The sequence below is a fragment of the Ruditapes philippinarum genome, unplaced genomic scaffold (genome assembly GCF_026571515.1).
Source record: "Ruditapes philippinarum isolate M1 unplaced genomic scaffold, ASM2657151v2 ctg6341_1_1_1_1, whole genome shotgun sequence".
NCBI lineage: Eukaryota > Metazoa > Mollusca > Bivalvia > Venerida > Veneridae > Ruditapes > Ruditapes philippinarum.
Genome location: NW_026866227.1, coordinates 1 through 58,444, shown reverse-complemented (window position 1 = coordinate 58,444; position 58,444 = coordinate 1). Strand labels below are relative to the sequence as shown.

At 32.0% G+C, this 58,444-nt stretch overlaps 5 protein-coding genes and 1 long non-coding RNA gene across 7 annotated transcripts; 2 read left to right on the top strand and 4 right to left on the bottom strand.

The window, feature by feature from the left end:
- Positions 1-3,788: 3,788 nt before the first annotated feature.
- Positions 3,789-5,587, bottom strand: LOC132731834 (PI-PLC X domain-containing protein 2-like). Its single transcript, XM_060718109.1, has 2 exons — positions 5,242-5,587; positions 3,789-4,717 (listed from the first exon to the last, which is right to left on the bottom strand). The coding sequence occupies exons 1-2, from the start codon at positions 5,330-5,332 to the stop codon at positions 3,840-3,842; spliced, it is 969 nt and encodes a 322-aa protein (XP_060574092.1). The 5' UTR covers positions 5,333-5,587; the 3' UTR covers positions 3,789-3,839.
- A 3,970-nt stretch (positions 5,588-9,557) lies between these two features.
- On the bottom strand, positions 9,558-13,703 carry LOC132731824 (uncharacterized). Of its 2 annotated transcripts, none has more exons than XM_060718097.1 (3): positions 13,561-13,703; positions 11,861-12,122; positions 9,558-11,605 (listed from the first exon to the last, which is right to left on the bottom strand). In XM_060718097.1, exons 1-3 carry the CDS (start codon positions 13,582-13,584, stop codon positions 10,449-10,451), a joined length of 1,443 nt encoding a protein of 480 aa, XP_060574080.1. In that variant the 5' UTR covers positions 13,585-13,703; the 3' UTR covers positions 9,558-10,448. The 2 variants fall into 2 exon arrangements, with proteins under 2 accessions (XP_060574080.1, XP_060574081.1); XM_060718098.1 differs by lacking the exon at positions 13,561-13,703 and adding an exon at positions 13,122-13,358.
- Positions 13,704-14,611: 908 nt separating this feature from the next.
- Positions 14,612-17,206, bottom strand: LOC132731828 (uncharacterized protein DDB_G0283697-like). The gene is made up of 2 exons (XM_060718102.1): positions 17,195-17,206; positions 14,612-16,870 (listed from the first exon to the last, which is right to left on the bottom strand). Exons 1-2 carry the CDS (start codon positions 17,204-17,206, stop codon positions 14,612-14,614), a joined length of 2,271 nt encoding a protein of 756 aa, XP_060574085.1.
- A 4,207-nt stretch (positions 17,207-21,413) lies between these two features.
- On the top strand, positions 21,414-22,844 carry LOC132731826 (uncharacterized). Its single transcript, XR_009625938.1, has 2 exons — positions 21,414-22,127; positions 22,682-22,844. It is a non-coding gene; the product is annotated as an uncharacterized LOC132731826 (long non-coding RNA).
- Positions 22,845-23,843: 999 nt separating this feature from the next.
- LOC132731825 (glutamyl-tRNA(Gln) amidotransferase subunit C, mitochondrial-like) lies at positions 23,844-28,186 on the top strand. Its single transcript, XM_060718099.1, has 3 exons — positions 23,844-23,863; positions 25,491-25,610; positions 27,013-28,186. The coding sequence occupies exon 3, from the start codon at positions 27,179-27,181 to the stop codon at positions 27,647-27,649; it is 471 nt and encodes a 156-aa protein (XP_060574082.1). The 5' UTR covers positions 23,844-23,863; positions 25,491-25,610; positions 27,013-27,178; the 3' UTR covers positions 27,650-28,186.
- Positions 28,187-29,878: 1,692 nt separating this feature from the next.
- On the bottom strand, positions 29,879-52,154 carry LOC132731829 (DNA repair protein complementing XP-C cells-like; the record flags this gene model as incomplete). The annotated part of the gene is given in 19 exon segments (XM_060718103.1): positions 29,879-30,905; positions 32,135-32,224; positions 32,632-32,725; positions 34,919-35,012; positions 36,031-36,112; positions 36,997-37,086; positions 38,681-38,725; positions 39,420-39,464; positions 40,177-40,288; positions 41,976-42,189; positions 44,186-44,278; positions 44,612-44,662; positions 45,207-45,325; positions 46,660-47,120; positions 48,319-48,408; positions 48,784-48,840; positions 50,223-50,411; positions 51,266-51,353; positions 52,083-52,154. Coding segments are annotated over 19 exon segments (2,263 nt in total), but the record flags the coding sequence as incomplete, so codon positions are not given.
- Between the last annotated feature and the right edge of the window lie 6,290 nt (positions 52,155-58,444).

Genomic DNA, 58,444 nt, shown 5'->3' with positions numbered 1-58,444 from the left:
ATTTCTACTGAATGACTTATACAGTAAGAGCTATTTTTTGCATATTTTGACCATTGGTTATTTACATGGATTGAAAGTATGCAATGTGTTAATTACTTTCTTTGTTCTTTTGGCAATATTTTACTTTTTAATACAAACATTTTCACAGAAATTAGCATAAATCTGGAGGCATGCTGCTTTAACATTGTATTATATATAAATCAAATGATAACTGCTGTATAGGATCTCAAATATTTATGTTGATTTGTTGATTGTGTTTTACTTGTAGATATTTTAGTTATTATTTTTAAACAATAATTTTAATATGCATGGTAGGTATCTTGATCTGTTGAAAGTAAGGGTCCTGCATGGCCCAGTGGTTATGTTTGCCGACTTTAAATCATCTGCAACAATCTGTTATAGGTTTGAATCTGTACATGAACGTTGAATTTGATCATATGAGGACAGTTTTAAATTAGCTTATAGCAGGTCAGTGGTTCTACACAGGTGTCACTTGCTCATGAAATAAAAATGTGGTGGGGCACTGCTTGGAGTGGCACCTGGAGTGGCACCTTGAGTCATACTTGTTTTGATAAACTTGAGTGTTACCTTCATGGTGCCAGACACAAAAAAGGAGTGAAAACTAGACTATAAGTCATATATCAATGATTGTATACCAATCAGGTTATACTTACAGCATCAATGATTATTTATGTTTCTGCCCTTTAAGAGACGTAATACTGCTTCCAATGCTTGCTGCATGAGTAATGATACACTTTCTATTACCTTTGATGAACAGTCTGAATAAAACTGTGACCTACATTTTCACCTCCTTGTTTATGAAGGATATCCACTTGTTCAGAATGGTTTTGAAAACTAGTAAGTTTAAAAAGGTATTATTTGCAGTAATAAATTAATGGAATGTATTTTTATTTCAAACTGAAAATTTTCAGAATTTTTTTTATAATTTTTGAGAAAAAAAAATTTCAGACCTTTTTTCACTGAGCCAATTGATGAAACTTTGCCCCTTTTTTACTGAAAATTTCTATGTAGTTTTCATAAGTTTTAGTTGAGGTGCTGTTTAAATAAAGCATTTTTTTAGATTTTATTTGCTTATTTGCTTGCAGGGAGAATATTTAATTGTTTTACTTGTCATTTTAACTTTGTTTTTACAATTTTAGTGTTTTGTTATGTTATTTGAACACTTGTTTCATGGTTAGAGAAATGTAATATAGGCATTAGTTATTGAAACTTGAACCTTGGATAGATTGTTAGTTATAAAATACATGACTGTTTATGTTAGCTTTATTGTTCTGTATAAGGATTTGTTCTGCTTGAAGTTTTAAAGGTCCAGTCTGATTTACCACAAATATAAACTTTGACATTTAAAGACACATTATGCCTCAGAAAAGAATAATTTTTTTCTTCTTTAGGAAATGATATATGAGTAATGATTTTAGTCATGACAAAACCAACATAGTGTGTTTGCGACCAGCATGGATCCAGACCAGCCTGGGTATCCGCACAGTCTGATCAGGATCCATGCTGTTCGCTTAGTTTCTCTACTTGTAATAGAGTTGGTCTGGATCCATGCTGGTCGCAAACGCATTACGTTGGTTTTGACGTGACACGGCTCATTTTAAATGCTTACCACTTGTAGAAATAGGAACTTATATGTCATTAAAGCAGCAAAATGTAAACAAAGTAGTTTTTTACTTGCATACAAAATAATAAATCACTATAACTTTACTAATTGCCAGAAGGCAACAGAAACTTAAGAAGGTTCATATAATTGGCCAAAGAGTAACTTTTTAGACATTGCAACTGGACACTAGAATTAAAAGCTTCTTAAAATAGCATATCTGTGACATAATGGGTCTTTAACAATGAAGAGAACAGTTCAGATTTGTTTAAAGTCATCAATAATTCAAATTTCCTACAATATTGAGATAGTGGTACATTGTTTCTTTGATTTTAACCAATACATTTTTATATAATGTTTTATTTAGTTGAAAACTGAAACCTGTAGGGTAACCATTTCCTGTATAATAGTAATTGGATAATGTCTGTTAAAATTAACATAAACTCTAGTATTAATAATGCTATCTATGATATATATTTGCAGACAATTTTTTTTCTATTAATTATTCTTTTGTACAAACATTCTATTTCTATTACATATATTAATCCAATTGATCTGAACATTTTGTTACTGTAATCATATTTTAAGTTTTTATTTTTCTAGGGTGTTGCTTTTTAAAATTATTTTAGCTTTTTAAAGATTTTAGCTACCCTATGTATTATTGGACCTACACAGTTACGCTTGATAGAATCAAGTTATTGGATTGAAACAGAGATTTGTTTTACTTCTATGTGTGCCATATTAAAGTTTAAACTTCTTGTTATTGTTGTTGTAAAATAAAATGATTCTATGTAGAAAAGATCAGACAGATATTTTGTCCTTAATAAAAATATTTCATTCATACTCAGGAAAACTATGGTGGCATTTATATAAACTGGGAACTAATGTTTGAAGTGGAAAATGCTTACAAAAAAGGGAAATAGTATTTATTTCATTCTTGGTGTATATTCATGTACAAATACTTGGTAATACTTGAAATTACATGTAATACTTGGATATACTTGGATATAATTAGTAATACTTGGATTTACTTTGTAATACTTGGTCATACTTGAAATTACATGTAATACTTGGATATCCTTGGATATAATTCGTAATACTTGGATTAACTTTGTAATACTTGGTAATACTTGGAAATATTTGGTTACTCTTTATTATATTTTATTTTACTTTATACTTGTAGTAATGTTATCAGTTGTTTCTTTTTCTTTGTTATATATAACAGTTAACTTATAATTTACTCCTATCAATTGTTTTGGGGGCCACATCATAATATAACCTGCTTTAATAAAATATTTTCCTGTTTTATACCTTTGTTCCTTTGTTTTATTTCTTTTCATCTATTAGTACTTTTATTTATTAATTTCAGAGTTTCACACATAGTGATTTTTCTTTGTCTTTGTATCCTATGTTTATATAAGTTGATATTTTAAATAACTCATTTATATTTGCTGGTCAAGTAATATAATTGTTAAACAGTCAGTTTTCTAAAACAGAAATACAAAAGGAAAATGACATCAAATCAAATTCATAAGAATTAGAAAGGTTACTAATTAATTGCACTAGACTCATTAAACAGGGCAATTAATTTTCAATTAGTCAAAAATGATACATTTACTGTACTGTTAATATCTACATGTCAATTTATTGACCAGCAACGATGATATCTGTCACCTGGTCACTATTAATTGATCCCAGTTAAAAGATCACCGGAAGTGACCGCTATGTAAACATTCCCACTTTATTTACTAAATATGAAATCTGTCGTAGTTAAAGGAAATATTTACTTGTTTGTCTTCTATTTTTTACGCCGTATTTTAACATATTTTTGATCATGTCTCGGCGTTGATCCATCTATCCCGGATAACAATTAAACCAAGAATTACGCATTTCTCCGCTCTCAGCATTCTTCAGCCTTAGCATATTCTAAGGAAATTCTGAACATTTTACTCTCCCTCTAATACTCGTTTTTTTTTCATTTAAATTTTAAAAAAGAGATGACTTAAGTATCTTCAGCTTTTATTAACAGGGATATAGATTACAACGTGATATATTATCCCGGTTTTATTTGGAAGCTTTTATCCTGGTTTTATTTTGAACCATCTATCCTGGTTTTATTTTGAACTTATCCCGGTTTTATTTGGAACCACTGATCCTGGTTTTATTGGGAACCATTTACAACCTGCGTAAGCTTTACATAAATGTCTAACACACAGTTTTAAAATGTAGATGGTACTTCCGATATATATTGATTGAGACCGACAACTGTCTGAATAAAGTTGTGTTTCTCTACAAAGTCAGCATTACATATGTTAATACCCTGAGGTCCTGGAACTTTCCCGCCGTTCAGCCATTTTACAAACTCGCGGGTAGCTTTAGACGCCATTCTCTCCTCTAAACTAGAGCCGAGATTAAACGCTATATTCTTAGAATTTGGAGTGAGTAAACCCTGCCAGGAATATAGACAGTCATTCTTATACCTCATTTTGTTGGAGTAATTTGATTCTAGAAATCTTATCAGAGCAGCTATATCACTTGTGTTTGCCCACGGGGCTTCTATCGTGCTCGCAGTCCAGATTTCCGGGTACTGAATGATGTTGTCATCGTGGTATATAGCTATAACCCGGTATGGTGTCTGCCATAGCGCCGCAAGACTTGTACCCCACATTTTATAGTTCGGGATTGAGAATGGTGGAGGCACGCACTTTTGTCCAAAAACATTACGTATTTCAGTAAGAAGCATATTATGCGCAGTTTGGTTCATGTTATAGAAATGATTAAAATCTAAGATGACAACTTCGTATGGATTTTGATTTAGGAATGTGTTAATGTCTTGTAAAGCTAGTGGTACCAGACCGCCATATAGCCCGTGAACAAATCTAAACTCCATGGTGTCTGGATGAACAGCAACCCGGAAATCAAAATATCTAACTCCCGCGTGCAATTGTTCCATAATGCTGAGATTCTGAGTCTTGGACCATCTGTGCACAACACGCTGGCCGCAACACGTGTTTCCTAACCTTCTAACGCCGGAAGTTTGGTCGACAGCTGTTCCAAGGGTCAGGTCAAGGTCACTTGTGCCGGAATTATGGGACCCTGTTAAAATATTTCAAACAACCATGAGTGCATTTTACTAAATGTCAAACAGAGACAGAACGATCACCGTTTCAATAATACACTTGCAAGTAGTGCACACTTTAGTTAAGTATATAATGTATTACCTGATCGGGGTTTAAGCCACATAGACAATTAATGCACTATAATGAAAAGGCAATATCTTTACGGATGGATAAAGACAACAGGTGTCTCTCTGTACATTACTTCCGGCACGAACGGCGTCGACCGTTCGTTCATTATCTGGATAGGTTCAATACACGAAGTCTAAGATGGGATTCGAACCCACAGCAGCGAGGGATGTTACTTTTATCACACGGTCATGGAGGCCGCCCTTAAAAAGTTTTATAACAATAAAGATAATATTAAAGTATTTCGTAATATTACTGCACACAGAACACTGCATGTTACAAAGATATTAAAAAGAGACATTGAAAAATTGTAAAGATGTTTACAAGAAAAAAAAGGACAATAACGCTACCATGTTGACATAAAAACAGACTAACCTGGAATTGCTAAACAACTGATCGGTACAAAGGTTATCCATTGTGGTAAGTCGGACATCCATCGACTGTACTTTGTCCTAGATTCCGTCATGTTTTAATGTCCACTATGTATCTGTTTCAACTTCATTATATTTATGGTTTTAACGATTTATGAATATTCACATTTAATATGACCTCATTAGATCATATTTTCTTCATGATAAGATATACATTACGTCCATACGTAAGTGATGACTTCATTTGGAAGACTCGATATTCTGCCATAGGGCACATTCTTGAAGTAAACTGGATAAGCGACTGGTTATAAATTATGCTTAAAGGTATATATATCAAGTTTACTCAATTTGGTATTTCTATAAATATACATTCGTAATGTTACGTCGTAAAATATCTGTGGCATAAAACTTCAAACTTCGTTTGTAATATTTTCTCAAGATGGAAAAGTGACACACGGTAAACTTAAAATCGAACAAAGTCCATCTTTTCAATGTGATTTTATGTTTTATGAAAATATAAAGAACAACCCTATGTATATGTTGAACTCAATAGTGAGCGAGACCTACTTACATAGATAATTATATTTCTTCCTGTTCACTATTGATCAATTTAAATTGCAATTTGGTCGTAGTAAGTATATTATTTATATTCCTGTTACTGTCTGTCAATATGAAACGTTTTCGATGTACCTACTTCAATATTTTCTATCCTGAGAAGAGTATTACAATTAAATGACAGTTTAAAGACACATTATGCCTGGTAATTTAAAGGCACATTATGCGTCAGAAATCCATATATTTTTAATTATTCAGGAAATTTCAAATATTTGTTTAATAGTGTTTTAATAATGTTAAAGAGCATGTAATATGTTTGTCAACTGAAGTAGCACTTGATGTGCAGTTATATGTGTCGTAAAGTTAGCGAAATGTCGACACAGTATTTTGACTTCCACTCAAAACAATTATACCAACTGCAAACAGAGCAATATAGCAAAATATAGTTCATGTTTATGACAAATGAGTATTTTTTGGGAAATATATCAAGATAATAAAGCGTTTTTGAGAAATAAAAATGAAAGCATTTCCGAGGCATAATGAAACTTTAATGGGCTCTCAATTGTGGATAAAAGTATGCTATAAAGATTTTTAAAAAAGTAATAAAGAGTGATCATGATTTTCTGTCAGAATGTTAGCCACTTTCAGAATTTGTATGTCATTATCGTCAGCCTCGAAATTACAGTCATTTCTGTCTATGTCACTAACTGCAGCACTTTCTCTTCGACTGGGTTAGTTTTAACGCCTGTAACATTCTCAAGAAAAGACACACCAGGTTGCTATTTGGCAAGCGTGACCCTAAGTGATAAATGTTTATACATGTACGTATAACACGAAATCCCGCCATTTATTTTCAAAAGAAAACCAATCATTTAAACGGATTTTTTCCGAAGCTGTATTCTAAACCGCTCAAAATATTTAACGAGATAGTATCAGTGAGTCTATATCAATGAAATTGTCCTTATGTGCGCGATATAAATATAAACTGAAGTTCAGATAGCATTATTTCGGAGCTGAGTTAATCAGGTTATTTGTTGAAAAGTATATACCACAAAGTTTTCATTTTTAAATATATGTAAAATCAGAGATTTGTACATTATTTCATTTTAGCTCCGTGATGACATCTGTTTGATGAGTAGAATAAGTGCGCGTGCAAGACAGCAGTGCAACCGCGGAACCTCGTGGCGGGAAATTTAACAGTTGTTGATGCAGGTATGTATAAACATTACACATATTTGAAATATTAAATCATGTGTATAAGCCGTGTACGAAGATATTGATCATTTCATTTTAATAGATTTAATATAATGCCACGAGTGTTGTGACAAAATAATTGTACATTATGTTGTTTTCTTTGTGATTTTTTACAGTTTAAAATTGTGTACCTTTTGATGAAGAACAATGGAATTTATGAACAACATGAAGAAGATATATCATATTTTATTTTTATGTACTTGAGATCTTATATCACAGTTTTCATTATACAATATCACAGATTTAGCTATTATGACTCCGAAAAAAACCAACAAATAATTACAAATAACACATTAAAATTTGCCAAAGGTGTCTTAGTATTGCATGGGAGGGACCGTAATTTAATACCATGTTTCTCTTTCAACTATTACTTAGTGTCCAGCTTTATTTGTCATCCAATGAAAACGCTGTATTTCTTAAAAATTATGTGCGTTAATTTTCATAGAAGTACAAAAGTCGATACTATATCGAACTACGTCCATAGTCGACTTCTATTTTTCATAGTACTTCATAAAACCGCATAGTGACGTAATAAAGTGAATGATAATGAGGCCAAATAAAGTTTGACACTAAATATGTTAGTGTTCATCCGTGCTGTTATACAGAAATTAGAAACATTCTCCTGTCGTTGTCCTCCCGTCGAAGTTTTTAATTTCTGTAGAACAGCACGGATGAACACTAACATATACATAATACATATACTGAGTAAAGGTAAATGTACAATGTTATGATAGGTAAGTGTATACTTACATTACTAAATGGCATTTATATATTACATACATATGATTACTTAAAAAAAATAAAACGGTTTTCAGTGTTTAAAGCTGATAAACTTAAATCATTGATAAGAATTACCTTTGAAACTTTAAGAAAAGGGCAACATAATAGATAATATTATACCTCACGATATAGCCTTATGTTATGTCACTGTTAAAATAATTCCCCAGGGGCGACTAATCTATATAAACCTAAGAAAATATGGTGCTCTTGTTCTCTCCCCTGCAAAATTGATGAAAATAAAAACAAGAACTGTCGGAGGACAGTAACGCTCGACTATTTGAAAATTTGTCACAAGGGTGTTTCATTGAGTATAATAATGCTTACCTATATGAATACATAAAATTGTCCGAAAAGGTACAAACCCTTCAGTAGTTATGGAGATACCAGCTTACAAGCAAAAATTTAACCTAGAATTTCTAAGTCGAAAAAGGGGAAAAAATATGCAAAAAAGCAATCAGAGTTATGGGACTTATGCCAATCATCTTAGATAATCACAGACAACAAGTGTGTGCAGTTTCAATACATTCCCTTCAGTAGTTATGGAGATACCAGCTTACACGCAAAAACTTAACCAAGAATTTATGAATCGAAAAAGGGGGCATAATTATGCAAAAAAGTAAATCAGAGTTATGGGACTTGTGCCAATCATCTAAGATAATCACAGACAACAACAGTTTGAAGTTTCAATCCATTCCCTTCAGTAGTTATGGAGATACCAGCTTACACGCAAAAACTTAACCAAGAATTTCTAAGTCGAAAAAGGGGCATAATTATGTAAAAAAGCAAATCAGAGTTATGGGACTTGTGCCAATCATCTTAGATAATCACAGAGAACAAGTGTGTGAAGTTTCAATCCATTCCCTTCAGCACTTATGGAGATACCAGCTTACATACAAAAACTTAACCAAGAATTTCTAAGTCGAAAAAGGGGCATAATTATGAAAAAAAGCATATCAGAGTTATGGGACTTGTGCCAGTCATCTTAGATAATCACAGAGAACAAGTGTGTGAAGTTTCAATCCATTCCCTTCAGTAGTTATGGAGATACCAGCTTACACGCAAAAACTTAACCAAGAATTTCTAAGTCGAAAAAGGGGCATAATTATGTAAAAAAGCAAATCAGAGTTATGGGACTTGTGCCAATCATCTTAGATAATCACAGAGAACAAGTGTGTGAAGTTTCAATCCATTCCCTTCAGTACTTATGGAGATACCAGCTTACACGCAAAAACTTAACCAAGAATTTCTAAGTCGAAAAAGGGGCATAATTATGTAAAAAAGCAAATCAGAGTTATGGGACTTGTGCCAATCATCTTAGATATTCACAGAGAACAAGTGTGTGAAGTTTCAATCCATGCCCTTCAGTAGTTATGGAGATACCAGCTTACATACAAAAACTTAACCACAGGGACGCCGACGCCGACAAATGGGTGACTGCATTAGCTCGATTATTCTGCGAATAGTCGAGCTAAAAATGAATAGCTCTCGACAGCGGTGAAAAAATACATTAAAATGTTGGTTCGGGGTAAAAGTGCATATTAGCAACCCTTGAACTGACCGTCTCGGGCGTTTCTTCAGTTTTCACGTTGCTTATATGCACAGAGAAATGTGTTATTTTCATAATGTTTTCCCGTGCCTGATTCATCTTGTACTTTTGACTATTATACAAGTGCTTTATAAAACAGTTAAATCTGAAAAAAAGTTGATTAATTTGTTTGAAATAACACAACGCAATATCATAATGTTTATATATAAAATGCAAAATAAATTGTAATTTATACATTTCAACACACTAAAAAATATCTAAAATAGTTTACCCAACTTCACCCTGACATGTTTGACAATATATAAAATATATATGAAACTTATAAATCTATATAAAAGGTACAAAAAAAATCTTACAATCTCACTACTGATTAAAACACAACAAAACAAATTGTACAAAAATATCTACATGATCCACCTTTTCTGAGCAATCAAATTATCCATATCCTATCATTGGTATCAAACTCACATTTGCTCTACTTTAAAAAATCACATTTTCGTCATATGAAGTGTATGTTGTAAGAGACATGCGCCCAATATTCATTGAAATTCAAAATGAATTTATATTCATACAATTAATAAAAAGAAAAACAATGGTCCTTTTCAGGCATATAAACATGTAATAATAAAGTACAGGATGTACATACCGGTATAATATAAGTAAACATATTATTAAAAAATAGTTTGTAGTAAATAAACTTTGTCCTTTTTCAACTTTTTAATACAAAAACAATACAGGTTTATAAAAAAAAAACTTTTTGCTTCTTCGGCGCTGCAATATCTAGAATTCTATACGATATATTATTAGTACCATTAATCTCAGTTATATACCGGCTGGCATCTATTGAATTTTGTACCAATGTTTCCTTTTAACCACGGCAGTAACAAACACTTTTCCACAGCGTCGAAGAATGATGACATAAGATTTATTGTCATTTGGTAAATCCTTATTTCGAAAACATTATTCATTATTACAACTTTATTACTCCCATGTTCCCAGACCTTTCGTTTAATCATACGTCTTTCGAAGTAAACTCATTCAGTTTTCTTTACTAACAATTTTGATGTTTGAGTGTTTTACCAAAATACAAAAATAAGTGTTAACTGCGTTAACTCATTGTGATCACCTTCCCTAGTATTTGCGTTTTCACCACCCTGTCTATTCCTGCTGTCGTCAAAACGATGCCCCATTCTGTCACCCGACCCTGACTCAAACGGTATCAGCTCTTGCATATCATTTGCCGTGACTGTAGACGACCCCGTTGCGTTTTGAATCATCTTTAGATTAGTATTTTCATAATCAAATTCTTTTAATTCTTCCATCCGTGGTTCATTTATGTTTTCTTCAGTACTTCGACTGGACTTGTGTGTGTATCTATACATGAAACGGTTGGCAGCGTGTCTTTGGTCGTCAGGCAGATTCTCCAAATCAAATGATTTTAGATGGTGCATCTTCTTCACATTGACCTTAGACGATATTGTTGTTCGTTGAAACATTCTCAAGTTGGTGTTTTCATAATCAACTTTTAATTCTTGCATCCGTGGTCCATGTTCTTCGTCTTCAGCCCGAGGACTAGAGTTCAAAACCACACTGCAGATATGTGTGCACAGAAAGCTGTTAACATTTTTGCTTTGGTCCTCACGCAGGTTCCTTATAATATCCGAGTGGAATCTACACTCTTCTAGAGCTTCTATAATTAGTTGTGTCATCTCTGCTGAAGCCTCGACCTTCATGACATGCGTCATAAAGTTATCCCACCATTCCTTTCTCTTCTCTGGAACGTTATCCCTGCAGTTTGCAACTTGTTCGTAAAATGGCAAAAACATTTCATAGTCATGGCTTATCAGTGAATCGATAATTAAAATAGGCTCCGTCCTTTCTAGCAGAAGGCAGTGCGAGCATGATCGTCCTGTTTCAGCACGTGAGGAGTCTGCATTGTTGACGATGCTATCATATGCGACCGTGATACTACTAGCTATATGCTCACCACACTCGAAAATGATGTCAATGAAGGACAGCAGTGTACGACAATCCCTTCTTAAAACTAATCCTAATACGGTTCTAGCAAGATTCTTGGACTTATCCAAAGAACGGAGCTCGTTGTATTCATCTTCAGTAATGCAGTATTTGGATAAAAGATGGTCTAACAAATTGGACACATCTAGGTCAACGGCAATCATTCGTGCGTTCTTTGAAATGGCTCGACACAGGAAATCGCGTAAAGGTCTTTCATCTAGAAAACAAAGTTGAATGTGTACTTAGTGGCATGTTATTTGTTATGGGTTCATTTTAATACCGACATTAGATTTTGTTATAAGTGAATTAATTTGTGTAACAAGTTAATAAGTATTTGGTCCTCTCTAATCTTGATTAGTTCTTTTACTTAAAACAATTGTGTGTCATAAAGAGACTGCAACAAATCTAATAAAACATACTATCAAAAGACTAAGTACATTAGCAGGGGTAATGAGATTGAGTTGAAACTTACCTTCAGTAGATTGAAGTTCCCTTTTCCTTTCATCACACCATGATGATGTTTCGAATTTTAGTGGCACACATTTTCGCTCAAGATTCAGCTTAGATTCATCATTAGTTTCAACGGTAGTTGTACCATGATAAGACGATTGTAGGGCATTACGACTTCCTGAGTCAGCTACCACCATACCATGACATCCATGTGGATCGGTGACAGTACGACGATTGTCTCGTTCTAATTCTTGTATTCCACTCATTTCATTCTCATGGCTGTCCTAAAGTATTGATCAAAACCCAATTAACATGTTATTAAATGAAAATGAATTATAACAAAAAAAATCAAGACCATACTATACTGTATTAGTTACAACAGATTTTTAATTGCTTGTTAATATAGAAAACGCTTGGGGTATTCATCTTTTGGATAATATTTTGTTTTTAAAAATTACATAGAGGTAAATTATCTCTACTTAATTGTATTCAAAATTAAACCCTTGAGGGCATGACTGGTGACATGTCCCGTTAGTACTCGATAACAACAGTTTCTATTTTTATGTATGTCCTAGATATCAATCAGTCAGTTTGAGAATAAAGGTATGACTATTTAATTGGCAATGCTTATTTTTATCAATATTGCGCAGACAAATGACCTGAATACATGTACTCATACATGGCCGGACTATATGAAAGACGGTCGTTCTGACTCATAGTAGTACTTGGAATATTTTGATATTATGGTAGCTTTATACGGTATTACAAAATCACAATTTCTTAGCCCTTTCACTTTCAGTCAATTTCTGACTATTATCAGTGAGGTTTTCCGAATAAGTTACAGTTGATTCGGAACATCTCCCCGATTATCAGAATAAAATCAGTTGACACACTGACGGATTTTCATAAAAATATTAGAGTCAATACGGATAGAAGTAACTCTACCACATTATTTCAGATCATGAAATTTAAACAAAAACAAAGGGTGTAATATTTGTATAATGAGTATTTAACGAATGTATTTATTTGACATCCAACGGAAAAATGTCATTTTCGAAAAAATAATGATTGAAAATATAATAAGTCTGTCAGTCAAAATCGATTTAAGAATGCCCATTGTCAACTTATTAAAACCAACTCTGAAAAGTCGTCAATAGCTATAAAGTTTGTAGATCTACATGTACTTTCGTTTTCTAAAGACACTATATAGTAAGTGTAATTATAATCACTTCTATATTTAAGAATTTATTCTATTTATGTAAACTTGTACACGAATATATTACATGTGTAGGTTAAACCGACATCCCGCAAATAGAGGGGTGATTTTTTTGGAAACATTTTTAACTGGTTCGGAGTCCTTATCTAAATAATGACGAAAAGAGCCGGCAACTTCCGATTTGATATTGCTAAAGATAGGAATTATGTCAAATCATGGGATTCCACTGATGTATTTCCAAAAAAAGTGCAATTTTGATAACAATCTTAAAAATCATTTTTAATCAGACATACATGACTTTAAATTGATATTCTAAAGAATCCTAAAAAAAAGCATTTGTTTAAATCTGTATTTTCACTGATGTCATATTTGACAAAACGTTATAACAAAAAAGTCAAAATCGAAAGTGGATTTAAATTAAATTCATTTACGACTGATATCTAATAATTAAAAGAAATAAAATATTTTTTCCTGGGGTTTAGATATTTTTGTTTTTAATTACTAACCTTGTAGCTGTTGTTATTATTCATTCTGGTTCAGAACCCTTAATCTCCAACTAAAAGAAGATACAAATTATCGCACAACCAACAATGGAGCAATCGGAATACCTCGATGATTATTCATGACGAAGATGGCCGAGAAGATGCGATTTGCCCTGTCCTGTTTTTTTTTGTTTTTGGGGGTGGGTGCGGGGGGTCCTCCTTGGTTCCTTGCCGCTGGTTCTTGTTGCTATGTCGTGTGGATGTTGCGTTTATTGAACGTCGCCTTTCCTTGTTGATCTTGTTTATCATATTTTTTGACAATGGAGTTGATATGTCATGATGTCATGTTAACTATCGACTAAGTGGTAAACCATAATGTCGATATCGCTTTTTGGCAAACGTTAAATTAAGTCTACTAATCAGTTTCTACCATGTGACTGAAATTCTTAGTTCGCATCATCTTTAAACATACCGATGCTTCATACTTTTCTTATATACTGTACATTTGATTGCCCTTTTCGTTCCTCATTACATGTGTCATTTTTATCGTTTGTGAAGTTTAAATCAAGGCACATGCGACAATGACATACAAATATTCGTCTGAAGATAAATATCTGGAAAAAGTGATCCCTCAGAAGCATCAAAAACAGCAATTTAAGTACATGATAATTGCAAACTCGGTTTGACTGAGTCTGTGCATGAGGCAAAATGAAAAAGTGCAACATCCCTCACTCCCCCTAGCACCGGTCCGAGTGATATTCGATTCTCAACACTTAAAATGGCTGGACTCAATGATCCCGTAGAATCTGTAAGACTCTGTTAGCTTTGATTTCAACATTCTGCTTTCTATACGAGTTTTATCTTAACTGTATTTAACAAGGATTATATTCTAATATCAACATGCAACGTTCTAAATAGTAATGAAATATCTTGTATAATCAAATCTTATTATTATTACAAGAATTATTTTTGGGGTTTAAATAATTTTCCTTTGATGTGTAGATAAAAAATATCCGATCGAGCAAGACTGGTTGTTAATGAATATTAATTATTAATAGATTTTCCACCATTTTATTCAGTGTGGATCCAGATCAGTTCCTTTTCTAGAATTTTGTTCCATATTTTCGTTCTGAATTTGAGACATTGGTACAATTTCATTAGCCTCATTATCATTTACAACTTCAGAATCCGATTGGCCACTTTCATTTTCACTGCCGTGAAATGGACTTTCACATAATTCTGTTCTATCATTCATTAGTCTGTCGTCAAAATTTGGTGTATTTCTAGACAAAAGATTATTTTCGTCATTTGTCCCTAGAGGGGCAGTTTCATTTACATCTTTAGAATTTTGATTGTTTTCATGAGTGCTTTTATTAGAATTTGTACATGGTCTTACATCGTTTTTCACATTAATTGTCTTTGGTTTTGTTTCATGTGTGTCCATTTTCATTAGTTCGTCAGTTTTAACATTGACATCTACATTAAGTGTCTTTGGTGTTGTTTCATGTATGTCCACTTTCATTAATTCGTCGGTTTTAACGTTGATATCTGCATTAATCGTCTTTGGTTCTGTTTCATGAGTGTTTAAATGTATGGATTTACCAGATCTTTCAACGTTTCTTTCATTAATTGTCATTCGTTTTGTTTCATTAGTGCTGATATCAATATCTTCATCAGGGTTAACACTCAATTGATGTAAATGCTGGCTATGGTAATGAATTCTGTTGTTGACTCGTTCTATTACAAGTATATCTTTAGGATTTGTTTCGCTTCCTTGGCTGTCTGTATCTATCCCGCTATCAAACTGTGTTGAAGAGCTGGCATCTCTGTTCGATGATGATACGTCTGAGTAATTTCTAAAAGATTGAAGAAGACTGTCATTGTCAAACTCGGGTGGTTCCTTTAATGATTCCATTTGATGCTGATGTTCACTTCTTTCGGAACATATTTCTAATGGCACATTTATACTTCCAGATTCCCTATAATTATTATTTCGATCTATTCTCTCTTTAGGGATTGTTTCGCTTTCTCGACTATGATTATCGGTTCCACTATCAAAAGATATGTGTATGTGCAATTCTTCTTTGCCCGTTACAGAATCATTCATATTGTCATTGTCATGAACCTTAAATAATCCAATGCGAGGCTCAGGTGTAATATTTTCTTTACCTGACTCGTTATTTTGGGGCATGCTTTCCCTAGAAGTTACATTATTATTAATGCGAGTATACAGAAAGGTTTCATTTGAAGATGGTGAATCATAACTACGCTTGTAAAGTATACAATCATCGCTGTTTTCTTTTAATTTTCTGAAACCATTACCCGACATACATTTGTCATTTGAAAATGAGTTGCGTTGTTCATCACTGTCGTTTTCATTTCTTAATTTTAAATGATTATCAATATCGTCTTCACAACGAATCTCTCCGTCATTATTTTCTTTTTCGTGTTTATCTGATTTGAAGCTCAGTGGTGTCTGTCTTCCCTCATTGTCAACACCTCTGCAGCTCAACACTGGCCTTTTTCTTTCATTACTATTGTCCCCGTCACTCGAGTTTGGATGCTGTTCTTGTCCTTTATCAATTAGTTGTTTGTGTTGTTCTTCATCACCCCTCGATTCTGGCCGTTGACGTTTATTGCCATCGTAGCCATAACTCACGTTTTGTTCCACACCATCACTGCTCTCACCACTCAACTTATACGTGTTCTCATCACGATGACTGTCTTTATCGAATAACTTATGGCAATTGTCCTTATTGCCATTCGCTTCACCATCTACCTGTGACTTCTTTCCCTCATCAATACTGACACTAACGCTCAAAACCGGCTTTTGTCCTTCAATGTCATTCCCTTTGTTACTTAACTTTAAATCTTCCCCTTCATTGTCATTTTCTCGATTGTTCAACTCTGGTTGTGGCCATTCATTTCTATTCGATTTGTTACTGAACTCTGATCCTTTCACCTCAACATCACTATACCCATCGCTTAGCTCTGGATATTGCCATTCAGTGCATTTTGCTTTGTTACTCAGCTTTAAATATTTCCTTTCATTGTTAATCTCTTCGCCGCCACTTAATTCTGATCTTTGCCATACATCTCTTATTCCTGTGTTACTCAAATTTGACTGTTCCTCCTCATCATCATCCCCGTTGTCTTCACTGCTCAACTCTTGCTGGGGTGTTTTATTGCCATTCCCTTCATTAAAGTTATCTTGACTTGGTAATTTTGAACGCTTTTTCCTATCTTCTTCTCTGTTTTTTCTTTTAACAACTTTATCTTTCTGGTCAGAGTGTTTTATATTCTTTTCAGGGTTACCTTCATTCTTCTCAGGTTCCTGAGTGTATAAGAACAAGGCCGCTTCTAAGATAATTATCGAATTTTTTATAGTTTTTTATTTTGCTTAAAGCCTGGATGTTAAGTGTTTCTACATATAAAGTAGCTGCTAAAATATGACAGGGTACGCTTAAGTTTGATTACATGATTTTTAAAAAACAATCTCAGAAACAATTATCAAAATGAAAATATATAAAATAAGAGAGAGTTGTAAAAGAAACTGTTTATTTGTTCAAACCTTTTGAATATTTTAAACACTCACTCTTAATATGTTAGTTTACTTGATTTTTATATATTTATTTTAAATTTTATACTATATATTTACCCGTTTATCCATGTTTATGCGTAGTTTGGTTTTGAAAATGAAACCGGATGTAATAGACAGTTAAGATATATTTATACATATTGGGGAAATAAGATTGAACCAGGAAGTTTATTGTAAAAAATATATCTATTTTTATTCCTTGGGTGTTTACCACTTTTGTTTTGAAAAATGATTAAAATGATGTAAGCTGTAGTTGTACAACCAGTACTTTACATGCCATGACTAACTTAAATGAGTGAAAAATCCCAAAAATAAAAACATGATTATTTAGGATGACCCGTTTAATATAATCAGTTCAAGTGGATAAGATAAATGCCAAATGTGTGATATTTAAATATGTTTGCTTTATTTGCATAATTAGTTTAGCGATTATTAGTATTTTAACTTTTTACGCCGTAAAAGATTGTCAACAGTTCAGAAAACCTTCTTTAGAAACATTTGAAATAATAAAAGAAATCCCTCGTATTTGATCAGTCACAGACGTTTATCAGAAAATTCGGGCAATTTTAAAGATGATAAGGTCGTTAGCGGGATAGAAAAACGAGATAGTACAGCAACATTTTGTTTCCTCTTCATTTTTAGTTCATCTTTAAAAATAAAAATGTAGAATTACTTAATGCATATTAACTTTAATATAATATATCTTTACTTTGTGAAACTGATGTTAGGCATTTAAAGGCATTTAAACATTAATGTTGCAAAACCATTTGGTCCAATCCTTAAGTATATATTCGTATAGATTTATTCTTCAACTCCTAGCATTAAAATTGTTTCTAGAGTAGGTTAGATCGGAATATCGTATCCGTTCTGTGTATTTCGAGGTTACGGATTGGATTATAATTAGACATCAGTGAGCATTTTCATAATTGATTATGATTGTCAGGTATATGTTCAATAATAATTTTACCGGAACAGATTTTATTTTCCGTTGGATGTCAAATATATAATTTCAAAGATTCTGTTTTGTATTATAGCAAATGTGAAAGGCTAGTGAATTTCAACCAGTTAGACAGTCACAAGCGAATTAAACACTCTCGCAAGTGTTATATATATAGGCAGGAAAAGTGCACGTCGGATGTGTTAGTAAATGGTGTGAGAGAAAGTAAAAACTTGAAAATGAACATTATTAGGTAGGACAATGAGTGACTTTAAAAGCTTCGGGTCATTGTTAAAATGTTTTTATTAGCAAGAGTGAAGGAAGATTAGAAATAAAAACACAACAAGTCAACTATAATACTACTTCTCAGTCACCACCTGTTTGAATTGATTAAGATCAGGCAGGGTCAAAATGTTACTGGAAATCTGGTCCCAAAGTGTGATACAGTGGTTGAAAACAAGATCTTATATAGGGTAGTCTGGTGTTATCTGTATGTTCCTAAGAGAAAGGGGTGAATATGTCTAGTAAGCCTAGATGGGGGTTTTATGTAGGTAGTAATACAAATCTGGAAACAAAATGATCCCTCGGAAGTATAAATCACAACAAAATTACATGAAAATTGCAGACTCGGTTTGGTTGAGTCTGTAAATGAGGGATAATGAATAAGTGCAATATCCCCCACGCCCCATAGCACCGGCTTGAGCGGTACTCGATTCTCAACACTTAATAGTGCTGGCATATCAATGGCTAGTGCATGGCTACTAGGTTGTGGTAAATTTGAAAAACATAATGAGTCTAAAGTCTAAAATATGCGATGCTTGAGAGAACGCCAGCCAAGATCTTCCCGTATGACTGTTAATACTGATGACAATGGGGGAATAGTCGCGTTTCATCCAGCGTATCACTCGTCTTTGGACCTTCTTTATTTTTTGGGTGTTCGATTGTGTGCGAGGGCTCAAAACAGTTGATGCACTTACTTGGGATATATTAGTAAATTGGTTCACTTTTTCCTTTTTTTTTGTTTGTTTAATGAATCGTAGGGTTTTGCTTGCATTTGATGTTATTCTTGAAATGTGTGTATTGTAGTTTAAATATGTGGAGCGGACTAGACCTATGTATTTGATGTTAAAACTTGGCCATGAAATACTTTTTATGATCTGAAGGACTTGCATTTTAAAGGGGTTGAATTCCATGTCCCACTCCCTTTCCCAGATTTGCATCTTACTGAGAGCCTCCTGTAAGGATTGCGAGTCTGGGGAAGAGTTTATATTGATGTAGACCACGGTGTCATCTGCAAAGAGGCGAATTTGAGACTTGAAGACAGTAGATGGAAGTTCATTTATATAAATGAGAAAGCAGAGCGCGCCAAGGACAGAGCGTTGGGGGACAACAGTTTTACTGGGACTTCTGTAGAGTGTTCATCATCCAGTACAACCAATTGACTCCGACCACGGATTTATATTACTATTGTAAATATGATCCGTGCTCCTACCTATTAGGAAGAGCGTGTCCAAATGCATGAGAAGTTTTGTTGGGACACCGTTGTCTTGTTCAAAGGCAAGAAGTAATTTACGGTGATTTACTTTATAAATTGCTTAGCTGAAGTCAAGGAGAATAATTAAGATCTGTTTAAATTGTTTGTTTGTGACAATTATGAAAGGAGGTACGTAGCGGCCTTAAAAGTGCTGTTGGTGCTTAGCAAAGGCGCTGCCTTACAAGCCGTCCATCTGTGCTAGGGGCTCACGCTCCCTAGCACACGTACCATCCTCTCTGCATACATCGTAGGGCCACTCCCATTGGCTTAAATCAGGACATCGGCTGCTGGTCCCAAATTGTTGACGAAGTATACAAGTGCTGATAACGGACAGAGTGATTTTTAAGTTTATTATCCGCCAAGCCGCAAACCTTTTGCCGATGCCGGGCAGTGCCCTGTGCCTTCTCAGCGAAATACACGCAATTAGGGAAAGTTGGGAGTGTATGCATGCATTGTCTGTGTTTTATTATGTATTCAGCTCAGACTTTCAAATTGGCCAGCGATTGGGTGAAAAAAAACACTCAATTTTAGACCATAATTTTCTCATAATGTCTATGGAAAAACAAATATTCACTAAGGTACGTGAATATGTTAAATAAAGTGCAATATTTGACCCTACGTCAAAATTTTATGAAAAAAATATTCATATTCGGTATTCTCTTCAAATACGTGAACGGTAATTAGTCATACCTTGTAAACTACGTACTTATGCACTGTTTAAAACAAATTTTTGTAGGGAACCTTATTTAGCAGTAATCAAAGATAAAAATATTAGAGCTTGTTTTACAAAGTTAAGGATAAGTTCTCACAAATTACAAATAGAGATTGGGAGATATAAAAAAAATCAAGTCTGATAAAAGAGTTTGCGAAGTTTGCAACTCAAATGAAGTTGAAGACGAGCTACATTTTGTTACTGCTTGCAATGCTTTTACTAGTCAACGCAGCATTTTATATAGTGAAATAAAAGATAAGAATTTAAACTTTGAAAAAATGTCTGAAATAAGCAAATTCATTTGGTTAATGAGCAACGAAGATGAAAAAATCATAAAACAATTTGTAGATTTTATTTTTACTTGTTTTAAACTCAGAAATGGTAATGAGAAAACATAAATTAATTTAACTTGTATAACTATATATATATATATATATATATATATATATATATATATATATATATATATATATATATATATATATATATATATATATATATATATATATATATATATATATATATATATAGAAATTAATGAGAGAATATATATATATATATATTTTTTTAAAATTGAGAGAGACATGTGTATTGTACAGTTTTGTTACAAAACAGGTATACGCTATCTGTTTGTGTAAATTAAATGTTATTCGAAGAATAAAAACAAAATGTAATTTTCAATTCATATATATATATGTAGTTATGATGTTTAATTATAGTTCGCGAAACCCTGTCATTTGCTGTGTTTGTTTTGTTTTTGTTTTTTCTTTAAGTTTATTGTTGTTACTATAATACGAATCAAGTTTTAGTTTCTTTAACGTCTTTATTTGATCTTTGATCTCATTATTATTATTGTGATTCACATGTCATTTAACATGACCCTTGATTGGAAATAAAAGTTATTCTATTCTATTCTATTCTATCTTGGAAAAACCAATACGAGAGTCTGACCTATTGGCTGCATCGCAACTTTTCGGTCCTTTCCGGCAGTCTTCGGATCAATCGGACCATCGTCGGAAGACTGACGGAAAAAAGCCGGAAAATTGCCTGCTAAGGGAGGTAATCGCTGCGAAGGTCGAAGAAGGCATGTATTTACATAACCGTGAAATAGATCTAGATCTATAACTTCAATAAGTTTTCATTATAATTTAAATTTAAGTTTTTTTATCTACTTAAATGCTTATCTTTAACCAGCTTTATAGAATAAAATAGCTACTAACGATGTGAATCAGTAAAATTTGTTTGTTTTGAAATGATTCGCCCCACTCTTGATTCGCCCAACACCCGATTCGCCCACATTACTTTTGGAAGAAAAAAATGATCATGTAATTGTGACATGTCACAAAATTTCGGCGTGTGACATTGCTAATCATGAGAAAAGACATTATAAAACCATATTTTTTTATATTTAATGATATATAATATTATCCTAGACTGGTGTATCCTGTTGTCTCTTATTATCGTGGGGCTAAGTAGTTCTGGCTTCTAAAACTTTATAAGCCGCTATTTAACATTTTTGTTTGTCATCTGATGCAGCATTAAAGTTTAGACCCGTTACGAAACCTAAACGGAATAACATAAGTTGATTTAACCTTATTTTTCACTTGCAAATACACTTGACCAAATCAATTCTTGTGCATTTTACAATAAAACAATTCTTTTAACATTGTTCTATACCAATTAAAGTATCGAAATATTAATACCGTCATTAAAATTGCCTTTTTAACTGTAAAACATCAATAACGCCGACCACAGTGGGCCATGACATTTAGGTGCCACGCGAGACCTCGTATGACATCATTCACGGCAGGTACGTATATTAGCTAGCCCGTACGGTTAGGGCAAAGTGGTGTTAGACTTAGGTGTGGGCAAGGTGATGTCAGACCTAGGTTTGGGCAAGGTGATGTCAGACCAAGGTTAGGGCAAGGTGACATGGGCTAAGGTTAGGGCAAGGTGATGTCAGACCAAGGTTAGGGCAAGGTGATGTCAGACCAAGGTTAGGGCAAGGTGATGTCAGACCAAGTTTAGGGCAAGGTGATGTCAGACCTAGGTTAGGGCAAGGTGATGTCAGACCAAGGTTAGGGCAAGATGATGTCAGACCAAGGTTAGGGCAAGATGATGTTAGACCAAGGTTAGGGCAAGGTAATTTCGGGCAAGGTGATATCAGGCCAAGGTTCAGGTAAGGTGATGTCAGACCAAGGTTTGGGCAAGATGATGTCACTACAGTCAGGTTAGGGCAAGGTGATGTTGGGCCTTGGTTTGGGCAACTTTTTGTCACATGTTCCAATCGTTGTTTGATACACTGATTACTTAATTTGACAATTTAATCATTAATTATATTTTATTTAATGTCTCTTTTTTCAGGATGGAAAAATGAGATAATGCATTTCATACAAAACATCTTAAATAAAGTACCAGGCAAGAGAAGGCTAGGAGTTTACAGGTTTATGCCATTCTTCTTTGTTTATGGAGCTCTTTTAGAATTGGCTATGATCAAGTGGACTGTGAATGGTCACAACTTTTGTAAGTATTGAAATATTAAGATAAGTGTGACCTACTGGTATGTAGCTAATTGCTTAAGATGGCTGACTTAAAACACTTGCCCCAAACTGCTATGGGTTGAATTCCCATCAGATATTGACTCTTTCATGTGAGGAAGCTATCCAGCTATCTTATGGAAGGTTAGTGATGTCAGACAATGCACAAAGAGGTTGTCTTTAATCTAAGTCATCATATGACATCGACCTTATAAATTACTGTACATTGTATATTGTTGGTGGTGTGACTAGTCACTTGAAACAAATCAATAAGCATCAGTTAATTAATTTTGTGATGAAGTTGTCACAAGATACCTTTACTTAAATAGTGAAGTAATGCTTTATAATTTCATTTATGTTTGTCATAGTTCCTTAATTGTATAAATGAGAAACAAAAACAAGGGAAAAAGCAACTTTATCTTGTAAGTGTTATGAAATATCTATTATAATGTATGGCAGTATAAATATAGATATGTAGAAGCGTAAGGATGAAAATTGATATGATTCTAAATATTTAATTATGAAAAAAACAATATAAATGAAAGGAAATCATAAGACTTATGTCTACCTGTGTTTTCTTATATTTACGAATATTGATATTTAAACATTTTATTTGAAATATAAAAAGATATAAAAATCTAACTTCCTTAATACCTCTTTTGGCTTGCTGAATTTCCTGGGCTTTGCCAGCTTCCATTTTTGGAACTGCCTATCTATTTTTGGTAATATTAGAATGAAAATTTGAAGTTGGCTAACAGACTAGAACCTTGTAAGACTACACGGAGGTGCAGGCTGGCCTGGCTCGATACTGATGACAAAAGTTAATCACAGTAGGTTCAAGCAGAACGAGGGTTACAGTAATAGGGGCTTGACAATGATGTTTATTTTTGCAGATAAAACATACACAAGGAAACAGGTAGAAGAAGAGGCTTGGAAACAGATAGAACGAGAAAAACTAAGAGAAAAAGTATTTGCACAGCTAAAATTTCAAAAATAAACTGTCCACTAGGTATGTCCATATTGTATATTATTATATTATCTATAAATATCTTTGAAATAGTTACTTTTCTGTGATTGGTTAAAAAGTAAGAATTACAAATCAATTTCAGGGTATATTAACTGTTTTTATTTTATGAATGATGAATATAAATATACATGTTATATAAAGGATATAGACTTTTTGGCTGGTAAATATGATGTGATATGCACAAAATGTATAAAGTACAGAAGTGTGCCGTTCTGCGGAATAGTATCACTTGTGTTGTGTAAAGTATACAACCATTATAAACACTCATGGGAATACAACTTTATACAGTCAAATCAAATGATACAGACAAATGATACAGTACAGTCATGTAATATCATCAATGTTAATGTTTCGATTTGTGTAGAATGTTTAATATGGTATGATGTTACATATCAACAGGAACTGAAACAAACAATCTCATGTAGCAAGAAGTTTCACAAAATTTAGATGATTGACTATCATTTATGTGTTGGTCTTACAACTGCATCTCACAGATAGTTCATAAGATACATATACATCTCAGAGATAGTTCATTAGATACATCTCAAAGATAGTTCATTAGATACATCTCAGAGAAAGTTCATTAGATACATCTCAGAGATAGTTCATTAGATACATATACATCTAAAAGATAGTTCATTAGATACATATACATCTAAGAAATAGTTCATTTTATACATCTCGAAGATAGTTCATTAGATACATCTCGGAGAAAGTTCATTTGATACATCTCAGAGATAGTTCATTAGATACATATACATCTAAGAGATAGTTCATTTGGTACATATACATCTCAGAGATAGTTCATTAGATACATATATATTTCAGAGATAGTTCATTAGATACATATCAGAGATAGTTCATTAGATACATGTACATCTCAGAGATAGTTCATTAGATACATCTCAAAGATAGTTCATTAGATACATCTCAGAGAAAGTTCATCAGATACATCTCAGAGATAGTTCATTAGATACATATACATCTAAAAGATAGTTCATTAGATACATATACATCGAAGAAATAGTTCATTTTTATACATCTCGAAGATAGTTCATTAGATACATCTCAGAGAAAGTTCATTAGATACATCTCGGAGATAGTTCATTAGATACATATACATCTAAGAGATAGTTCATTTGATACATATACATCTCAGAGATAGTTCATTAGATACATATATATTTCAGAGATAGTTCATTAGATACATATCAGAGATAGTTCATTAGATACATGTACATCTCAGAGATAGTTCATTTGATACATATACATCTCAGAGATAGTTCATTAGATACAAATATATTTTAGAGATAGTTCATTAGATACATATCAGAGATAGTTCATTAGATTCATATATATTTCAGAGATAGTTCATTAGATAAATATCAGAGATAGTTCATTAGATATATATACATCTCAGAGATAGTTCATTAGATACATATATATCTCAGAGATAGTTCATTAGATGCATATACGTCTTAGAGATAGTTCATAATATACATTTACATCTCAGAGATAGTTCATTAGATACATATTCATCTCAGAGATAGTTCATTAGATACATATACATCTTATGGATAAATAATGATTAATTAATTTTATATTACAGTTTGATTGAAGTATGCCTGCTGGAGTTTCATGGAAAAGATATTTAACAGTAACAGCAGCTGCAGTGTTTTCAATGTTACTGGGATCTCAGTTTACACACAGTATATATAAACCACTTGCTGTAAGATATATTTATAAAACTTTAACATGTCAGTAAGTTAATTCAGATGTAAAAACAGTATTTCTTTAAAATATGTGTTGGTGGTGTTGGTAGTTCAGTTGTAAGCCACTTTGAATTCATCAGAGCCACTGCATTGTTCCTAGGTATACTGTCAGGCAGTTAACCAGTATTAGTACTTTCACTTTTGCAAGGAACTGGTAACTTCTGCCAGAGCAGAGGGACAGTACAATTGACCATGGATAAGATTTCTTGAAATATCACAAAGAAAATGATATTTATATGCACATTCTGGGTATAGAACCCTGGTCCCCTGATTCATATTCCAACTTATTGAACAATCTACCTGTTGAACTAAACTGACTGTTTTTAACATGTGTAATTCATGTGTAACTGTATATTTTTATAAATACAAATGTCGGTTCATGTGTTACAATATTATTATATATTATAATATTATTACAATATACACATTTTATTTGTAGCTGATATTCAAACTAAAGGAGAGCAGTGGGTTAGGTGTCTGCCTCTCAACCCATGGATCATTGGTTTGAGCTCTTATCCGGTCATGGCCATGTTTCTTCATATGACACCAGTACTGGTTGGTTCCAGGAAGCGGACTCGAAAGTGATTAATATAAGTTGAAAGAACTTGTTTCGCAATCGAGTTTAAATAAATATGTTTAAACCATATTCAAATCAAACTAAATAAACTGTTAGGTTAGTTTTCAAAAATTTAAACAATGAACTTATTTTTTGTTGTTTTTATTATCAAGGAATTTCTTATATATTTAATCAGAACCATTATGGAATACCTTGTTGGGCATTTAGTCTGGTTCTACAATTACTGCTCTAACTTTCAGAATGTGGTCGGTTTTACTCAGGTGCCCGTTTGTGCCTGGAATAATGCACAGAATGGCACCTGAGATCTTCTCTGGAAAGTTACCACATGACCTATACTGTATTTGTGTGTCGTAAAACCCAACCAACAAAATATATAGAAAAAATGTAGGGATGGAGAAGATTTATCCGGTGAGCGAGAAAGTGTATTTTGTCGAGCTTTAGCGAGCCAAGATTCACTGGCGCCGTGAACCGGATAAACTTTCTCCATCCCGACATCAACCATGTATTTGATTAATCCTGCTTTTTATCATGTTTTTAGAATAATTAAATGGTTTCATTCTTCTTTTTCCCTAATAAAATAGCATCTATTTGCAGTTTCTTTTTGCTGCTTAACATGTGACGTCATCATGTGACTAAATGACCGGAGATAGATAAGTTTATCGGGCAAGGCTTTATCCAGCTGATGATATAGACAGTAGCAGGATAAAACAACAACAAATGCTGCTGTGTCTTATCCTGAATCATACTGGTTATTACATGTTTCCTCTTTTATTTTATTTCAGGGATTTCAGGAAAAAGTAGAAATACGTAAAGCAGAGATCAGAGCAATGCAAGCCAAAGAAGAAGAAATTGAAGGTTAAGGTCACATTTAAAAAAGAAAACATTGATACTGTGTACTTTGCTATCTTAATCTTTTTTGGTGTGCAGTTTAATTTGTTTATTGAAACAATGGCTCTTAATATAGCTTTCAAAGTGTTGAGACTAAATAGATTATGCAGTGTTAACTTTGGTCAGAGAGTTTGTTGTTTAAACTCCAAGATACCAAATGAACCCCAGTGGAAGGAAATAAACCCAAAGAATCTTCCTCCTGTCCCAGACCTTACAGATGAAATGATTAATCATCTTGAACGACTGTCATTAGTGGAGGTGAATAATAAAGCAGGTGTAGACAGGTTGCGGAGTGCTATAGAATATGCAAATCAGTTATATATGGTTAATACAGACGATGTAGAACCTATGTATTCAGTGTTAGAGGATCGTGAACTCCTGCTTCGTGATGATATTGTGACAGAAGGTGGATGTAAAAAATCTATTCTTCAAAATGCAGTGAAACGTGATGAAGATTATTTCGTCGCACCTCCTGGAAATATTCCGCTGAGCCAGGAGGAAACTAAAACATTTCACACTGAAACATCCTAGTATTATATATCTGTAGAAGATTTAATGTCAATTAAAACTGTCTGATTTATACTATTTTGTACAAATTGGAATTGACATTTTTAAGGATTTAATGACATTATTTGTTAATGTTTATAACGTTGTAAGGGATAATAATTATACGATTTCTGAAACAATAAACCTTATCATGAAATAAGAAATAAAAATATTTGATTATAAAGTATCTTTTAAATAATTTTGGTGTTATTTAATGTTAATAATGCTAAATTCAAATTAAAAAATTAATGTTGATTATGATTATATGAAAGTTTGTTAAGTTGTTATTTTATCAATAATCCATTATGTATGGTAAATATTTTGTGCAAATTAACTTCAATAGCTGTCTATTTTATCATCACTCAGAACAGCTTTCTTAGAATATGTAAATATGACTGCCCTATTTGTGATATACAAAAGTATTGGTTTAAATTTCAACAGCCCATTATTTAATTAACTTCTCTGTTGAACTGTCTATTGATTATTTGTTGCACATAAATGTGTAAATAAAGGATTTATCAGAGTGTCTGCTATCCTGACTTTACTAGAGTTAAAAATCTGTGTTTTAGGGCCCCTCCAATAGTCATTTTTCACGAAGACATTACTTGTAAAATATGAACAAAATATTGTTTGAAGATGTAAGTCCTAGTTAGCCTTTGAATAATTTAACAAATCATATCGGCAAGTGTCATCTTTTATCCATGTTCCTATCCACTAGACGAGAAAATTATATGTTCTAAAGATCTTGGTTAAAATTGTAATTTGAACAGAAAGATTTTGCTTACACTTTGTGCATGTGTTATTCACTCTAGGCAAATATGTATGCTTCCCAAACATGTCAGTGGAATATATAATAGTTGCTGGTATGCCATACTTTCTGCAATTGACAAAACTTTAAACTTATCTTTTCTGATGGCATCTTTTATTTGTTGCTATCTTAAATATTTAGTGTGTTGTAACCTACAAGGACCTTAATTCTTTGTGGGGATTTCAGGTAGGGTCAATATTGGACCGACTCTGGGGTTACTTAATTAACAAAAGACTTGTATAGGAAAATACATTTATGTTTTATACTGTGAAACAATGATGCACAAAGCTTAGATATTTGGCATGTAGAATTTGTTAAGTAAACCTCTACAAAAGTTACATAAATCATCACTCTGACATAAAAATTGGTCACACCCTGGAGGTCCCTAAGTTTATGTAGATTTTTATAATGTACAGATTTTGGAAATATTTTGTTTCTCAACTGCCAAGCACAGCTTAAATATTTAGCATGTAGCATCAAATTGAAGTCGTCTAAACGTTACACTTTCCGCCGCCCAGTGGGTCATACACTAATGTAAACTTATGAGTGGAAAACTACAAAATGTATAATGCTTATATATTTAGCATATAACATTGCTTTGAAGACTATAATGCTTCAAGCTAATATATTTGGAATGAGATATTGCCTTCAAGACCTCTATATAAAAAAAAGGAGAAATTTAAGACTTGTGCACATATGAAATGTTCCCACCCCGGGGAGTGATTTAGTTTTTCAAGAATAATGAAGTACATGTAGTTTCGTAAATGGGTCTATTACCTTATCTAAACATTTTTGATCTTCAAACAATTTTTCATTCTCTTTTCTTTTGGTTTATACATTGCACCAATACAGTAGAGGTAAAACAGCAACTTCCCAGCTTTACTGGTGGAGGAAGGCCTTGAGTGCATCTCCATGGATTATTTCAGGCATAAAAGGGCATCAGAGTAAAACCACCGATGTTCTGTAAGCTGGCTGGAGAACTTCTTCACATATAAGAATCCCAAGTCATTAGCAGATTCAAACTCAGAGGTGAAGGGCAAGTTTGATAAATGGATGCTTAACAGACACCAAAACGTCAAACCTTTAACATTGTAAGGGGTATGTTATATATGGATATATAAGAAAGAGATACCAATGGTACTTATACTTTTATTGAATAATCAACATAAATGCATAAAAATTGTATCAAATATCAAGTGAACACAAAATGTGGTACTATAATTGGTTAGTTAAGACAGGTTATATGTAACACTGCTATATATACATGTATTCTGGTAAATACCATCACATAGTCAATAGAATAACAACCGAATATTTCAACATTCATAAAACACTATATCTAATATATTCCTATATTCCACGATGCGTCTGATTGAGAGATTCAACATATGAAAATTACAAAGGATGTATAGTGAACAATATTTGAGATTATTACCCATAACAAAAAATATTTCTCTATAAAATTAACTTGGCCAGTCATTTTAATTACACTGTATTTGAGAAATAGATTATACTAGACTATGCCCTGCTTATATTTAAGAAATGATATATCCAAATCAGTGATTTTCACTAAAAAAAAACAACTTTATTTGGATGCGAGGAATTATATCATGAGGGCGTAGCCCGAGTGATATAATGATGCACATCTCAACAAACATTGATTTTATCAAGCAATAAAATCACCTATTTGGATATATTATTTTGATTCTTACACAACTGCTACGTTAAATTGCGCCTGATTTGTTTCCGTACTTATTTTCAGGGGGTCGCATTTTTAGTGGTTACATCGAACATAAAATGATTACTTCACATATCTTAATATAGAACGCCAACAGAGATTTTCTTGCATAATAACACACTTTCAATTTTATGCCCAATAGGAAAAAATGCAAGTCGTGTTAGAATTGTTTATTACTTTTGCACCTAAATGTATGGGTGCCTATCTTTATATAGCTTCAATATTTTATTTACAAGTAACTGTTATAATACATGTACAAATGTTTATAACAGTGACTTTATGTTTCTCTATGAAAACATCAAAGTAAAACTTACATGGTTGACATTTACACATTACACTAACTTAACAATCATTAATTAAGGAAGACTTTAATAAAATTCCTGAACTGGAAATTTAGTTGTTTTGTATAAAAAAAGTTGATATTTATGTAAATTTTTTCATGCAAATGAAAGTAATCTTCCTGTGTCACAAAGAAAAATAGTGACTATTTATGATTGTAACTGGCACAGTCATGGTGATCAGAGTTCCTCTACAGCACATACATGTTGTTGTTTGTTCACCATTCTATTTTGAGGCCAGGCATGTTTCTTGTCTGTTGCTTTCTCTACAACTTTATTTGTTGTACCTGCTGGTTGTTGTTTATTGTCAGGTTTTACTATATCATCAGGTTTATTACCATCCTCTACTGGTTTCTCCTGTATAACAAGTAGTAACAGAATATTTCAATAAAGACTGTAAAGTGACACATGCATCTCAAATGAAGCTGTCAATCTGAATTGGCATACATATTTTATTGAATATGATCCATTATTAATCAACTTTTCAATTTTAGGAACGTTTTCACTTCAAATGTAAGGCTAATATGAAGTTCACCACAACATTATGACCATAAAACAAGGCCAATATACAAAAAGTACGGCCTTTATAAGAAAACTCGGCTATTATGAGATTGGACAACTTTGATTATCTCACAACATTGGAATTTCTCATTAGTTATTTTTTGTTCACTAAGTACTTAACTTTTTTATATTATGTATAGTTAATGAACAAAATTGTCAATAATCCAAGTGTTTTCATAATGGCCTTGTTATTGGGCTTTTAGACTGTCATATTAGCCTTTGGATGACAGTCTTCAGCCCAATAACAAGGCCATTATCTTTGGATGTCAGTCTTCAGCCCAATAACAGGGCCATTATGAAAACAATAATAAACATTATAATTTTTATCATAGCAGTGCAGGAATTGATAAAAACCTTTTCATACAATAAAAACGTAAATTTTAATAAAAATTGTAGACAGAAAACTTTTTAAATTTGAACAGAGGTACACTATAAACAAATCCATGTTTGTTATGAAATTGCCAAAGGAAAAACATTCAAAAGGTTCGACGTACTGCAGAATTTCTGAAAATGAGTCGTAGATAACACTGTACTTCAAAATAGGTAAGTGTGTTATAAAGAAATTATACTCCCCTCTATGTATGGTGTGTATATATATATACATGAACATAACATACAGTGAATTTGAAAGTACATGTACTGACATGTATAATCTTATGAAATTAACCTACATATATGATTCCAAGTGCATGTTTTAACTGAATTACTTTTTTTTTTAAGAGTCATTAAATGTTATGAAGCTGTCAATCTGAACTGGCATACATATTTTTGACATACTGCAGAATTTCTGAAAATAAGACATAGATAACACTGTGGTTCAAAATAGATAAGTGGGTTATAAAGAAATGATAATCACCATCTATAATCTTATGAAAGTGACCTACAGATACGTTTCCAAGTACATAAGTGAAGTGATTAACTTAGTTACAAGTCATTAAATGTTATGCCTATGCCAAGGTTAGTAGGATTTCCAGACTATATTACATGTCGAGCTTAAGATGAAGAATTACACGTATTTAACTTGCCTCCAGATCAAATCGTTTCTTTAACCTTTCTTTTATCATCATTCCCCTGATTAGTTTCCTCCAGTTGTCATAAACTCTCTTCTCTCGTTTCTAAACAAACAAAATTATAACAACATGTCTAATGAAGTATTACTTTAAACATATTTTATTTATCAATTTTACAAGCATGTTACATTTTTACATCACAATATATATGGATTGGAAAACAAGCATAACACTTATATTAATACCTTTCCATGAAGTATTGTTTATATATCATGTCTGTATGTGGTTAACAGATCGTTTTACCATAAAACATAGATTTATATATTTACCAAGGGTATTTTATTTTCTATCTATTTACTTAATTAATTTCATAACCTGTTTGTAACTGTCCAGTTTTTAGCTTGTGTAATATTGATTTGTTGTTACCACTTACTCAAGTAAGAATGTTACTTACTTACCACTTCTGGTATAAAAATTACTTGTTATGATCACTAACTTGGTAATATACTTACTTGTTGTTCTTTTTCTCTAATAATTTCTTGTTCTTCATCCCAGGCAGCTAATAGAATGTCTTTATATTCCTCACATACTATCCAACCATCCATTCTATACATGAAAAATATGTATTATACTTAACAAGTTTAAATATAAACATTAATAAATATGTTTTATACATAACAAGTTTAAATAATTATAAACATAACTTAATATGTATTATACATAATAAGTTTAAAGCAGCACGCCTCCAGATTCATTCTAATTTTCATGAAAATTTTGAAAATGTATTTGAATGAATAATATTGTGAAATAACCAAAAGGAAGCAATTTACACATTATCAATGGCACTTATAACCACGTAAATTACCAAAAAATGGTCAAAATATGCATAAATAGCCCTTACTGCCTTAGTAAAGCAGTAGAAATATACTTGTAATTACCGAAAAATCAGTCATTAACCGCACATAACATGTAAAATATTACTTGAATCTTAATCATTTTACTTTTCCTAAAATCTTAGTACATATTTCTCAAGTTTGATTTTATTGAAATATTTTGACTCATCTGGAGGCATGCAGCTTTAAATATAAACATTACTAAATATGTATTATATATAATAAGTTTAAATATAAACATTAATAAATATGTATTATACATAACAAGTCTACATATAAACATGACAGTTAGGAACAAAGCAAGATTTGTTGTAGTAATGAAAAGTTGTTCGTATTGAATTCCCTACAATATGGAAATATAGTTGTATATGATTATATCTCACATAACACTGATTGTTTAAATTTGTGCATTATTTGCCAGTTCTATCACATATTTGTCTTAAACCCCAGAACATAATTTCCAAAATACATATCCCAAGTGCTATTTTTAAGGTCTATTCTTATTTTCCAAGAAAGACAAATCTGTCCACCTTGTTTGATTTTAATCTTAGCTTTGTGTGATTATGTCCCTTTGACCAAAATTTTAATATGCTATCTGCTCATCCTTAACATTTCCATCCTAAAGTTAGGGTCATCTGAGGTCATTCTTTGTGTTATCAGAAGTTGATGGTCATTGTGACATGTATATGTGTTTTCTGACTTAGAAATTATCATTTAAATATTAAGGTTTGAGGAATTTGGTATTGGCATGTTTTATTTATTTGTTCTTAAATATTCTAATGTCAACTAAATGAAGACTTATTTCAATTAATACAGTTGTGGATTTGATAGAAGTTATTTTGATAAATTAGTAATATTCTTGAGTGTTAGAATTCCAGATGGCAACATACTTTCTTGTCTTACAGTAATTCATAGAAATCACTGTTTATATTTGTATTACACTGATGTTTGTAAATTACAGTTATACAGCATAATTCACAGCACAGTGAGACAGACAGGTGTGATGTAGGTATGTTATGTTTATATGTAATTATTATATATTTTGTAACTACATGTATATTTTTAAGGTAATGATACATTTAATATTGTTTTTAGAAATAACTGGTTAAGTGGTCACTAGATGCAAGTTCAGTAGGATCAGATATGTATTTTGTGTATGAATGATCTTATTTCGAAAAGGTAAAATTTTTAGAATATTCCTATGGACTGATCTGTTGATATAATGGATTTGTTACACATGTATTTAAAGATAATATATATATGTTGTATCATATATTTCATGATGTAAGGAATGTTTAATATGTATATTTTCAGGGCTTGTTGCTATGCTACGCTAGTACTATGATATATGTGTGCTATGTATGTGTTGAAATGTTGATCTGATGGACTGTATATGATATATTAGTGTCTACTACAAATTATACACAAACCAGCAACCCTCGACTTTTGTTTTGAATTAACCATAGGGAAAAGGCAACTGGGTCACAAACACTTACATACATCTGAAAATAGACTTTGGGGCAATCACAGATCTGTGTCAAAGAGATGCTTATAGTCAAAATTCACATTTCATAAAATTATTTTCTGTGTTTGCCTTTTCCATTCTCATAGGAAAATTGTTTGAATTAAAATTGTTAGAATAAACATAGTAACTGTTGTGTACCAATTGCAGTCATCGAATATAGCACTGGCCCATTGGCCCGGGTCAGTGTAAATTTTAAGAAAATTTAGTTAAATATATAGTAGAATAAATTCAAAACTGGAATTCGGGCCAGTAAATTCAAAATCTTAAATTCAATGACTGCAATTGACATGTGTTATTTTCATTTATTATCATACAGTAAATAATTTCCACTGCTAAACCAAATACTTTAACAAATTAGACAGTACAGAGTAATAAACTTACAGTGGATGTGAGAAACCACAATGATGATCCCAGCCGACCATAGCTGGTGCACAGTCTATATCTAACTTCTTAGCCACCTTGTTTAAAGCTGGAACTGAAAATAAACAAGTTTTGGCATTTATATAATGTTAATTATACAAGTTGATGAAGGGATATATGGGAAAATATAGCCTAAATGTGATATATGACCTAAAGGTGCTAGCTGAGGATTACATTTATATCAGAAGGCCATATTCTCCTCTATTATTATAATTCCATCAACAACTTGCATAGCGATTTAATAATAATACAAACTGTATTGACAACAAGTTCATAACAAAACACATCAACTTTTAACTGTTTTCAAAGAAGGATGGAAAAAAGGCACACAAAATTAAGATGGCGTCAGATGTTCAACAGCTATGCATTTAAGTTATTTAAAATATTAAGTCATCATAGCTTTGTATCTTTTGACTGTTTTTTTTTTCAGAAATAACATTTGAATAAAGAAATATGCCATATAGAACAAACTCAACAATAAAATTAAAAGTATAGACAATAAATTGTTATTTTAACATGCTTCTGTTTTTCACAGCATATAATTTATGGCATCATACAAAAAGTGTATAAACCAATTAAAACTTGAGTGAATTCATTTGCATTATTATTATATCTAATACCACTTATATATTAGCGAACATTTTAACTGTATGTTATAAAGTAAATTATGTACAATAAGGTAGAAGTAAAATGACCATATATATATAATAACATAACAGCAAGCACATCAGCATATATGTAACTTATTACTTCATAAATACAGGCAAGAAAATAAACATAATCAGTGTTTTAACATTTTTCTGTAATGAAAAACTGACTAAAACTTAAATACTAGAGGTTATAAAAAGTCTCCCTGTGCATATCACATGCAATAACAATCCTATACTCCCTAAATGTGAACATTAATTCCAACTTTGTCATCTATTAGTATTGTTTGCTGTACATACATGTCTGTGAAAGTTTGTTGATGACATTATCATTATGATTAATGTAATTAATCACTGTTTGAAATGATTTATGTGGACACGGTGACTTTCAGATAAACAAGTATAAGTAACCATAGTTTAACTTACCTTTTAAATGGACCGTCCCTGCAGGTAACATTGAAGGTAGAAACATTTCTACATTACCATGAGCATTTCTTGGTACTTTACCCTGTCAATTTATGTATAAAATTAAATCATTTATATAGCATAATAATGTCTGCATGTCACTAGGTTACAGTAGTTCCATTCAAACCAAAGACTTGTAAGAGAGATAACTCTCACACTTGTTCAATTTAATTGTTTATACATTTCCCTAAAACAACATGCATATGATAACATAGTTACATAAGAGCAAGACAGATGGTGATATTTTTTGTTGGTAAATTTGATAAACTTTTTTTGTTGATGTTGACCTCAACTTTTTTGTTTGCAAAAACTGCCACAAAACATTTTTTTCCACTGTATCAGAAGCAAGTTCAACTTGTCTTCAACACAGGCCTCAGACTGGAATGTTTTGTTTTTATTAACAGTTAAAGTATCAACAAAAATTACATAAAATATACAAAATGTCAAAAGTAAATTATAGAGACTGACTTTTATAGTGAAGTTTGTTTTGGTTGGTCAAAATTGTAAATACAAGTATACACAAAGACAATAAAGATAATCTGTGATTTTGAGTCAAAGTTGTCTTTCCAACAAGTAAATGTTACTGACTTTCAGGTATATAATTGCATATAACAACTTTCCAGCTGAAGTCTCAAGTGCCCCTCTGTACATATTTTCAATCATAAGTAGGCATCCCCAGTAGAATCAACATTGTTCCTTACTTTTGAGGAAAATCTTTTGGAATTTCAGTGAAATTGAACCATTCAACCAAGAGTAGAGGTTCTAAGACACAAATTCTTTAAGGAATGAGTTCATACAGGAGGTGCTATCAGAAACAAATGGTGTAATGGAAGTTTAAAAAGCCGGACAAACCAACAAATATATGTTTAAGTATAAATTTACAAGGAAGATAAGACAATATGCTACTGTTATGTATAATATACTAACATCAATAGCAGGTGGTGGTATATACAGCTCTGTCTGCCACAGGCCAAACAACTCTAAATCTTTTGCCTCAGGATCTTCTTTCGGCCGATTCTGAAATATACATACATGTACATTCTTACACGCTCCACACTATTCAATCAAAGAGAAAGGGCTGTCAAGTGCATTATTCTACCATAAATGAATGCTTAAACTCCATATGATGTCAAATATAACGTTAATAAACCAAATGATGTCAGGAAAATTACATCTATGCTCAATGTATTTCAGTATATTTTCATCAATTCTCTTTTTTATTAGCATGTTAAAATGGAAATAGATTTTAAATTTTCTTGCATTGTAATAATGCATGGTTTATCGCCCAAATGCTTTGCAATTATTCACTCAGACTAATTGGCCTTTTGTGATTATATAATTATTCCTGTGCATTTGAACTCAAACCATGCATTATTCTACATCAGTGCACTATAAATTGATATCTATTTCCTATATCTATTTCCTAAATATTATCAATTATATATTTTTTTTTTTTTAAATAAAGTTACAAACTTGTTTTCACTTTTGTTGATGTTTCTTTATATCTTGCAGTGTGATTTGAGAAAGCACTGTTGGTTTTTATTTATTAGTGGAAATACAAATAACTGTAATACAGTGAAAGTTGAGAAAACCGGATGGCTTTCGGAGCGAGGGTTTTGTCCGATTTTCTCAGTGGTCCGGTATTCTCAATGTCCCATTCAGCTGTTCAGGATCATATAAACCGAGCAATAACTTACAAAGGATGCTGAACATATGTTTTGCATTTTCATCATTATGAGTAAGTATATTGCTAAATAAAGGAATGATAAAAAATCTATAAAATATTTTTTAATTGTTTTTGTCCCATTATTGCTAGTGGGACATAAGATTACTCATGTCCCAGATTGCATATGAATACAATAAAAGTTTGGATTCAAACAATCAACAATTACATCATAACGATAAAGTCCGATTACACCCGCATATGTTTACATTTGGGTAATGAATAATGATTTAACGAACATACATGTAGATTACTTTGTTTGTTTATAATAATTCCCCAATTGTAAATATTGCCTATACCATATTTGTCAGATAAAGATTTTTAAAGTAGGTCTTGGCAAAGTTTCACTGTTTTTAATTATTTTAAATTTGTCACTTATAGACAGCTCTCGTCAACTGATTTTTACTCATCAATTCCTCGTGCATTTTGGCATTTATATAAAACGGTAACATATATACCTTAAAATAAATCAAACTGTGAAATGAGACATAATTAACAAATCAGACAATCATTGTTCCGTTACCGCTCAATTAACGTATTAGACACAACCAATTGATAAGTACACAAAGTTATTCACACCTTCATCGTCCGTTATTGTCAGGGTAATTGTCTATATTATTGACTTTGTAGTCCCCTATCAACCGTCCGATATTAGGTTTTTTACAGATTCCGGTATTGTCAATGTTTAATACAATAGTTTAAAGAATGGAAAATTTGGGACTGAATCATTCGTCAGGTATTTAAAGAGTTCCGATTTTCTCAGCGTCCGGTTTTCTCAAATTTCACTGTACTAAGTTTTAATCTATGAAAGGCAATTTCATGATACATGTATAACACTTATTAAAAAGTGATTTCAAAACACACATCTGTATATTGCAGATAACTTACCCATTTTGGTCTTGATTTCACAAACTTGTACGGTTCTTCTCCAACCTGAAATTGTGTTATACATATTTCTATATCATATTTCTATATCTCAAAGAAGGGGAGATAACTTCTTTTCTTTCATTGACAAAACCTTCAAAACATATTTAAGTTTATAATGTAAGAATTCAAAAATATATATATAAAGGATATTGAATAACTAAGTTTATTGAACTCCTTGAATAAAATAATATTATGCTTGCCAGAGGCTAGTATAATATATCTTTATTCAACTCGTTCATTAAAGTCAGTATTGAACTTGCACGAATATAATATTCTATTTATCACATATCCAAAATAAAGAGTGTTTAGAGTGAAAAAATAATTATTTTTCACAATGCCCTTTAAGTGGAGCACTAACATTTAGCACTATGTTTGTATACAGTAAATGATGTCACATCAAAATATATGCACGGCTGTGCAATACCCTTTTTATGGAGTCGCAAAATCGACACGGGTATGTGATTGTGTGGTTTTAAGTTGTGTATGTTAACATTTATATCATAATGATTGGAGATTTAAGTCACAGTAACACATGGGATGACAAGAACAGAACATTCCAGCACAGCTAGCGGAGGAAGACTTGTGAACGTACATACCTTGGTTCAAGCACAGAGCTTTGGTACATATGGAAGATAAACTTATACTTAAGACTCAGCCAATTAAATGAGTATAGAAAATCTATAGTAATTTATTTTCTTACCCTAACTGCCCTGCCTTCCTTTAACCAATTTTCTCTGGAATGAAGCTGGAAACAAAGGTCTATACTTAAAATACCTTTTACATTGAGCTGATTGATTTAAAAAAAACAAAAAAAACTTGAAAACATTTTTGATTAAAGTTTGTAGAACCATTACAAATTTGAGTCAATTTTTTTAATACAGTTACATATTATGGTTGCAATCAAACAACCTGCAACATTTTATGTTTCCACACAGTAAATCATATTAACAATGAATATCAAATATTGAATGTTCTGATTTTAAAACTCAAAATTTTATTAAAATCAAAATCAAGCTCCTTTACATAATCTGACTGTAAAATCATATAAAATAATGGTAGCTAGAGGTTTATTATAATTTGTTCATGTTGCTAGTATAGAAGTCAGCATTACTAGTACAGAGGTCAGTATAATACATTTCAGTGTAATCTGAATTTTTGATGTCTTCCCCAGGTAACCTGTATTTACATCATGAAGTTTCTTATTAAAACATAACTGTAAAGGTCATGTAGCAGGTTTAGAGATCTTTGCATCATTTTGGCTGCAAGCAGGATGCGCACGAGTAGAACCACTCACCTTCCTCGTAATAGTCAGACAATTTCCTCACATAAAGAAATTCATCATCCCTGGCAGGATTTGTACAAACATCTGGGAAGGGGGGAATACATGTAGTTTAAAAGCAGCAACTTCAACCACTTGACGATGGAAACAATGTTAGAAGATCATAACATGTACGTACAGTATGAACACATTCTCTAGCATAAACTGGTTCGCCTCGTATATATCCTACAGGTATCGCAGTGTCCGGGTACAAAGCTTCAAACTTTAAAAGATGTCTCTTCAAAACATATCTAGAAATAGTGGAAAAAAAATTCAGATCATACAATTTTGTCTTAAATCATGATGCCGAATTTAAACAAGCAATTATCATAGTATTGCAAGCAATCCAGAAGTCCCCTACCGGATAGAACCCCATCAGCATTCTGAAGGGCCATTGGCCATTGACTAATGTGTAAATTTTTCTCTATTTTAAGTAAATTTGTTGGAAATGTTCTTTAAAAGTGATCACAGGAAAAAGTTTTTATGAACAGACAGACAGACGGACTGAAGGACACTCTAAAGTTAATATTTGAAACATCCCTGTTACCAAAATATAACATTTTAAAAAGCAAAATTCTTAAAGAGGAGATAACTCTGGAATTAAAGATGCAATTTCATAAAAAGTTTCAGCTCTTTTTGACTAATCACAAATATTGTTATATTTGCCATGTTTTAAGCCTATTTGTTGCCAAGGCAACCAATATTTTTTCAAAATAGGAAAAACAGATAAGACATGCATTATCTCAAGACTGCCATCTATCCATATGTCAAGTTTCATAAAAATATTTCCAGTACTTTTTGAGTTATCACTGGATTCAGTTTATGTGTAAAATTTGCCATATTTTCAGTCTATGTGTTGCCATAGCAACCAGAATTTTCAACATAGGAAGAAAAGAAAAAGACGTGTATAATCTCCAGACTGCCATCTACACATATTACAAGTTTCATAAAAATATTTCTATTACTTTTTGCGTTAACACTGGATCCAGTTTATTTGTAAAAATTGCCATATTTTCAGTCTATTTGTTGCCATAGCAACCAGAATTTTCAACATAGGAAGAAAAGAAAAAGACACGATAATCTCCATACTGCCATCTATCCATATATCAAGTTTCATAAAAATATTTCCAGTACTTTTTGCGTTAACACTGGATCCAGTTTATGTGTAAAATTTGCCATATTTTCAGCCTATCTGTTGCCATAGCAACCAGAATTTTCAACATAGGAAGAAAAGAAAAAGACGTGCATAATCTCCATACTGCCATCTATCCATATATCAAGTTTCATAAAAATATTTTCAGTACTTTTCAAGTTATCGCGGGATCCAGTTTTGTGGACAGACGGACTGACGGACTGACAGACAGACGGACGGACGGACAGACGGACGGACAGACGGACGGAGGGTAAACCTAAAGTCCCCTCCGGTAAACCGGTAGGGGACTAATAAACTATCAAATTAACACAATTTATTACTGTAATATACTGGATATATCAATCTCCTATGCAGTGATCTCCCCTTATCAGTACAGAAATCTCTGCCATCACAAAATTTTTTTATCACTATTTTAATATTTTATATTTCTTAGCTTTTGAATTCATTTTTCATTATTTTGTATACTTTTGATATTTTTTTGGATAAACTATAATGAACGTAGGTACGAAAAGTTAAAAATAAAACAGAAAGACAAAAATGACTTTAGATTTTCTATGTAACGGTTGATATTTACATTTGAATTTCGATGTTACTTCATGTGACTTTCATCATCATGTGACGTCTGTGAAGGCAGTGATTACAATTCTACCAAGGGAGGTTATCACTGTGCGGAGTTTGTGGATATATGTGTAGGTAGTCTTTTTACTTAAAACGAAACATTCTCAAAGTGTTACTACAATAAGTACCTCAAAGCTATGTGCAAATTAAAGTGGAAGAATATTTACAATGGATGACTTTTAAATGCTCCGATAGATGTAGGTAGAGGGCGCTGCTGAAGTTGAGAGCTCAGTTCGTGATCCTCCTGCTGGTCTCTTGTCTTGTCGGGACATTTATACGGCTGTAATGTCTCGTCCCACCACTCGTTGTCTACACGATGTTTCCTTGTCTCTGTTAACCACTGGCTAGCATACCTTGCTGTTACATCTCGTATATAACCCTCTAATAATATCATAAAATAAAATACTCTATAAATAACCCTCTAATAACATCATGGGATAGAGTTTCCAGATAAACAACCTTGTGTTATGAAATATTGAAACAAGAGGGCCATGATGGCCCTGAGGTCGCTCACCTGTATATAGGCCCCGGAGCAGGGCCAGTTTAAACCCCAGGGCTTTTATTTGAACAAACTTGGAAGACACTCATTAGAAGATGTTTCACAATGTTAAGCTTTTAGTACACATATGTAATGAAAAACAATGATCTCATCCCCCTGTAAGCTCTAGTTCATTGGGTTTTTTAAAAGAAGATTTTGTAAGTTTTTACTACACACATATAGTTTAAAACAGTGACACCCCTGGGGCAGGGCCAGTTTTGACCCCGGGGCTTTTATTTGAACAAACTTTGTAGACACTTATTAGAAGATGTTTCAAGCTTAATATCTCACTCTAGCTATTTTGGTTTTTTCAAAGAAGACTTTTTAAGTTTGTTACTATATGCATATATAGGGAAAATCAAGAACCCCCGGGGCGGGGCCAATTTTGACCACAGGACTATTATTTGAACAAACTTTGTAGACACTCACTAGAAGATGTTTCATGCTTAATATCTAAACTTTAGCTATTTGGGTTTTTTCAAAGAAGATTATTTAAGTTTTTGCTATACACATATAAGGAAAATCAATGACCCCCTGGGCAGGGCCAATTTTGACCCCAGGGCTTTTATTTGAACAAACTAAGTAGACACACATAAGAAGATGTTTCCTGCTGAATATCTTAGCTCTAGCTCTTTGAGTTCTTTCAAAGAAGATTTTGTAAGTTTTTACTATATGCATATAGGGAAAATCAATGACCCCCTGGGGCAGGGCCAATTTTGACCCCAGGGCTTTTATTTGAACAAACTTGGTACACATCATTAGAAGATGTTTCATGCTGAATATCTTAGCTCTAGCTCTTTCGGTTCTTTAAAAGAAGAATTTTTAAGTTTTTACTATATGCATATAGGGAAAATCAATGACCACCTGGGGCAGGGCCAATTTTGACCCCAGGGTTTTATTTGAACAAACTTGGTACACACTCATTAGAAGATGTTTCATGCTGAATATCTTAGCTCTAGCTCTTTGGGTTCTTTAAAAGAAGAATTTTTAAGCTTTTACTATATGCATATAGGGAAAATCAATGACCCCCTGGGGCGGGGCCAATTTTGACCCCAGGGATTTTCTTTTAACAAACTTGGTAGACACTCACTAGAAGATGATCCATGCAAAATATCTAAGCTCTAGCTCTTAGGGTTTTTTAAAAGAAGATATTTAAAGTTTTTTCTTTCGGTTGCCATGGCAACCAGAGTTCTGCATGGAATTAAATTCTTTGAACAATTTTTGAAGGTGACCACCAAAGGAACATTCCTGTGAAGTTTGGATGAAATTGGCTTAGAGGTTTATGAGGAGATGTCATTTAAAGTAAAAGTTTACGGACGGACGGACGGACGACAGACGGACGCCGGACGAAAAGGGATCACAAAAGCACACCCTGTCACTTTGTAACAGGTGAGCTAAAAAGGTACATTGTATTAATATTATAAGTCAATAAACAAAACAGGAAAAAGATTTCATTGGATAAAGTAAAAATCATGCAGCGAAGAGGATTAAAGATAAAATAATGATGCACTAATTTTACAGTGACCTGTCATTTTCAAAGAATTCATGTTAAAGAACCATTTCTAGAAATTCTTATAATAATGCCACTGCAGAGGCTATAATAGAGAACGAAGTCTAGAAATATTTATCATACTTTTATCTTATTCACACAATTACTGTTATGATTCTAAAAACTTTTGTACTTATCAAGATTTCCCTTCTCCAATAAGTTCTCTATAAACATTATATCAAATTAAGGGGAAGAAACTCTTGTACTTATCAAAATAACCCTCCTCCAATAAGTTCTCTACAAACATTATATCAAACATAAGGGGAGGAAACTCTTGTATAAACAATTACCTTGTGTGATTCCTACCACATAGCTGACTGGTTGTGTAGCTTTATTTTCTATTTCATATGGTTTCATAACTTGTAACTTGACACAGTCTACACCTATAACATAATCAGAATATATATAATAATCAAGGTCAAAATGAAACCATATTTTTCAAATATTTTGTCTTCAGGTAAAATTACCTTTCAAAACAGCAGATTAAATACATCCATATTTTAAATATAGATATAACAAAATATAATCTAAACATGTAAATTTACCATGTAAATAAACTTGATTTAAAACATAAACAAAAGCAATAAAATAAGTTAATGCTTTAGTTTCTTTATTAGATAAAATTAATTCTAACATAGATCTAATATAAAAATTAATTCTGAAAATCCTTAAAAGTATAAAGAACTTAAAGACATTAACATTATATTTTAACTTACATAACCATTTCTTTTCTCTCTCAATATAAACTTCTGTCCAATTATCAACACCTAGACAATATATAGAAAATAACTAGAAAAATATAAATGAAATACATGTATATAATTATTTTCAAAATTGCAGTAACTATGACAACTACACATGTTGGCTTCCTCTTACACAACCCTATTTATGGCACTTTTTTCTGTAGGCAAGAAAACTTTCCTGTTGGAAAATGACTGTTATAAACCATTCTCATAATATGACTGGTTTGTTGAGTTTTAAGTCAAGTGATAATATGAAGGTTATTTGACAACTTTTTAGATTTACTAGTGGAAGAAGACTGATATATACAATGTACTGTTATTACATGCAGTAGTAGCACCAACCGTGTCTGTAAGCTGGCTGGTTAGCTTCCTCACATGAAATAATCCAATGTCCTTAGCAGGCAGCAACCCTTGGCAATGAAGGTTGAACATAATGTGACTTTGTTTTATTAATGGCAGGAGAAGACTTCTTGTGCTTCATGCATTAATTCTGATATTAATGAGTAATTGTATTTACTTACATATTGTTTCATAATCAAAACTTTTTCTTAAGTTTAAAATGACTTACCAATGTTGTCTGGGTCCGAATCACTAGATAATGCCTTCCTATTTTTGGATTTTGATGTCTCTTTCTTCAACTGCTGGGTTCTAATCAAAATACTGTCCTCTTCAAAATCATCATCTGACCTAAAATATGCATTATGAATTTAAATATTTAAAAAAAACCATTTAGTTACTAACAGGAAGATGTCAATGTACAGTCTAACTTTCCCATGCCACCGCATGCATTAATTAAGCAACTTATGCCTGTATTGACTTTACATCCCCCTGATTATTTTCTCTTTATATCTTTAACGTATTAAGCAACTTTTGCAAACACAACTAGTGACCCCTAATTAGCCAGTTTATTGTGATATATCTTTTCATGGAGCAACCACTTCTACATGTCAAATTTTTGTGTTTTTATAGAACACCGCCACATGCCATCACAAGCGTCAAAAATCAAAACCCAATGCAATTTTGAAAAGCTTAAATTTCCACTTAAATTCCCAAGTTAAGTAGATGTGTATGTGTGGTGTGTATTATCCAATAAAATTGATAAAACAAAGCAACGCTCTGTCCCTACTGTGATGGTGTATACCCTACTCTATTCATATTTAAACTATTCAATTGACGGTGAATGTTATCCACAGTTTATTGAATTACTTGTTGTAATAAGACGTAGGTTGTTTATTTCAGATGAAAAATGCACAACAGAAAGCATCAATTCAGCACTTATAAAATGTCTATTGTCTGGGACATGAAAAGATTTGAAGGATCTTATAAATTCTGGAATTTTTTCAAACATGTACATACGGATTAAGTAAATACCAGCAAGTATTTTTTCATTTATCATCTATTTAGATTATAAGAGACTTGTAACTATTAAACATGTATATAAATGAAGTTGAATAACTCCCAAATCGCAATGGGAAGATATCAAAAATAATTTTTTTTGACTTTTTCTCATGCTTTGTCCCCTGAGACTGTTGTATTAAGCGAATTTTTTTTTGGTGTTTCCCTAGCTTGGTCGCTGAATGCAAGTTTGACTGTATTTGAGGAATAGTTCACTAGTGTCGGATTCTCTCTACCAACTACTGTTAATAAACAAAATTAAAGATAAATCTTACTGGATTATAGAATCAATGGCTCTAAGTAGGGTCTTTCAAATAGAATGATCTGGAGTTGGACCAATTGTACGAAAAAAGATATCTCGGCTGAGTCACATGTTCTGTCATAGTACATCATCATTCAAAAATCAAATTATAAGATTTGAAAGACCCTGCTCTAAGTAATTTATGAGTGCATCATTTACAACAAATTGGTGTCTGAATAAAACTATGTTGAACAATATTTCTTTAACCATTAAGTTACTTTATACATCTTGTAAAAAGATTCAATATGAATCAATAACAAAAGTTAACAACCAGATGCGTGTAAAGATTAAAGGTTGTTATTTGTATAAAGTAGAAAAATCTTACAAGTTTTCCTCTTTTACTGAATCATTCTCATCTGAAGATATTTTTGTTTCTTTCTTAATTTTACTTCTTTTTCTTTTATGCTTCATTTCCTGATCATCATCAGTGTTGACATCATTTGGAACATAATCATCATCATTATCATCACTTAACTTTTCATCATCACAGCTGGCATCTTCTTTATAAGCATTTTTTGAGACCTTGGAACATTTTCTGTCAGAACTTCTCCTTTTTACTAGTTTTCCTCCTTTAGGTCCTTTTCTATTATTACTTACATCTTCATCTATTTCCATTTTCTCTGTTTTGATTTGTTCAGTTTTGACAGATTGTTCAGATTTAATTGAGATGTTTTTCTTCCCTGATTTACTGTTCACAGATTTTGAGGTAGATCTTTTACTTTCAGTTGTACCTTTTTCCTTCCCTTTCGAAGATTTTGGCGATTTTCCTTTCTTTGAAGAACTTGACTAAAATTTCAGAAATAATACAAAATTCTCATAGTTTTGTTTCATTGCATAAATTGGCTTTTTGAAACAACAATGTTTCTCATCCATGTGCTATGTTGTTTTTTTTACAGAAATTAAGCAACTTTAAACCAATACAGTTTACTAACAAGTAATTTATTTCCATTGAATAATATAAACTAGGCTATCATAGCAAGAACATATAAATAGCATAAGAGAAGAGGAAGGCCAGCCTATATGTTCTTATATTATAATTCAAAATTCAAAAACCTAGCTAAACATCGTTTTCCAGTACTTTCTGTAAACAGCTCTGGCATGTAGTAACGATCTGTATGTTTTTGGCAATTTTTGAATTAAAGTGTAATAGAACAATAATTTCTTTGTAAGAAAATAATTTAATATCACTGTATGAATATTTTATTTCATGCTTACCAGTGTTTTATTGTAATATATCAGATGATTATATTCTGATAAACCACTAGTGAAATTTATAAAATATAATTTTCACTGTAGCCGGACTATATCCGAATGCGGATGAAAAGACAATCAAAACTAAATGGAATAACAGGCAAAAATAAATGCCGTCATACGTAAATTGTGATTCTTTAGGGAAAGAAAGTCGATGTTACCATACATCATGTTAAAAATGTATCATAATTAGAGAAATTTAACAGAACTATATTTCAAAATTGATGATGTGACGTCATGATGTGATGACGTCACAAAGGAGAATGCGCGACATTACGCGGCAAAATTAGTGAAAAATACTTATAATCACTTAAAAAGCATGAAATAAAAAGAAAATTTATTTGTTTTACATATAAGATTGAAATATATTTCATTCGTGAACACCAGCTATTATATTTTCACTCGTGGCTACGCCACTCGTGAAAATATTGCATCTGGTGTTCACTCAGTGAAATTATATTTCAATCTTACATGCAAAACAAACAAATATCCTCTATATAATACTAATTCAATGCAAAAAATAAAGTAAATACACAAGTTTACGCAGCAAATATCTCTATTTATTATGGCAGATGCCACAATGACTGTTTTAATTTTATAGATCTTTATTATAACAACTTTTTTTAGTGTTTACAACACATCAATCAATTTTGACAGCTAGAAACAACATGTATATACAACTAATACTAACTAGTTATTTATGGTAATATTAACTAATGAAACATATAATTACCTTACTTCCTGATTCTTTAAACGGTACAGGCTGAAGTGATGTCACAAATCTTGTCAGAAAACCAACTTGACGCAGTAAAGCCACACAAATCTAACATATTCATAATATAGAAAAAGAAGACAAGATTTATCTCTTAGGAAGCTCTATCTCTATAATTAAGATAGTGAAACTTAACAGCCAATCTAAATCTTTTACAATATTACACGTGTAAAGATATCTTCATCTATGTGTTAGCAATTTAAGCAATGCTATTTTCTTGTACTTACAAAACTTTAATTATTACATACATAAAGCTAAAATTTATAAATAAGTTATAACAAGCCCAGATTTTTTTTATCTAAAAATTTTGATATATTTATATTTTTTATTTAGAAGGACCTATTTAGGTAAATCTACTCCTTCTTTACAGCATTTCTACTCTAAGTACATATAACAACGTGTCTTTGATTATAATCAAATTGTTACCAGCGTAATCTTCAACTGTGTAGAAACTTTACTAAAACTTTCTGCCATTATATCACTCTGAAAGAGAATAAAAACATAACTAAACTAATAAGTTTTGTATACATATTCTTGTCATCAGTCATTCTCATGTTTAATGAGTGTACAATATGAATATATGTGGTCTTTATCTACAACCGTTGTTTTATACAGAATTAATTTCAGTTCATTGAATTGTGCTGAAAGCTATAAGCTTAATGAAACACTCTCGAATCCATTCGTGGAACCAACAAGTACTGTGCAATGAGTGTAGTTTCATGCTCAAGGAAATAATGATTGGCCCCTGACCGAGTATAAACCCATGCACTGGGGATCATTAAATTACATGTACTAGATCTACAATTATTTACTATCGTGCATTTAAAGTCACTAATTGTACGGTATATGAGAAAATCCTAATAAATTTATTCAACTAGAACTCCGCGAGTCGGATGTGTCGCCTTGTGAACAATATAGTTTAGGAGAAATGGCCAGGACAAGAAAATTAACAAAGGGCAAAAACTAAAAAAATAAGAAGTGCAGAGCAGCAGTTTCTTTGCACTGCACTTCTTATCAATAAGGTATATCATCCTATGAAGTTTCAAGTCCATTGCTAGCTTTTATCATTTATGAGAAATGGCCTTGACAAAAATAAAGTATGAAAATTAACAAAGGGCAATAACTCAAAAAATAAGAAAATGCAGAGTACCGGTTCTTGTGCAATGCACTTCTTCTTAATGAGATCTATCATCCTATGAAGTTTCAAGTCCATGGTTTTTATACATTAGGAGAAATGGCCTGGACAAAAATAAAGTATGAAAATTAACAAAGGGCAATAACTGAAAAATTAGGAAGTGCAGAGTACCAGTTCTTGTGCAATGCACTACGGGTTATTGAAAGAAGCATGCATACCAAGTTTGAAGTCAATCAGATTTATAGTGACTGAGTTATGCTCCGGACAAGCTTTAGGGGACGCCGACAACGACGCAGACACCGACAATGACGCCGCCGACAAAAGTAACCCCAATATGTCGCCTTTTCAAGGCAACACAACAAAAAGTAAGTGCAAGACATGTCAAGTGTGTGACAAAAAATGTCACAACTTAGCTTAACAATTCCTTTTTTTTATCATTTTAATAATGTAATGTCATAATACTGGTTAGAGAGATATCCTTGGCACATTGAAACCCCCCGACTTTTAGTTAATTCAATTGGGGTTATGCAATTATTGGCTTTTACATTGCACCAACACAGTAGGTCATAAAGTGACTTTCCAGCTTTACTGGTTGAGGGAGACCTCAGGTGAACCTCTGTGTATCATTTCAGGCACAAATGGACACTCGAGCAGTACCACTGATGTTTTGTAATGACTCCACAACTTGCTTATTTAAATTAAATTTTGATATAAAATACTATAAACTTACCAAATAATGCTGCTTTTCTTGGATCCAGGATAATACCCGTGTAACATGACTCTCTGTACATGACTTTGTGGGGGGTAATTTCAATTCTTTTGTTACCAAGGTGATAGAAAACACTTGTGCTTGTACAGTCTCCTCCATGCACAGATTGTTCAAATATTGGCACCTTGCCAATAAAAATAATAAATGCACCTTGAAGAAAATAAAACCTTCTAGTACATGTACTTCTCCCAAGAAGGATAAAACCAAAACAATTTCATGCAATCATAGAAAATTTGTTACAAATTTGTATTACGCAGAGGCAAGAAAAAATTAAATATTGTGTGCAAGATTGCCTGTTGTTGACCTTGACAAACCCTTCATGGTCCACTTACTAAATCACAAATAATATTCAAAATAATTCTTGATAATAAATGGCTTCAACACTTATTAATAAATATTCAACACTCTTAATTTTTAAATGCAGGAATAAGCCACAAGTACAGAGTTAGGACATACTGTTATCTTCAAAATTTGACCAACCTATTACATTGTATACTGGTGACTCAAATTTAGTTTTTTATGGAACAAATCTCATTAAAACCATATCTTGTCGCTCCACAATGCTTCACTAGGTGAAGTAACAGAGTGAAAATGATGATCTGATTTTAATGAGATTGTTGTAGTACAATCTATGTAATTATGCCTTTAATGCTGTGTTAAATTTAAAGTTGTTCCTCTTGTTGTTCCTCTCAAAAGCTCAATCAAAACTTTATATTTGTTTGTTTTGGGTTTTACGTCACATCAACACAGTATAGGTCATATCGCAACGTTCCAGCTTTACTGGTGGAGGAAGACCTCAGGTGCCCTTCCGTGCATTATTTCAGGCACGAACGGGGGTTCCTGAGTAGAACCACGGACGTTCCGTAAGCTAGCTGGATAGCTTCCTCACATGAAAGAATCCAAAGTCCCTGTCAGGATTCGAACCCAGCGGTGAGGGGCAAGTGGTTTGAAGTCAATGACCTGAAACTTTATATTAATAAAACTATAATTATAAACATACAAACCTTGTGAATATCCATAGCAACTTCTCGTTTAAATTTATTTATCTGACGCCTGAAGTAAGCTTGTAGGTCAAACTCCCCTTTCTTTTTTCTAAAATATGAAGAAAGTAAAAAAAAAAATTGACAAGATTCAGGTAAAGCTCAACACTGATGACTGACAACAAGGATTATTTTGTCTGTGACTGGACAAATGAAAGTAAAAACACTGACTTGACAAATCCTGTTCCTTTAGTGCTTTTCAAATATTTGATTCAACATACATGTAATTATCTACTGTATAATAATTATACTAAAGACCTTCCATCATGGAACAATTCACTTTTAAAGTATTAAAGTTTGAAAATTGTATATTACAAAATTTAAAAACAATTAATTTCTATTAAATAAAATTCATCATGCAGCTGCTACAATAAATAATTGATAATATCAATTTTGCATAATAACTGATTTTGTTATGAGGTTGATAGCAAACTAAGCCCAGCACATTACAACAGACTTCTTAATGGATTTTTTTATCAGTCTACAAGCCTTACTGTACCAGTATGTTTTGTGCTGTGATAATTTTCTCGCCATTTCAAGCCCACTTTATATGACAGTACTAAGTTAATCTCTACCTGCAGACATGCACATAGATGTATAATTATATTACTGTTTTGCTACCAGTCTTTTCAAAAATCTCTCATCTCTGTTCATTGCATACAGCTACCCCGCTATCAATATTATCTAAATGGCTAACCTTAAAATTTCAATATTCAAAATATACATTTTTTTAATTTTACTTCTTTTTTTTTACTTAAAACTGTATATTAAATCACAATACTTTTTCCTGTAGATAACAGGGGCATCCAAGGTTATTTCTACTGGTCCACTTGGTAACTGAGATTTTTTTGGACTGTTTCCATGATGATCTGAAACAAAAGCAATACTAACTTTTACTCTGCCGGGAACCGACAGCAATACATCAGATAAATAAAGAGATTATAAAAGTACATGTATCTATCCTTTAAAGGATGTATTACAGTGAATACTACTTAACTTAATGCTCTCTAAAATTTTTCTATATAAAAAAACTTGGGCAAAGGACATGTATGGCGATACAATTAAATTTTCATCTCTAAAATATTAATCAACTGGAAAAAAAGTCTAACTAACTTGAAAAACCGATTGAAGCCAAAAACTACGGGCCCTACATTTATACAGAGTTTACCCAATACAATAACCGGAATAAAAAATGCTATTAATTTTAGAGTTAACTTTTCCTTGCTCACATTATTTCTTATAAAGATGTAAATTATTACTTTTATCTTAAATCATTTAATTGTCTTAAACTCTTATTACATTTTTCTCAAGTTTTATTTTCTAAAAATATTTTGGCTCATCTGGAGGTGTGCGACTTTAACATTTATACGACATACACAGCTGCTATCATGTCATTGGCAGGTGAAACTTAATTTGCTATTAAAAAACTCAGGAATTTTCGCAAATTAAACCTTTCAACGGATCCTCAATTCTTCCCAGGCAGGATTTATTCTACTTCATCTTCGCAATTCCTCTCTGACAAAAATTTGTTCACCTTAAAAACCCCATAAACTTTTTTTAGGGGAAAAAGGGTTTTCTCAGCAAGGAAAGTTTTTGTTTTGGACCTTCCATGTGCATTGGGGACTGCCAGGGAAATCAGAAGGGTTTCTCCCTGATTTTTGGTTGGGGGAAGGTTTTTGACAAAAAATTCCATCAAATTTTTACCCTTTCCTTCCTCAAACCTCCTTTCATTTTCTTTCATCATTTGCTTTTCACTTTTTTCCCTTTGCCGGTATCTAAAAAAATTTTCTTCTTTCTTTTGTTGTTGCCCCTTCAACATCCCTTTTAAATTTCAAATTTTCCGATCTGTATTTTTAATTCTTGGTTTTTTTAATTTTTTCCCCTTTTCTTGCGTCTTTTTTTTTATTCCCCCCTTCTTTTTTCAGTTTTCCCACCTTTTTCCCCCCTTTTAATGCAATTTTTTTGGGGCTTAGTACCCTTTTTAAACCCCCTTTAAGGTTTCTTTATTTTTTTAAAGGTCATTTTCTTTAGTATCTTTTTTTATTTTTTTTTTCCCCAGATTTTCATTTTTCCCCTTTTTGTTTACTTTTTTCATTTATTTTGTTTGGAGGGGTTTTCTTTATTTCCCCCTATGCCTTTTTTATTTTGTCTTAAATTCCCTTGATTTAATACGGGTGGGGTTAAATTTCGGGTATTTTTGCTTTTATAACTTTTACATTTTTAAGCTTTCTTGGTTTTTCCCCTTGTTTTAATTTTTTTATTTTTTTTTGAGGAATGGCTTTCCTTTTTTACCGGGAAGTTTTTATATTATTGTTGAAGCTTAAAAACTCGTAAATCACTCCCCAACCCATCAGACAAAATAATGCTCAGTTTTTCGGGGTTTTTTGGGTTTTAGAGGGCATATGATGACTTTCTTCCTTCTTGTTTCACTTTCTTATCTTTTAATGATGGGTCACATCTTGATGAAGAGGAAAAATATTCTGACACTCCTTCCTCCAAATTATTGTTCTGTTCAACTGAACTGACAATTTTACCACCATTTCTATCTTTCCTCTTAATATTTGACCCAGGTTTTCCTCTACCAGGTTTAGATGTATCAGATGATGTACTGGTATTGTCTGGATCAACAGTGTTCTTGACATTTCTCTTTGCCACTCTTGATTTCCTTTTTTCTGTTCTGATTCCGCTACAGTATCATTTGCTGATTTTTTCATGGTTTTTGATTTCTTTTTTCTTCCTTTTGGCATTATTTTTAGTTTCTGGAAATTTGTGAATGAAAAAGAGAAGAATTAAAAAACCAATTGTATGTTTGTCACAAAAGTTCATGTTGTTGTTTTTTTCTTAAAAAATTGTTAAAGACAAAAATTGTGAAAAACCCCAATGTTATAGACCACTATTTCAATTTTTTAATTTTAAAAATGTTTTTGGGTTTTAAATTTCCCCCTTGGTCCCCTATTTCACCTTCGGGGCCTAACCAATTCCCGAGCTTTTAGTCAGGCTAAATTTTGAATGGGGTCAATTTGGGTCCCCTTTAAAGCCCAAAATTGATTTCTGTTTTTAAATAAAAATTAAAACGGGTTTAATGAAATTAAAAGCGGGTCATTGAATTTTTTGCGATTCCCAAAATTTTATCAATGATATTCAAAATACCCAATATAATTTTACTGATCCCCAATTTTAAAGAAATTCAAAATTTATTGTTTAAAATTTTAAAAATAAAATTTTCTTTCATTTTTTTGGGTTATAAAAAAAAGCTCTTATTTAACTAAATGGAAAAACCCTTTTTCTTCCCTATTTTTTGAACACGGGGGTTTTTAATATTCTGAGTTCTGTGAGATTTTTTCAAACCCAAAAAAAAACCCATTTTTCTTTTGGTTTGCGGTGTTTGTAAGTATAAATTAAAATTTGTTTTGGGAATGACCCCCAAAATGCCTTTTTAGTCCCACAAAATTTCCAAAAAGTTTTCCCAAAAATTCCAATGTACATCCCTTTTTTTTAATTTGATTAAAACATGTACTTTAAAGGGAAATCTGTTAATTATTGTTTTATTATACAAATATTTTTTAAAATTTTTTTTACTTTTAAATATTTTTAATACAAAAATTTTCCATCAAAGGGAAATTTTTTTATATTGATTAAAAAATTTTCTTTGATAAATTCTTTTAAAAAGAAAATTTGATTTGTTTTTTGAAAGCATAAATTTCAAAAATTCATCAATAATAAGAAATATTTAAAGTTTGTATAAAAAGATAAAAATAATCCAATCAGACACAGGGAATTTATTGGGGTTCTTATATTGAAGGGCAACTTTTTAGATACATACCGAGGGCTTGGTGCGAAAGGGTTGTAACTCATATAACATAAAAGAGTTACAACCCTTTCGCACCAAGCTGTCCATACATGTATTATAAAAATAACTCTCACGGTAATAGTTCATAATAACTCAGGTGTAACCGTGTTATTTCAGGTCATGGGTAGCTGATATGCACTATTACCCTGAAAGACAATAGTTATTTTTCAATAATGCTGAACCAGCATTCAACATTTTAATGATATTTTTCAGCACAATGGCATACTGATATACTATAATGATATAATCATTATATATTATTACTCAGAGAGTCATTTATCATTGATTGCAGCCAGGGGAGAGAACTAGCATATTACATTTTCTGAAGTCTATATAGATTACTTGCCCCTGAGGAATTTAATATTTGATATTGCAAAAAATTAATGACCAGGTGATACTTATTTCCAGAATGATAGATCGAAATAACACCATGTAACATCACATTTATAGGCTCAAATCAAATCAAAATTCATTTTTTGTCGGTATATTATAAAATTTCACAAAACATGACCTATAATGTATTTATACAACTGGCCCACTTGGCAGGCGGGGCTTTGGCTTGCCCAGCTATAGACTACAAGTGTTTATTTAAAAGAAATTCAAATAAAAAAAAGAAATAAAAAATATATAGAAATTCTTATACCTATTCAAATTAATTTTCAGTGTCAGTTCTTAGTTTTAGGCGCCGCCAATTTACAATGTAAAACTCAAGGATAATAGGCGGCATCCATCAGCGGGGGTATTCCAATAACAGAAAAAATCTCCAACTTTTTCTGATTAATAATTAAGCGTTTTAGAAATGTTCCAAGAAAAAAAACGGAAGCAGTGGATGAAATACCGAACGAAAAATGAAAGGAATTTTTAACGACTTCTCAGTTCATAGGCTTTGCCTAATTTCATATTAGGCTATATACTAGGAAAAGTTTATGAGAGACAGGTTTAATATACAAAATTAACAAACTTTTAATAATAAATTACTGTAATAATGTTATATATAAATAATGGAGGTCTTTGTACCTCAGGCGAGTGTCAAGATACTTTAAGGGCATGACTTATGACTAGCCAAACAAATTGTGCGCTTTAAGGCTTTTTTATTGCATAGATGATGGTCGCCCTTCTGTAAGACAGACATCTATGGAAAATCAGATTATAAAATCGGTCGGTCTTGCAGTCGCAATATTGATACTAGACTTTTGACATCACCGGTTCCTGTATTCTAGAGGGAAAGCTACTTCTTTTAGCAAAAAGCGTCAGATGGACTTCATCAGTCATTAACTAAAGCTAAAACATTATGTATATGGATACATGGATACACTTGGCAAAATTATCATCTGTCAGTGTGATCACCATGATGGGGTCGAAAATTCCAGTGACGGAAACGTTCGATTCTCTGTGAGACCCGTGAGCTGTAGGCAGGCAATTTCATTTGAATAACATAATTTATTGACAAACCTGTGAACGAAACAAATTGTGAAAACTTTACGGAATTGCTATGAAAGAGCGAATCAGTGGTAACAATTTTATTTTGCGGGAATATTAGCTGTTTACATAATTACTTTTCGCAACTTCTTGGCTCTTTCACACTTATCGATAATGGAGAAGATATCCCGAGTGGAATGTCCCAAGCCATTTCATTAATGAGACATTTCATTCCCAAAACGGTTCACACCTAGACGTTTCACTCCCAATTTGTCAATTGTATGGACGTTTCACTCCCATTTTTTTAGATATTTTTATTGGAAAGTTAACAAATTTATTTCCATTTTTAATAGCCATGTCAGGATTGATTATTTTATATTGATGTTATGTTTTTTCTGTTTGTAGGAAAGCAATTAAAGTTCTGTAATATACATTTTTTTTATTTAATTCATGAAAAAAATGGTTTAATAGGTGATGATAAAAGATATGGTTGGTTATTTCAAAAAAAAAACAAAACAATTGTTAAAAAAGGAATTCATTCTTATATAAACTACAAGGGGTAAAAGCATTGATGCAAAGACAATCCAAAGGGCGGTCCAAACAGCCAGGTGCAGATAGATATATTGATTGAAAAGATATTTCTTAAAACTTTTCAATGGTTCATTTGGGTTTTACCAGAATTTTGGTATATCACTTTTGGGAATGAAGGACGAAAAAGACATTTGTTCATTTATTTATAACTTTGATCGGCCCATGCTAGAAATTAGAATATTACTTGTTAAATTTTCTTTAAATTGATCCGTGGTTATTGATTTAATTTTTTTTGCCGAAACGGTTTGTCACTCCACCTTGAGTTCTTATTTAAATGAAAATGAAATAAAAATGAAATCGAAATTATTTGTTTATATAAATTTAAACATAATATTATTTAAGGTAGAAAAGTGATTGATTTTTATCTCATTTCTCACAAAAAAGACCCCAATAAATTGCCCGATTTGTTCACACAAGGGGGGGCCAAAATTAAACAAATGTTCACTTGTTTTAACATCCATCTTTATACGCTTACTGGGCGTCTAGTTAAAAAGAGTTCAATTCTTTTTTGTATTCAAAGGAATTAAATAGACATATAAGATGGTCTATTTTTTGAGCCAGAAATATATTTATTTAACATCAAAATTTTCAATTTTATTTACTTCATTTTTTATTTGGTAACTTGAATTCATGTCATTACCAAAAACGGTCACAAATAAACTTCAATTAGTCGACAGCGATATTATTATTCGTCAATAACTCGTGACGTCATAGAAAAGTTTGAAATCGGCGCGAAAATTTGTTTTGGGCGCATGTGGGCACATGCAAATGGCTGACGCTTTGAAAAATTTACCAGGTAAGTTTCAGATTTTTATGCGTAAATGTTTTTATATCTAGTCATTACCGAATGTTACATAGCAACTAAAATTTGTAATATTAATTCACAATCGCTCTATTATTTGTATATAAAAAAATATGTGTACGTTTGAAAAATATAACGGTAAACATTACACAGTCTGGGCCATTCAGACGCTTATTGAGAAAAAATATTTAAAAATGTCATTACCGCAACAGTCATTTACCGAAACAGGGTTTTATGCATTGGTAATGACAAAAATGTTTCGGAGATGACTTTTTTTTAAACTAAAAGTGTTAATAAATTATGCAGATGTCTTTGTCATATTTGTCTGATTTTTTTTTTTCTTCTTAATATGTTTAGGTGAACTGTTATCAGGATTTTAAGAAAAAAGATATAAGTTTTTTCAGAACAAGTTATTGGAGAAGTTTATATGATATATTATGATTATATGTCATAATTGCAAACAAAAAACACATATTTTATC

What these genes read in the sequence shown, in the direction of transcription:
- LOC132731824 (XM_060718097.1), bottom strand. Translation starts at nt 13,584, where the DNA reads ATGAATAATAACAACAGCTACAAG. An exon ending in ATAATAACAACAGCTACAAG is followed by an intron (nt 12,123 to 13,560) that starts GTTAGTAATTAA and finishes TCAATACTTTAG; the next exon opens with GACAGCCATGAGAATGAAAT. An exon ending in GGAACTTCAATCTACTGAAG is followed by an intron (nt 11,606 to 11,860) that starts GTAAGTTTCAAC and finishes TTTGTTTTCTAG; the next exon opens with ATGAAAGACCTTTACGCGAT.
- LOC132731834 (XM_060718109.1), bottom strand. Translation starts at nt 5,332, where the DNA reads ATGACGGAATCTAGGACAAAGTACAGTCGATGGATGTCCGACTTACCA. An exon ending in CAGTTGTTTAGCAATTCCAG is followed by an intron (nt 4,718 to 5,241) that starts GTTAGTCTGTTT and finishes ATATTTTAACAG; the next exon opens with GGTCCCATAATTCCGGCACA.
- LOC132731825 (XM_060718099.1), top strand. Translation starts at nt 27,179, where the DNA reads ATGGCTCTTAATATAGCTTTCAAAGTGTTGAGACTAAATAGATTATGC.